The 67410-nt window shown below is 43.3% G+C and overlaps 1 long non-coding RNA gene across 1 annotated transcript; it reads left to right on the forward strand.

Moving 5' to 3' along the window:
- Positions 1–8424: 8424 nt before the first annotated feature.
- Positions 8425–60681, forward strand: LOC127069942 (uncharacterized). The gene is made up of 5 exons (XR_007783795.1): positions 8425–8777; positions 20690–20918; positions 39085–39344; positions 39866–40081; positions 60369–60681. It is a non-coding gene; the product is annotated as an uncharacterized LOC127069942 (long non-coding RNA).
- Positions 60682–67410: the final 6729 nt, after the last annotated feature.

Raw genomic sequence — 67410 nt, forward strand, 5'->3', positions numbered from 1 at the left:
AGAACTCCGGCTGTGTTGCCCGATGAGAAAGAGACGGACGTTTGGCCTCTGATCGGATTGCTTTTCTTCTACCTTTAGGAGAATACGCTCGCGTGCCCGTCATTAACGTTACAATCATTACTTTCGAAAGAATGTATCCTCCCTCGAATATTATATACTAACTCTCGATACGAGTTTTCTTTCGTTAGTGAATTAGAAACGTAGATCTGTCTACGTATTACGAATATTGAATTAATTATTATACAGTATCAATCAGTTCGGTATATCGGCGATAGGTTCAAACGTTTGAACGATGTCGCTTTGATTTGGATTCGGCGAATACTCGATAACGATTCTCTCTTTTTTTTTAGATTTCTCGTAGAAACAAAAAAAAACCTTGGGCGCGAGAAATTTCGACGAGTAAAATTCGAGCGTGTCGGTAGGGCTCTTTCGGTCGTCGCACACTTCGTTGGACTTTGTCGGTTGCAGATCATTATCGATACTTTGAGCGAAGAAGCATCGTCACCCTCTTTCCCTCCGACCGGTTTCGTTGTAACACTCTTGATGTCGCGATTGTGACAAAAATGGTGCGTATCCGCCGGAAGTTCTTCTTTTCCTCCTCTTCCTCCTCCTACTTCTCCTCCTTCTTCGTCTTCTTTTTCGGGAATCTCCATTATTTTGTAGTTAGCTTTTTTCCTCTCGGTCGACGCTCGGCTCTTTACTAGAATGATTCGTCGTTTCGAGACACCGAAGAAAAGAGACAAGAGGCGCAAATTCGTTTAAACTCGGCACGGTCGACGACAGCCGGCGCATCTGCCAGTACCGCGACGAATCGAGCCCGCCAAATTAATCGATCTCGATCTCATCAACGCGGCTTCTATTGCAATTGCAAATCGTTTTATCTTCGGCATCGTGAGCGCGGATTAACGTGGTAGCGCGTGTTTCGTCTAATTATCGTCGTTTTTCTTTTTTCCTTCTTTCTTTATGTATATATGTATATATATTTTTTTTTTATTTTACACGGAAAAAGAGTTGGTTTTCGTGTAAACCCTTTTTTGATCCTTCGACGTAAGATCTTTTTCTTTTTCTTTTTCTATATTTCTTTTGCTGGACGTTACGCCCGAGATGTTCGAGATGCGTGTGAACGTGAACGCGTGCGTACACATTAATCATACCGGGCGCTCGCCACTACGGACAACGTAGCCAGCGACTGCAATTGTTATGCTAACCGCTCTTCGCTCGGCTATCCGCTCTTATACAGTCTACGTTTCCTGCCCGACCACCTGTTACCCTTTCGAACCACGACCCTCTCTTTCTTCCTCCCTCTTTACGCGTCCCTCTACATTTCTCTTTCTCTTGCTAACGCTTTCAAGCCTCCTCCCTAACTGTCGACTCGTCCATCCTATATCGATGCACGTAGTACATACTTACGAACTCCTTCCCACTTTGTTTTTTTTTTCTTCCTTCTTAAAGCGTTTTTAGATTAACGTGTAGATCGATTTCGATCTATGTTTAATTGGGACGACATATTAAATAAAATTTTCAAAGACGAACCGAAACCGGTAATTCTTCATTCTCATAATTCGGTTTAATTGACTCGTACGGTATTATCCTGGAAATCCAAACTGCGTCGACATGGAATAAAATTATAATATCTTAGCGTGTAGATACGGGTAAGGATAATGAACCGTGCTAAAGAATTCTTTACGATCGTTATCTTAATAACCGCCTGTTCTTCGAGCAAGGCATAAATTATACGAGAACATTTACGCGTCGTGTACGCGAAATTTTTTTTTTCTTTCTTTCTTTTTTTTTTCCTTTTTATACTTCGATATTAACGAGTATTAGAAATTAGGAAGAATATGTCGGAAAAAGGAACGAAATTTTTATTAGAATTTTGGTTATTACTTTAATTACGGATCGCTTTGGAAGTGCGAGGAAGAAACGAATAATAAATTAGTAGTTTCGTTAATGTCGAGTTTATTTATGAGCTATTAAATCATCGTTCGAAAAATGAATATCCGATCGAGCCCGTGGACGATTGGAATGTTAAATGAACGTTCGAGTGCGAATCTACGATCTCATTTATATTGCCTTAGCACCCTTTTTCTCGTTAGCAAATGTAGTTATTCACTCGGGTATTCTTCGGAAAACTATGACTATAAAAATGAGCGGTCAAGATACGCCGTCAAGATCGTCAGGGAAACAAATGAGGACGGTGCGGCTTTTAATTGCCGCACCTGCGGCACTCGGCCGCACGCCGCCGCACCGCCAGCGGCGAAAACGCGCGGAGGTGATAATTCTTCTTCTACAGCTGTTCGATCGCGTTTTTCGAAACGTCATCGGTGCGTATCGAGAAGAAACGAACGAAGCAGGACGTTGACTTCCTTTGCTTGTTAGACTGTTCAAATAGTAAAGTCATTTCTTCGTCTCGCGCGCGTACTCGCTATGCATTGTTAATTTTATAATCGATAATTCCATACGACTTTGTCGATTGATTTTTAAGATCTTCCTTAAGACGCGATATAGTTTCTCTGGTCGAATAGAAATATCGGAAATGAATTCTCGATGACTTTCTCTACTTAAGCGATTTCTTAGGTTCTTTAATGAAGTAAGTTTCTATGTGTAGGTGTCAGGAAACGGACGAGCGAGAGCTCTACGAAGAGTAATCATCGAGCAGATATTTATTTTCTATTATTTCGTGGGAATCGGCCGGCTTGTTTGTTCCTACCTCTTGGATTCAGAAGCTTCGCTTTTCTCTCTCCCTCTCTCTCTCTATCCCCTCCCCGTTCTCCGTTTCTTTCTCTTTTTAGTTCAATGACGGATTTTTATTTCTTCCCTGGCCTCTCCATCAAGAAACCGACACGCACCTATAGCCCCCTCCCCCTCCCTCTTCCGGTAGCGATGGCTTCGAACCATTCTCCGCAATAATAACGTTACGATCATTAATCTTCGGCGGGTTATGACCGAAAGGATTTATTTATCCGTAAGCTTTATATCTATATTTATTACACCGTCCCTATATTAATTTATCCTCCTGTGTAGTACTTAATATCAACGGGTCGTTATCAAGGATATTTTCATTTATAGAAAATAAACGATTTGTCGAGTAACTCGAGTAAACGATATTACGATATTACATCGAAACTAATATCGACTAGTCGTATGTATTCGCTTAAAAATCGCGTGATGAAAATTACAAAGGGCGTTCTTAGAAATTCGGTCGATACGCACGAACGTAATAGGACCATAGGAGGAAACTACGTACGTAAGTATGTATATCGATATACGAGAGAACGTTTTCGCTTCGAATGTCTACCTACTATCGTGTACGTACGTATATATAGCGTCGTCGTCGTCGTCAAGCTGAATACGTGCGAGGTTAAACGCACGGCTCGCTGGTAACAACGTAATACATGTTTCCAACCGATCTTGTCCGTACGATCTCGTACACCCGGTAGACAGATAGAGAGAGAGACTAGCTATTAGTCGAGGTAGTAGTAGCCTTCGGTCGTTGAGTCCTGGGAAGACTCGTTAGATGCGTGCGATGCGCGTTGCGTGGCACGTAAACGTTGCGTGATACGAGCGCGATTGGTTCTATGGGAATCCAACAGCATTGACGAGGCCCGTTTATTAACCTACTTAGATATCCGATTGCTCCAACCATCGGCAGATGGAGATATTCTCTCAATTTCCCTCCCCTCTCTTTCCCTCTCTCTCTCTCTCTCTCTTATTCGAGTTGTTCGATCAGGGATACTCGTAATTCGTTTTACCTGGCTCGCGTGGGCTCCCATCGAGTCGTTCTCTTTCCGATGCCACCTTATTCTGCACGGTTCGAAAGACCGAAGTACTTTTGTGCGAGCGGCTCGATTGTTCGGACTAATGATGGATGGATCCTTGGCTGGCGCTCGGTAGGCCTCCACCTACGCGATAGAAACGTATCAATCTACGTCGAATCGGTCGCTGAAAGTTTACGCGTCCTGTCGCCACGCGTTCTCCTCATGGGAATCCATTAGTTACGACTTCTTTCCGTGTCTAAATCGTTCGCTTCCCGTTCTTCTGAAAGTTTACTCCGAAACGTTCGCAACGGGAAACACAAGGGAATTTCCAAGTATTCTATACTTAGATACTAGCTATTTCGAAACATTACCGTTTCATTTTTATCCGATCTATCGAAAAAGATCAAAGAGATCTCGTTCATTTTCTTTTTCTTTCATGGAAACACATGTGGACGACGGCACAGAGAAACAGAGAGAGAGAGAGAGAGAGAGAGATGATAATGCGCGAAGTTGCATGTAATTTCCCACAGTCGAACGTAAAGCATCATCGTTTTTCTCACTTTCACTTCGCTATATTCAACTAACGTAAGATCGTTCGAAGAGATAATACTCGCGGAACGAGCGAACATTCGCCAAGCGAGAGTCTTATTGTATTTAGAGATCATTTCTAATTTTTCATAGAAGGTAGAGGACGACGGTTCGGCTACGACGTTTAGAACTCTTCTTAGATTTTAAAGCGTGACGTTTAATCGCGTTACGTCCTACCTCCGCGAATATAAGACCAAGTTTCTTTCTTTTATTTATAGGTACGTACCTCCGACACCGAAGGCACAATTTCAAAGTTTTCGTCACGAATGAGCAACGCCACGAGCGACTCGGTGTCGGCGATGCCGTCCCGGCCAACTCACGCTAACTTTTATTTTTTTTTTAACTTTTGTTTTTTTCCCTTCTTTTTTTGTTTCTTCTTTTTCTCTCGCGGTTTCTCGCGGCCTTATAGTCTTTTTAAAACTGCTGTCGTAACCAAACCATCGATCCCTCCTTTCTTCAAAATCCTGACATCACAACCATAGGAAAATCTCTTTACTTCGATGATAATTTTTACATCAAGTCTCTAAACCTCCTTCCTTTATTTCAATAGAATTACGATAGAAATTGAGGAAGAAATCGGGTTTAGTTAAAATCCTCTTTCTCAAATCGGTTGTTAAAGTTCCAACAACGGCTAAAGTTCTCCAGTGAATCTTTTCAACGTAACAAAATACCTACTTGAATTTCTCGAAGAGGAAAGTGTGATATTTGCAGTTTATGCGCAGTCACGACTAGACGGGACATGAATTTAATTACTTTTCATACTTTTCGCAGGTTCACCGCGACGCGAGGCGCGTTGACAGTCCGTTTGTTGTTTTCGGTGTTAACAGCGAGGACGGAAACGAAATACGTTCGAAGGAGTAAAAGGCAGAGAAAGGCAAGGGGTGATGTAGCGGGTTGTAAGAGAAAAGACTATGCACGACTTTGCTTGGCTTTTAAATAAACGCCTGTCTTCCTTCCCCCTTTTGACTTTACGGTAATAGGTTTGTTTGCATTCCAATTTCCACGAGTTTATTCCCCTTCTTTTTTTTTATCGCTTCTCCTTCGTACTCCTCTTATTATTTTATTCTCTTCTTCTTTTCTCATTCTTTTTCTTTTCTTTTTTTTTTCTCTTTTTTTCTCTTGGTACCAAATGATCTCGTAATAAAGTTCGATCGCAGTTCTCTCCATTGTTTCTTCGTCATATTTAATCTTCACGATTTACAAGCGTGATCGTTTCATTTCAATCATACATTTTCTCATTGAATCGTACATCTTTCAACGCGAGTCATAACGCGACGCTTCACTCGTAATTATTAAAAATTGTCAAGGGTGGTAGTGCATAACCGTAAGGGTAATTTCAATAATATTTCAGAAATACGAGCTATTTCAACGATCGTATAGACAAAAGAACGAGGTGGGCGGATATGAAATTCGTAATTTATACGACAGGAAGCACAATGTAACTCGACAAAAAATTCGTGCAGGAAAATTCATTACGATGGAATCGCGAGTGAGTTTCGTACCAGGTACAATGGGTAAAATAGCATTAGTTTCTCCATTATATCGAGATTAATATAATAGGCGAGAAGGATATTCCATCCTAGGAAAAGAGATTTTTGGAGCTTGGAAAACGACGGTGTCTCAAGAGAGAAAGAGAGAGAAAAGAGAGAAAAGTAAGAACGGACGATGGTCGAGGTTTCATCATAAACTCTCATTATAGTCATAATTATCATGCAAGTAATATAACGTAGAAGCCAGTGGCGTGGCACAATGCACTGAAGATCGTGTTCGCCCTTCGTCGCAGGTTAATCCGCATTGCACGCGAATAAATTGTACGGCTAATTTGATAAAAAAAAAAAAAAAAAAGAGAGAGAGAGAGAGAAAAGACGTCTGTCGCTGGACGTGTCGACATTGCACAAGGAAAAATAATGTAAATCCCGAAGGAGTGAACGTTGAACTATAATATTTTCATATAGAATAGAGTTGTTGCGCTCAATAATCGTGTAATTAACACGCGTCTGCTTTCATAACGCGTTATCTACTAAGTAAAAGTGTCGAAAGATTTTCTTTTATCGTTGTAGGTTTATAACAGGTTCTACTACTTATACGCTGAACGATTCCTTTGGATGTTGTTAGCCGAATAATTTAATGATACGAATAATCGGTGAATATGATAAGGAGGATGATCGTATGATTACATTCATTTTTAATTAATATAATTTTAATTAATAATTTTTCGGTTTAAAGTACGCGTATCTACTATGTACGTAATAGGAGTAATATAAATCATCTCGTTTCTATAGGAAAAAGTGTTTATTCCTTCCGAAGATTTTTTTCTTCGTTCAAAGTAACAAGGGACATAGAGACGAACGATCGAAGCTCGGTATTGCTTGGAAACGCGAGATATATTGACCGGACTGTGGGTATCACGGAATCCGTGCATTAATAATCCGGTCGGTCTTTAACCCGTAAACTTTGAAACTCGGACGGGAGTGCGCGATTAAGAGGCTTCCACGGAACGGTCGCGTTTCGTGTTTCCTTTCGCGGCGCGGAGAGTACGAGTTGAAAGAGAGAGAGAGAGAGAAAGAGAGAGAGAGAGAGAGGGTGAGAGGGTGAGTATGTACGTCCCTAGAAAGGGGGGAAGAAAACTTATAGATGGCCCCGATCGAAGTACCTCGCGTGAGACGTCCGTTTCGAAACGATCGCTTCGAAGATTGCAATCGTTTTTCTACGAGCACGAAGTCGCCCGTTTCTTTCTAACAATTATGAATACACCCGTTCGTTTATCGTAACTTCCTTTTCGAGATATTCACAATTATTTTAATATGATTTTCGCGATTTAAATGAATAACTAATGATACGATATTACAAATTATTTTCGATCTTTAATTATTTCTATAAGAAACAAGCGTTGGAACGTTTCGTAGTATAAGGGCAAAAGTATCGGTGATATCGCCCTGGTCGGGAGTTAATAAGTATTCCGCGAGTACCGAGTGGCGAAATATTTGTTTGATAAACAAAGTTCCAAGAGCGTGCGCTATAACTCGTTCGTCGTCGTTGTCGTCGTCGTCGTCGTCGTCGTCGTCGTCCTGGCCGTCGTTGTCGGAGGCTTGTACCAGTAATGGTCGCGATATATTAGGAAAGTTTCGTTGGCCGTGGTTTGACGTCTTTATAAGATCCCAACTGCTTCTATTCTGGACGAGCACTCGCTATCATTGCTACCACTCACGAGCAATGCTTAATAACGATCCAAACAATTTAACTTGACTACTTAATCGATTTTTAGTGTATTCGCTGTCTCATTATTTTCAGATGTTAACTCGTATCGCGTTTTTGTTAACGTTACAGTAATTTTAGTTCAGGATTGTATCTCGCCAATAGAAAATTATAAATTACGTTATCTTGATTCTATTTAGCTTTATACAGCTATATAAAACGTGTATGTGATGCTTGTTTAATGATAACTTTTCTCATCTATTTGCAGACACTAACCTTTCGACAAAGGAGGACGAAGAATACGAACGTCGGAGTAATTTGCTATCCTTCGATAAAATCTCATATCGTAGCCGTAGGTTCGCTTATCGAACGATTTATGTAGCAGTATCGATTACTCGAAAGAGTGACGATCGCGAAAGTAGCTAGTATCAAATCGACACTACGTGTTTCTCAGAACGGTAGTTCGAGTATCACCTGGCCTATCGCTTGCTCGGTTAACTGAATACACGTATTTCAGATATCCATCGACGTACACCTCTTCGACTATCTTGCATCTTTATCTTGAAAAGAGCGTCATTCTCCTTTTTTTTCTCTTTCTTTTTCTACTACGCGTAGCTCTTTGCGTCGCACCTGTATCTAAAAGACAGTGGTAATGTTCCATGATACATGCTCGATAAAGTACAAGTAGCTACATGTGAATAGGTATAAGCTATTAAATTTAGAACGTGAGATACATAAATTGATTCTCTAGTTTTTCGACGTCGCTTTCTTCTTTCGCTTAATTTTCTTTTATTCTCTTGCCTTTTTTTTCTTTTTCTTTGTTTTTATGTATACATACACCTGTCGAGACTTTCGTTCGGAATTAGAAAGCAATTGAAACGGATTAAAAAGGTTTTTTTTTTTTCGACGATATTCCTTCGTATCCATTGCCTCGAATTTTGGAAATTTCGAAAAGTTTTGACTCGTCGCGCGTTAGTTGAAAAGCAAGAATAGTATTCGACGTCTCTTCATCATTCAGCTTCTTCTTTTTCATCCTCTTCTTCCTCGCCAATCAGGTCTCCCGACCGTTCGAGAAGCGAGTAATATTCAATTTCAGGCGCCGCAATTTACGTGGACGAACACGAAGAAGAAGCAGAGAAGGATACGACCGAGTGGTGAGGCAAAAAGTGGAGACGACTGGGAGAACCATCACGAAAAGTGACTCTGGATGACTTTGACTTTGCGAGAGAACTAAAGGTAATCTTTCTGTCTCGTGCAATTACTTTGACTTTGCTATCATTTTGTTAAATTTCAATAGAAAATTTAATATCTTTGCTTCTTTTCTTTTCTTTTCTTTCTTTCTTCTTCTTTTTTTTTTCTTCTTTCTCATTTCGTCGAGAAAGACGACAACAAGCGATGGATATCCGGATAATCTATTCTACTTTCTAATACGTATTAGCGTTCGTGTGAGTGGAACGTAGGAAAACGTCGACTAACTCACGTTATAGAGCATAGAGCGCCAGATGCGTTACATTTGCGCGTTGAGTTGTTAGCCTGTCAATTATTGAAATGCGCTAATTATCGTTTTCTCGGGGTAAAGCGGGAACCTCACGGTGGACAGCTGCGTCGTCTTCGAAGGAAGATGGAAGCAAGGACGTAGAAAGGAAGTGAGACGTCGGACTCCTGGCGTGGTTGATCGAGCCGTACCTAGCGCGTGCTACGACGGGGAGACGCGTTCTTACCTTGGAATATACCGGGTGTCCTTCCGATTGAAAAAGATTCGATCCTTTAGGAAAGATCGATGCAATAAGTCAAAGTCGTGGATTGTTATCTTCGGATACGATATCGGATTCGTATAAATTTCGAGTTTTTTACTAACGCGAAGGTTAATAACGTGGAATTTCGAATTCTTAAATGGCAGATAGGCGTTATATCTCGCTAGAGAAAGGCCATAAGCCTCGACGTCGAATCACACGCAATTTCCTTCTGCAAATAGAAGCAATCCAACATTTTTCGCGCAGGTGATCCAACGTGTTATAAGACGACGAGGAAGACATAGACGGGGCTACGAGAGGGTTGCTATCGTTCGTCTGATGGAACGAAAATGAAGAGAGGAGGAGGAGGGAAGGCAGGCAGGAAGAAAAAGAGATAGAAAGAGGGAAGGAGTAGAGGAAGGTAGTGGGGCTACTGAAAGAACCTTATTTCGCTCGTTTATCTGCGGAGTGCAGATTCTTAATAGAATACTCGATGAATGTATTTCTCTTACGGGACTAAGACCGGTCACGATAGGACTCTCAGGGCCGCCGTTGAGAAGAAGAGAGAGAAAGAGGAAGAAAGCGAGAAATACCGGGAGAGAAAGAGAGTCTCAACGCGATAATAAATCTGTGCTTAGCTCCGCGACAATGGAACGGGACGTGGTGGGTGGGGGAGCGTAAAGAAGGGCTTAAGCCGCGTCCTACTTACGAGCACGGGGATACACTCAAATGGATCGTACCCGAAGTTCGGATTAATCCGTCAACGGAGTAGATGGATTCCACGAAGGTTCGGCGCGAAACGAACTACTCGTTCTCTTTTACTTCGTACCGTTGTAACTCGTGATTTCTTGAAATACGATTTTCTTCTCCATCGATCAACAGGAAGAAAATAATCGAAACTCGAGTTTCGAGGGAAGCTTCGCCAGAGAATTCCGTAGGACGATAAAACATCGGACTCGTTGACTTGGATTTAATGGCCTTGAAGAAAAGCGAAGAGGTGTCCCGGGGGCCGCAGATGCGGCTCAATCAGTGTCGCATACTCCCGAGGCCGTACGCTCGACCTAGCCAAGGTCGGACGTTGGAACCGCTTGCATTCTACGTGTTCTTGTCTTATCTTCTCCTACGTGGCAGCAGGTGATCTCCGTGCTCTCAGGTGGGGCACTATCCGAGGAGGGTGACACCGACCCTACGACGTTTTATGGATGCGCCAGGCGAACGAACAACCGCTTGTGGTTTCTCTCTCTCTCTCTCTCTCTCTCTCTCTCTTTCTCTCTTTCCACGACACACGAGGTCTTTGACCTTGAGTGGAAAACTGTTTACCTCGAGTCCTCTCCTCCTTGACGATCTCGCGATTTTACGCTGACTCTAATGAGTCCCTTTTCTTCTCCCAATTAGCAAAGCAATCCATTTATCATGTAATTGAAATATTTTATTTTCCTAGATGCTTTTTTACTCGTCGTGCTTTACCGAACGTCCATCCAATAAACCGACGATGATCGTTTATTGGTACACGGAGAACGATTCTTGCGCGCTCGAGCGTAACGCGCACAGCGTATAAGCTTCTAGATTCCGAAGCTTTCCAATCACAGTAAAAGGGCGTGGCCGGCACTGAGTGAATAGCTGGAAATCGCGCGCTACGTACACATACTCGCGTGTAACACAGAGAAAGAGAGAGAGAGAGAGAAACGCAAAATACAGAACGGCGGATCGCGAGAAGGCAGTTGGAACCGGTCGATGAGGTACGACGAGTATGTCCGAGAAATGCCGTCAGTCGGCCAGCTGATCCTGGGAACAACGCCCCGCGACGATTTCTTGCTGGAATTAGGGCCTCCTTGATTTAAGGCCGACCGAGCTGGCTTTCTCACACCGAACTCGGCGATTATTTTCTCCTTTCTTTCCTTCTTTCGGTCCTTGCTTCTCGTTCTACCATTCTACCACGGCTAAAGGTATCTTTCTCGAGGATTGATTCTGTCGATTTCACCGGCACGATTGTTGCAATTACCTACATCAATTTCTTTCAAAGTAAGAGTAGAAGAGAATGCGAGTTAATCCTACATATAAGATATATATATACACACACACACACACATCTTTTTTAAACTTTACTACGATCGCGTTAGGATAAGAATAGATACGAAATATTTTTCAAACAGAATATTGCACGAAGGATAAAGATTCAACGGCTCTCCTCCAAGTAGCAGCAAGAGTCATCGATCAAAAGAATTTGGTTTAAAAAAAAAAAGAGGTACGCTGGATCTGTAGATTCTTTAGATCTCGAGAAGAAACGATAAAAGGGAGAAGAAAAATCCTGGAGATAATCGAGAAGATATCGGAAGGAATCGGTCGAGGGGTGGGGGTGTTCGGGGATGTTTGAGAGGCGGTTCGCAGTGTGGTTCCCAAGAGGCAGCGGTGTGTGTCGATTGGTCGGGATTGTTTGCGAAATTCCTTCGATAGTATTCGATGAATCTATCGAGGCACGTCGTCCGCGGACTCGCCGAAGGACTCGGTATGCCGAGTGCCGGTCGTTAAGGCGGGTCGTCTTTGCTATCGAGAGTCCCGCGGATAAAACCGTCTCGAGAATCCCTCTACCCTTTCTCCTCTTTACCAACCTCTGTCTGTCTTTCTCTTTCTCTTTCTCTTTCTCTTTCTCTTTCTCCTTCTCTTTCTCATTCTCACTCTCGTGAACGAGCCGCGTCATCACGTCGATCACGTGATTACAACAACTACAACTGGGACTCCGAGCTCCCTGTAATTGTTTACGCAATAATTAACTCGAGATTTGCTGACTGCTATCGTAAGTTGACGGACGTCCTTGAGAATTTCTAGAAATCGGATCGATAAATTTGCTGCTCTCTCGAAGATGAGAAAGATAAATAACGAGCTGCAAAGTCAAGGTCGTCATTCCTCGGACTTCTCTCGTAAGGAAAGGAACAGCGATAGAGAGAGAGAAAGAGAGAAAGAGCATATCTATCGGACTCAACGAACGAGAACTTTCTTCGTTACTCCGCGGAATCTTTGATCTTTCGTGCGAAATAGACAATTTCATTTTGCTCTCTTTATTTTATTTATTTATTTTTTTTTTGTTTTGTTTTCCTTTTTTTTCCCCGGAACTCTTTTGCTGTCGGCTAACGAAATCTCATCGAATAATGAGTCGTAACAAATCTATGGTAGAAAAGATATTGTATTTTCGCGATTCACTTTAATACTTTTTGAAAATTCACGGATGAACGGGTCGATGCGTTGATCCGTGGAGTACCATCGAAAACGGAGGCTTCTTCTGGTATGTCCTGATGAGACTGAAAGAAAAAGAGAGACAGCCGAAGAGAGAGAGAGAGAGAGAGAGAGAGAGAGAGAGAGAGAGATTTATAGAGATAGAGAAGCAGACAAACAAACGAGTAGATGAAATCAAAGAGAGAGAAAGAGAGAAAGAGTGAGCGAGTCGGTTACTTTAATTTGAAGTCCTTTTTGAATGAGATAAACGTTGAAGGAAAAGAGACGAAAAGGGATGGATAGAGAGAAAGAGAGAGAGAGAGAGAGAGAGAGAGAGAGAGAGAGAGAGAAAGAGAGAGAGAGAGATAAGAGTAAAATGCTCGACGAAATGCACGCACTTCTCATTGCCCTCGTCTTTCCCATGGATCGAGTCTAGAGGGTGGTCCGGGCCGAAGAAGAAGAGGGAAACGAGGTGGGAGGAGGGGTGGTTTCAGCGTTCAAACAAATAGGAAGTTTGTTCGCCAAGCGCACAATAGGTGGAAACCGAATGATATGTCTAACTAAATACGTTACCCGTACGGTATCAAAGGGAGAACCGAACCTTTATGATGGTTTCTGGTTGGCTCGCGTCTCCGCAGTCTACCGCTCGCCTCTCTGTGGTTACACATATGCGACGGGCGTTAGTGTCCGTGTATCAGTCGGTCTACACAAACCTACGCGTCTCCATATACCTATCTACCTACCTATCTACCTACCTACGTACAACAAGCACACAGCGAAGAGCATCCGTCGTCGCTTTCCAGACGATGCATCAATTGCAAAATTGAAATTTCAGCATCAACAATAATTACCATTGTCACCGCACCCGACGCTGTTTCCCGTTCGTTACAGAATCGAGAGAGGTTCTCATCGAGATCTTTCAATCTCGAATCAACGCTCGTCATTTTGTAACTCGCTTCTATTCGTTCGTATTTTATTTTATCGACGTATCGAGAGAAACAACGTATCGATAAGTATACGATAAAGTCGATGTACGAGTTTAAATTATTCTCTGATTTTATTCTGATTCAAATATATAATAATTAATAATAATAACGTTGTGTGATTTCTTTTTTTTTTTTTTCGTATTGACGATCGGATAAGCTGTGACTTTCAACTATGAACATTGAAAATCTACTTGGCGATTTTGTGGATAAATCGATCGTAGAAAAGAACGACGCGCGTCGATTCGTTGATTCGTCCAACTAGTTTTCGATCGTCGTGGCGATTAAAGTCTTTCGATCTCGTCGCGTCGAGATGAGAATCACTGATAATTCCAAACATCAGGGAGCCCGAAAACTTTGCCTAAAGGCTCGGAAACATCGCGAAATACGTAGAAACAGCCACGGGCGGTGGCGCATCGCCGTTTCTCGATGCATCTCTCTCTCTCTCTCTCTCTTTCTCTTTCTCTTTCTGTCTATTTCGTTCGCTCACACGGCTCCGTTAACATTTCCGGTTTTCCGTATATCGAGCGAAATGTTTGCTCGTTCGCCTATGCGCTAATATGTCAAAGGCAGGTATAGTAATTGTCTCAATTACTAACTCAACACTGTGGACTGTTCAGTTTCTCCTTGAAATCATTTAAATTTCACACCTTTGCTTCCTTGTCTTTAAGACGATCCTTTACTCGTTGGTTGATTTTCTACTAGTTTCTATTAGTTTCGTTAAACACAACGAAGAAGCAATGAAACCTATCTCATTCGTTCGTAGTGCGTAAGAAGTAAAAATGAGTGTCCGGTTCATAAAAAGAAAAAGAACTGTGGAGGATTAAAGAGAGAAAGAGACAGAGACAGAGAGAGAGAGAAAGACATGGTCGGTCTCCCGTGGGAAACCATTCCTTTCGTTGCAGCGACGACAGAAAGAAATAAATAGGTGTAAAAAAAGGATCGCGAAACGATGGCGAAACAAAATCGAATAGGAAAGAAAGAGAAAGAGAAAGAGAGTGGAGGAGGAGAGGGAAGGAGCGAGGGTTAGGTAGAGAAGGGTGAAGAGGGCGGTCAGTTTATAAAAAGACCGACGACAGAGTTGGCTGCCAGAGCTGCCGAAGGAAAGATCGGCTTTGTCGGCGATACTGCTAATTAGTTTACTAACTTATCGACTCCCTTTTGTATCTATACGCTGTTGCTATACTAAGGCACTGCAAAAGGATGTTAGAACGGTAGAGAGAAAAAGAGAGAGAAAGAGAGAGATGAAAAGAAGAAGGAGATAGAAAAGGAATAGTTACGGATCGACGCTGCTGTCACCATATGGTTGAGGTGTTGCGAGGCTCGACAAAATAAACCACGAAATCGCCTCGATTCTTGCGAGGAAAAACACGTAGCTAATGAGATAGATAGATAGATAGAGAGAGAGAGAGAGAGAGAGAGAGAGAGAGAGAGAGAAGTTGAAGCATCCATCTGCTCGATCGGACCTCGATAGTCGCGTTCCAGGAGACAAATTAAGTTCTTGCCTTTTCTTTCCTCCCATCATTCTCCTTATCGGAGAAAAGAAGAGGATAGGGAGATCTAACTCCTTTCTCGTTTCTTCCTTCATCGACAGAAACTCTCGATCGAAGAGTACTAACGGTTCCTGGAAAATGCTTAACCGTGACGGCAAGAAACGTACCGAGCGTAGAACCGTGCCAGTTTAACTCTTTATAGGGTGGTCGAACGATCGTCGATGCGATTACTTTTATTCAGTGTATATAGAAAATCGTTTCGCCCGACGTACAACGCGGAAAACTATCATTTTACACATGATCGACTTTGACCTATCCGTTAAGGACAATTATTCTTTATGGTCATCAAATCGAACGGGATATAATCGATTCGTTGCCGTTCCTATTCAAGTTCGTCGTACTTCTACGCGATATCTAATTATTATGTAGATATCTATTTTATTCCATTCGTAGATCATTTCTTTTTTCTTCTTTTTTTTTTTTTTGTTTTTTTGCTACATTTGATTGAAAGAATGAGTCGTGGCATTGCGTAGGGTAGCGTTGTACCTGCATTTTGTAGAGACCTTTATCTAGAAATCAGGTTCAATCTCAAGGATAGTGGGCGATCGTTAGTCGGCTCCATTACGCGATTTTTAAATTGCAATGAAGCAAGTGTCTAGAAGGAGAAAGAAAGAGTCTCTCGCTAGAAAGAATGGAAAGAGGTGTAGGAAAGGAAGAAGGATGGAAGAAAACGGGAAGATGGCGTAGCTGTTCAAGCGAGCGCGTCGAAGCGAACTGATGAAATTCAGACGAGGGATAATTTTTTAACGTTATTACCCGTCGACCAGGCTGCGAATCGCTCGGACTCCCTTCCACCTAGTACCGTCTATATGTCCTCCCTTTTTTCTTTCAACATTCCCTTTAGCTCTCGCTCTCTCGGTTGTACCAACGCCCGCAGCCGCCCACCCTTCCGTTGATTGGCAATTTCGCGTCTTGAATTTTTATCCTGCCGCCGGTAGGACGGCAACCCCTTCGTTTTTAAATTATCCGCGAGATTAATCAAGGCGTCATTTTTCACGTCCAATTTGCAATAAAAAGAAGCTCGGCGCCGAAGCGAAAAAGCTCGGCTGAGGAAGAAGGACGAAGGAGCGAGAAAGAGTCACCACGCGGAAAAGTAAACCTTATTCTTAATTGATATATTCTGAATTAATTAATCCTTCCGACTGGATGGTCCTGCAGGACTGAAAACGTCCGAGTGCAACGATGGATAGAGAGAGAGAGAGAGAGAGAGAGAGAGGAAGGGAGAGAGGAAGGGAGAGAGAGAGACCAAGAGACTGGATGAAGGGAGTGAGAGCTTTCACGATCGCGAGAGAACCCCTTTTCCTTAATTAGTGCCAGTCGTAAATTTCTTTCATTGGACACTTTTTTCTTCGATTATTAGCGCATACATCTTCCGGCAACCCTTTATTGGCTGCGCGAACCTACCACCACCCCCTTTTACCCATCCTACAACCAACCTTCCTACTATTCCTCCTTTTTCACCCTTTTGCGGGCGCTCGACATCTGCTGGCACCGACAGATTGCCGAAGTCTTTGAAACGTCCTAACGACCCTGGAAAGAAGTCGGAGTTGTAATTTAAGCGTCGTGTATTTTTACCAAAGGGTCGGCACTCTTTTCTTCTAGGTATAATACTTACTCGTTGTTAACGGGATGATACGAGGTGTTAGAGTACGAATCGTCTGGAACGTACGTTCTACTATCGTACGACTATTTTTCATTCATTTCTTGTCTCTTGAATCGAGTCTTTTTAAAAGCGAAATTATTTCTTTCCGGGCTTTGTTCGTATCGATCTCACGATCGCAATTCGACGATCTCTCTACGTGCCTTAATAACGGAATAAAGTTAGCCGAGCATCGTGGAAAGGGTTAAACTTTGATTCCCGAGGGTGTTCGAGTCGGTAGTAAGGAAGTAAAAGAAGAAGTAGAAGAAGAAGAAGTAGGCAGAAACCGCCTTTGTTTAATAAGAAACCAGAGGCGCGTCGAAGATCGAGGGGCGGAAGCGTTGAAGCGGAGTAATTAAAAAATATACGGCGATAAAATAATATTGGTACAAATCGCAACGCCCCCACCCCCATCTCGATCCACCCTTCTTTCATTTTCTCTCTTTCTCTCTCTCTCTCTCTCTCTCTCTCTCTCTCTCTCTCTCTCTCTCTCTCTCTCTTGGACAAGACGATGAAGGTTCAAAGTAACCCTTTGGCCTTTTATATAAGATATAAAATTTTCCAAGCCCTCGCTCGCCATCCCGTCGCTAGCCTTTCGTTCGCTCGCGTTTCTCATTTTCCTAGACGTTTCTTTTCTTTATTCAAGCAGTGACTCTCATTTGCCAGCGCGGCATACTGATTCGCGATTTACATTCCTCATTTGAATCTCGTAGGTAATCTTAATTTTACATTTTCCACGAATATCCTCCCGGTACAAGGGCCGACACTCGCGTTTTTCTTCCACTTCGTTTCGTTCCGACAACATGTAGGTTAGATTAGTCAAAAGGAAAGAAAAGTAAAGAGAAGAAAGAAAGATCTTATCTCGTAACTAGTAAGCCGGGGACGAATTACCGACTATTGACGATATATAAATTTATCTGTCTTCTTTATTATCAGACGATAACGAGATTCGACTATCGAAGTAGAAAGCGCGACTCTTATTATATACGAGTACTCGGTACAACTCCGTTGGATATATAGTAGTAGTACGCGCAGAGCCGCAGGGCGTCCGCTCGTTTTCATCCTGGAAAGGCGACGGAAACGTTATGCAAATGGGTTTTTGCGGGGAGAACTTTCGTCGGCAACGAGTAGGAGTAGGATGAGGAGGATGAGGAGGATGAGGAGAGATGGAGGAGGAGGTGGGATTGGTAGGGGTGGGAGTCGAAGGAGGTAGAGAAGGGTCAGTTAAGCGAGAGAAGGCGAGAAAGAGAGAAAGAGCGAGAGGGGAGAGAGGAAAGGGAGAATACTCGAAGCTCAGGGTCGGGTGAGGTAACGGGACTCGTGGACTACTACTACTCTACTCCTCTTCCCGCAGGAGCCGCGAGATCGGCCAAGAGCCCGGATCATTTTTACCGAAATTAAATCGAAAATTAGACTCGCATTAAAATGCGCTCCCAATAGGGCTCGGCCCCGAATCGCCGGTGGCTGAACGAGCTCCGAGCCGAGTAAGAGAGAGAAGAACGGACATAGCGTTCTGTACCAACGACAAGGACAAGAGGGTGTGCGCGAAGAACGAGAGATCTAGAGAGAAAGAGGGGGAGAGAGCGAGAGAGAGAGAGAGAGAGAGAGAGAGACAAAGAGAGACGGACGGACAGAGCTTCAGGGGGTTTAAACCGAAGGAATTCCTTGCTCATGCAAATCAGAGATCCATGACCGGGCGAAGAGGAGGAGGGGGAGGAGAGGACGGAGGCTGGGATTGTACGAGTTAATCAGGAGCCATTCGCGCGGAAGCTACTGCGGTGAGAGAAGAAAAGAGAGAGAGAGAGAGAGAGAATGGGCTAAAGAGAGTATAAAAGAGAAAGAAGGGAAGAGAGTATCCAACTTAGGTTGAGAAGCACTGTGAAATAAGAGCCTCGACGAGGAGTTTCGCGAGGGAGGTGAGATCGAGGGACGTGGAAAATAAGAAAGACGGTGGAAGGGATAAAATGAAAAAAGTTCTCTCACGTAGAATCACGTATAAATCAGGGTGGTTAATAAGTAACAGCAAAGGGTTAGAGTTAGGCTTTCCGCGGCTTGATGATGGCGCCTTTCGCGAAAATACTCGTGGCAGAGTATCGGCAGTAGGAAGATAGGAAAGAAGGGTAAAAGGGCTGAGAAAAGGGGAGGTGGAGAGGATGCGCGTGGAGAGGGTCGGACCTGCAGCAGCTCCAATTTACGATTCATTTCGTCGAAACGGCCGCCACCGTCGGGGTACGCCTTATATCGCCATTTTACCGATCTGAATAATTAATTTTAATAACGAATTTTCTACTCACGGCCGCTACACCACCTTCTCCAGTTTCTACCAGCTCCGACACATTCCACCCGTCGAACTCTACAACGCTCCGGCCACAGCTCGCTTCTTCTTCTTCTTCTTTTTTTCTTCTTCTTTTTCTTTTTCTTCCTTTTCCTCTTCCTCATTCTTCCAAACAAGAGGAAAATGTCTGCCTCGGACGTTTGACGTAAAGCCTCTATTGTGGGATACATTTTTAATCGGCGAAGAAGAAAGGAGAGCCCCTTTCTCAAGCTGTACCAGCCTCCATAGATACTCTACTATTTCGTTTTTTTTTCTTTCTTTCTCTCTCTCTCTTTTCTTAACTTTCACACTTTCTCCTTCTTTTTTATTTGTACCGTTCTGTTACAATCTACGAAAGCACGAGTAGTAGGTACTGTCTTACCGATCGTATAATTTCGTTTATAATTGTATTATTCTTCAGTAGGAAGATTTGTAGTCTCTCAGAATAGTCCTTTATTTTACACACAAACATGCATACGTACACACACACACATATCGTACATCGGAATGGCATTTAAAGTAATCGATAGAAATCGTAGACACGAACCGATTGGTACGACCCAAAGCCGATTCCCTTTTACCTCGGCGCGATTAACGAGCGCAGAGTTTAAATCGCTGTCGTTCGAAGAGGACCCGCTATCTCCCTAACGTCCACGGTGATACACGAGCCCGGAGTGAATGGTTAATTGTCAGGAATTCTCTTGTCGGTTATGGTATTCCAAAAGTCTTCGACCGATCGGTAGAACGTTACAGTAAAGTCGGAGAACGATGGCAGTGAGAAGGCAAGATCGGAAAGTAGATATCGAATGGTAGGAAATTAAAGAATAATCGACAGTGATAGGGTCCTTAAAAACGTCCTGTCGTGTATCGAACGACGTTTAAGCGATAAACGAAGAAATTTTCTACGACTCGGACAAAGTATCGAATTGGAGTTAGTGAAAGGTGCGAGGGATCATTTTCGAAAGGATTAACGTTCTTTATCTGCGGGTTATTTATTTTAACCCTTGACCAAATCAAATCGAGGAGAAATCTTTTATTAGTTGCATTTTAACAAGAGAGAAAGAAAAGAGGGAGAGAGAGAGAGAAAAATTACGAATTAAATTTATCATTCCCCTAACGATAATATTCCCATTTGAATAAGTACCCTTCGAACGTTCTCATCGGACAATGAACGCGCATAAGAAATCTTCCAAAGTCATGAATCACAGAGGGAACTCTCACTCCGTTTAAGCTAAAGACGATTGTTAAAGTGCGTGTAAGCGCCATCCAAAACGGCGTTAGCCATAATCGTGCGAGAGAGCACGTGGCATTTGGTGCGAGTCTACGGTGTCGGTGGGTGTCGGACTCGTTGATGGTGTTGGTTGTTGGCGATGGTGGTGGTGGTGGTGGTGGTGGTGGTGGTGGTGGTGGCCCAGTGATGTACAACGCTATCACCCTCGTATTTACTGCAGTGTCAAACCAGGGCGACAACTTGGTTACAAATTAGTGCTTTGCACCGTGCGCCTGGCCACATCCCGCTCTTACACCGTACACCCGATATATAACTATACGATACGTATACGCGTTTATACCTATAGCGAGCTTGGACCTTCCAACGGAGCGTACGAGTCTCTCGTATGTTTATGTTCCTGGCAGCTGCGCTCGCAGAACCTTGCCAATATTGGTTCTCAATTTGAATGATCTTTACCATTTACTGAATTCTCTCTTTCGTTTTAGGTACCTACCATTAACGATCCTAAATGGCGCTAGAAAGTTTTATAAACTGTCGTTATACGACAGAAATACGGAATAGGATTCTGAGATTTTGCGAGTAGAGCGATCGAGACGATCTCCTCGGAGAAGTGAACTTGGAAGGAACCGTTCGTAAGTCTGGATGGACGGGATCAGTCGTGTGAAGCAGAGAGAAGAAGAACGACGAAATGTTCGAGACGTATAGAGCAAACGGGTATGTATATTTTCATTCGAAGCAATACTTTTTACCGATTACGATCGGGAAACGTTTAGAAAAAAGGTATAAGAAAATGTCGTAGGCCATGTTGTTTTGGTAAGATAAACGGATAGACTCTTCGGGTCGGATTAATTACGAGAGAGAAAAGAAGGATCGAGGATCTCGATCGTGGTATCGATCGGATGAAACTGAGAACCCCTTGGTGATGGAAGAGGCGATATATCAGCCGCGGGTCAACAATGTGTAAGCGGTCTCATCCCCGAACCCCCAGGTCGAGCGACCCAAGTTCGCTCTCGGTGACACTTCTGGAGTTTCCGTTCCTTGGACGGTGCACGGCTAAGATATATGTTGTGTGACGCGCGTGTGGGTAGATAAAGAGAGAAAGAGAAAGAGAGAAGCATACACGAACACACCAAGTTGTATGAACATACATCTATACACACACGCGTGCACGCGCGCGTGTGTGTATGTTTCAGAAACGATTGTATATATACGGTGTGCGAAGGAGATGCAAGAAGGGCCCTTGTGGACTCGGTGGCGTGCACGTACTCTTACCGAAGCTTTCAGAATTATTGCCACGACCGACGAGCATATTCTCGTGGGTCCCCAAGGCGACTTTAAACGGCGCCGTACTTGTCACCTCCGCCGGACGCGTTCGTCCGGATGCTCGGGGATCGATTACACGATTAGTTTTCGGGGGACGACGGCATCGGCCAATTTGTAATCCGATTACATCCCGATTACCCAGAATTATTTCTCTTCGGTTCCTCCGGCTTGTGTTACTCCTTCGGCCTTGCCAATAAACTCTCCCGTACCTTCTTATTCGGTTCTCAACCCGTCGGGGATCGTTAATTCGAAGGGATTCACCGTTAGCGATATACTCGAGTATTTCGTAAGAAGATTAGGCGTTTCAATTTATTTTTACATTTTATTTTATTATTTTTTTTTCCTTTCCTTTCTTTTCTTTTTTTAACTAACTACAAAGAACTACGCTTATTACTTTGATTGTTGATATCACGGACAAATACGATGGATCGTTTTTTATATCGTATCGATCTTAAACTACCGGCTATCGTAGCGAGATATCGCGTCGAATATATAAATTGCCGAGAATAAAGGGTCGCTGTAGGTGACGGGAAAAGGAGTCGATGAGAGAAGGTCGAGGCCCTTCGCGAGCACGGTTAATGAGTAAAAAATGTTTTCCCGGTGCCGGGGCGGCTCCAGCAGCAGCCGGTAAGGCTTTTTCCGTTGGTGAAAAGTGGAAAATTGCGGCAGCCGAGTATCGAACCGGTCCATCGTGCCGTGAATCGACAAATTACTTTTCATTGCCACGATGTAATCACGGATTCAGGTGTCGCCCTCATTACGGGGCCTACCCGGTTTGCCAGTAGGTGTTCACGAAGGCGTAACGGAACGGAGGGCGAATGGAACGGTGGGTGGTGGTAGACTTCAACGTAGAAGCAACAAATTGAGGTTTTGAAAAAATAAAGAAAAAAGAAAGAGAGAGAGAGAGAGAGAGAGAGAAAAGAAAGAAAAAGAGAGAAAAAGAAACAGAGGAAGAAGAAAAAAAAAGAGAAAAAGAGAGAGAGAGTGGGAGGGAAAATGAGGAGGTGGAGGAGGAGGAGAGAAAAAAGGAAAATGGGACGGGAAGAGGGAAAAAAAGATATTCGCCTTCTACCGTCGCTTTACTAAAGGGAAACCCATTGATTTCCTCCATTCATAGAGCCACGATAATTAAATGCATTTTATATACACGAGTCCTTGGCGCGCGGCCGGCATAACGCCGAGTAATTAATAGACATTTAAACTTTTTAATAACGATGCTTTTATGCATGCCGCACCACTGGGCTTCCCCCTCTCGTTTGCTCTCTCTCTCTCTCTCTCTCTCTCTCTCTCTCTCTCTCTCTCTCTCTATCTCTCTTTCTCTCTTTCTCTTTCTCCCGCGCTCTCGTTCGCTCTTCTCACCGCAACCCGGCCGGTAATTATGGTCCGGTGAATGGATCTGTTGCATTTGACTTTTAATGCCCGCGGATCAACGTGCCACCACGACACTCGTCGACGCTTATCAACCCCGCGCTAATGACGGGGCAAATTTTCGTGACGCTGGCTTACTACCCCCATCCCCTTATCCTCACTACCCACCTCAACCTCCACCATCGTCGTCTCCCAGTACCACCGCAAGTACCGACATCGTAGCTACTCTCTTTACTTTGTGTCCTGTTCGTGTATACTGCTTGGCTACAAAAAGGATGAGGAGGAGGAGGAGGAGGAGAAGAGAGAGAGAGAGAGAGAGAAAAAATTGGGTAACGAGAAAGGAGCCTCGTGCGAACGTATGGCCGTCTAATGAGCTGCAAATAGTCGAGGTTTACGTTCGGGTAAACGCGTGCTGAATAGCGTTACACAGGAGTTGATTTATAGTTCGGAGAAGAAGGGAGAAAGAGGTAGATAGAAGTTGATGAGTTTATATATCGCGCGAAGCGCGCGGGTTACCTGTCTCGCGAGCATCCAAGCAGCCTACGGCCGACTGTCTCCTCGTATAATTGTCTCTCCTAACCTCGAAATGGATTTACCGGTAATTAATGTGCGCGAATAGATACCGTGTATACACATAGACGGCTGGAAAAGATTTTGTTCAATGGAGTAATTTCATTTCGTTACCGAGTCGAGAATTATATTACGTGAATAGGAAAAGAAAAAACGATCGATGTAGTATTATTTTCTTTTTTCTCTTCTTTTCTTTCTCTCTCTCTTTTTTTTTTTTCTATGCTTCGTTATTCCTCGTAACGTATATCAGAGAGGGAAGAGAAAATTCGGTCGTTCGCGTTCGATGATTTTTTTTGACGAGTTTGTTTCATTCCAGACGATTATTAATTTGAAATTGTAATTGTAATAACGCGATAAAAATGAAAGATAAGCAGAGCTAGATCTCGTAGTGTTAATAAATTTTCTCTGTCGTGCTTGGGGAGAGCAAGGCATTCATAAGTCGAGAACGGCGACGAAAGACATCCGGCGCGTCGTGGTGTTAATTTCTTCTTAAATTAATCGTCCAAGGACTTCTACGTGCGGGAGAAAGAATGAGATAGAGATAGAAAGAGAGAGAGAGAGAGAGAGAGAGAGAGAGCAAGGCAGAACGCCAGGGTTCTGCACGATTTTACTGAATTACGAGAGGTATCAATGTAGCACTTTCACGAGCAGGAAGAAGGCGAGAGGTGTGTGTGCACACCTTGGTTAAAGAAGGAACGGATAAGAACGGTGGGATTGGATGATATCGAGTAGGTCCTCTGTCTTGATATAGACCACCATGGGCGTGCTCGGCTCGAGCGGTAGGCTTTAAATCGTCCTCACACCGGGAGGGCAACCGGTACCTACCCCCTCGATACCTACCTAAAATATCCTCGACCTAAGATATTCCGATCGAACGTGTCCGACGGCGTGGTATACATAATCGATACGTCCTGCTCTTAAATCATTTCGCGATCTAAACGACGGTGTGATATTGCCAGTGCTATTTTATAAATTCTACGTTTCGTATTGTATATACGAAATAAATTGGAAAATCTCGGGACGCTATCGGATCGTCATCAGAAATATTTATAATTTACAGTTTTTGATCGTGTTCGAGAAAGTCGAGTAGAGTTGGTTGATTTGTAAGATACTTTAAAAGAGCCCAGAGTCCTATCGGAATCATTTCTTTCATACTTTCGATGTGGAATCATCTCAGCATGCTCGAGATGTATACTCGGACCGTAGGACTTCTCGAAGAAGATTAGATATCCTAATTGTTTTCTAATCTTTAGATACATCGGATATATCGGGATGATATCTCGTGCCGAAAAGAAAAAAGAAGAAAAGGAAAAAGAGAACGCTCGCACGATTCTAAACGATGTCGCGGGTCTTTTAAAAGGGTTTCCTTTTTTTTTCTTCCTTTATTTTTTTTATTAGGTTTTGTTTTTCTTTTCTTCTTTTTTCCTCCGTTATTGCGCAAGGCTCTTGATAAATAAGCCCACCGTGGGAGTAAGCGAAGCGAGAAAAAAGGGGTAGGCCGAGGGTGTAGAGGGGAAGGAACAAATAGCTTCGCGGCCGGGCGTCAGAATCAAGATTATGACGGGACGGTGGGTATAAATTTGAAATTTAAGAGAATTCCACCTTTCTGGCCACGCTCGTTGCTTCGTGCACCTCTTCTCTTCTTCCTCCTCGCGAGACGGGGTGAACGCTTCGACGTAAATCACAGTGATATGCGGGTTCGCCCAAAATTCCCGGCTAATCTCGAAATCAAACAGCCTCGACGGACATAAAAATGCTTTATCGTTGGTCACGAGGATGCACCTAAGATCTGTTCTCCTTTTTTTTTCTCTTCTCCTCTGCACACCCTCCCTCCTCCCCCATTTCACTCTTTCTTCCCTCAATTTTTAACCGATCGTTTCGGGAAAAGATTTTCTTTTCGATCGAAATAAAAACATCGGATAGAAATTTGTGATAGATCGCGATTAAAGATTAAAAAAAGAATAAAGGATTATGGGACTGTGAAATCAAGGAAAACTATCAATATAGTTACATACCTGCGGGATAAGTTATAGTTGTTGTAGAATTAGAGAGGCACGACTAATTGGCGAAGCATGCAAATAAAAGGATGAAATCCCGATCGGATATTCGAAACCCCAAAGAAGAAAAAGAAGAAAGTTTCAAAGGTGTATCGGCGGACAGTGATTATTGACGACCGGCCAAAGTCGTGGCGAATGCATTCAGCGATCGCGCATAAATTTCGTCCTCGGGCTCTCTTTCTCTCTCTCTCTCTCTCTCTCTCTCTCTCCCTCTCTCTCTCTCTCTCTCTCTCTCTCTCTCTCTGTCTTTCACTCTCGATCGTTCCTTTTATTACTTTTTCTTCTTTCCTGCATATTTCAGTTAATCGATTTTATCGCGATGAATCACAGTTTTATATAGTATCTGTATAAACTTGTGCGCGCGTTATTCGTATTGTTAAAACGAATAAGAAGGATATGTTAATGATTTTTCCGATTTGTTGGACGATACGATTCGATAGAGGAAAGAAACAGAAAATAAAGGCAGGAAGAAGAAAAAGAAAGGAAGAAAGAAGAAGGGGAAGAAATAGAGGCGACAAGATCGAACACGGGCACGGTGTTCGGTACAGGTACAACAACGCAACACGCATGCCCCACGCACGGCACGTCGTGTTGAAATCCCTTTCGAATATCCCATCGGCACGTCGCCGAAGAAGTCCGGTCTCTCTCTCTCTCTCTCTCTCTTTCTCTCTCGTTTTCTCTTTTGCTCTCTTCGAGAGGAGACTCTCTTTGCTTCGGTCCGATCAGCACGCTGGCCCATAAATATTTCATTTTTATTTTGAATGGAAAAACGAACGACGGGTCGATGCCGCGCGTCTCTACCCCGCCACTAAATCAGCGTTACTTTATTAAGTATTACCTTTAGTTAACAGATACTTAATCAAAAGGTGCACGCGGTACGCCACTAATTTGACTTTGGCCCTCATAAATATTCGTGGAGCGCGCGGCAGCGTAGCCCGAAAGCACGCCGGGCACATCGCTCGAAAATACCGGACGCGGCGGATGGACGGAAGGACCGACCGGGACAAACGACCAATGACGGCGTACCGATAAAATACTCGTGTAATTAAATAGCGAAGAGGAGATGGATGGACACTAATGTTTAGCCGTTTGTACCTACGATATCAATGTTCGTTTCGATTATTCGTTCTGGGAGAGATAGAGACAGAGATAGGGATAGATAAAGAAAAAGAGAATTGAAAAAAATAGTAAAGAAAATGTTCTCTCGATATTCGAAGCTAGATTAAAAAGGAGAATGGAAAAAAAGAAAATAGATAGAAGACGACGATGTGGTTGATGTTGGAAGACCTTACGTTTATCGTACGTAGAGACATGGAAATTGTGGCATGGAAGCAAAAGCGGTTGGTTCGCGGCTCGGTAAACACTAAACACTCGTTAGCGCGTATAGATTGAAACGCAATCTGTATTCGGTGTGGCTACCTTGGATGCGAAGCGAGTATGAGAGGGATAGAGATAGATAGAGAGAGCAAACGCTGCTTCGGGGGTTGGTGGACGAGCTACGGAAGGGTAGTTCTGGAGCCCGAAGAGCCCCAGGCCCCCTACTAATTGATTTGTGCTTCAGAAGCCCTCTCTAACTCTCTATTCTCGACATTTCGATCCTTCTCCCGCTCTCGATCTCGCCCAACGCGAAAACAGCAGCAGGTAGGATCAACGCGAGACACTACCAAAGACGCTGCTCGATCTAATTGTTTCTCTTGCTCTTTCTCGATTCCTCTTCGTTCTCTCTCTCTCTCTCTCTCTTTCTCTTTCTGCCTGTCTGTCTCTCCAGGAAAACGCATGGATCGGTCGACTTGTAGACTCTCCTTGTTCGCCGTTTCGGTCAAAGCCTCAAAGGATCGTTATCTTACAGGAGACTAGTGTGTTTGATGGCCGGGAATACTCGGACGATGGCTAATTTCGTGCGTTATACGTGTGCATTCCCGAAGCTATATACCCGTTCTATTGTAGCAGAAAATTCGTGTGGTCCATGTTCACTTTCTTACTTTGATATTAATCTCGATTAATATCAAAGTTTAATCAAAGGGACGGTTGTTTCTTCTTTAGTTTCTATCCGGAGGAAGAGAAGAGAGGTGACCGTAAAATAAGCTAGAGGCGTCAGCTCATAAAGGAAAATCTTCATTTAATAAAGAGTCAGCGGTTTCACGCTCAAGATCGACCGAGTAGGACATTCGTCTCTGTAATTATATTTACCGTTAATTGCCTGGACGGATTCGTGCCTTCGGGTCTATCGTTCGAGACAAAACATGGTCTCCTCCTCGGCCTTTGTTCGACTCTCCTTGTTGATGACCACGCTTCGCTTTTGTACGCCATTTTTCAGACTTTGGTTCGTAATATCCTGAACCGGTCGCTCATGCTCCGGTCTTGTTCTCTGTCTCTCTGTCCGTCCACGTGGGAGCGTAAACACGATCTTACTTTCTCGTTTCCTTAATTCCCTGCGTCCGCAAACATGTTCCCATTAACTATTTTACGGTATCAGAGAAGACTACTCTGCCGGAGGATCACTGGGAATGAAAAACGTTTTCATTTTCGGTAGATAACGTTTTATCAATTAAATCTTTACGCGGTATATCGTTATCGAGATATAAATTGCAACAGTAACAGCAACAGCAGCAGCAGTAGTAGTAGTAGTAGTCATTAAATAGTTATAACACGGTCTACCTCGGTTCGTGTCAACCATTCGCGAAAGACAGCTCGAACGAGGAGAGAGTCCAGTCGTACCGCTTGTCAACCGCGAAAACGACGAAGACAAACCCGCTTCTGGATAATTGGATGAGCTCTTAAACAGTGAAAATTACCCCCGCGGCGACTTACTTATTACGCTCTCGAGTTCGCATGTCGGTATGAGAGGGAGAGAGGGGGAGAGAGAGAGAGAGAGAGAGAGAGAGAGAGAAAATAAGGGAACAGGCAAGGACGGGGGTGCAACGAACGAACATCGTCGCCGGTTTGTATTATAATTTCAAGCTACGATTACTTTACCTTTTGTCCCTTGACAGGCGAGAGCCTCCCGGTCAAAGCTCAAAAGCTTACTTATTATTTTTGGTCAAAGTCAGCAGCAACATCCCGCTCCGGTGGTATCACGAGCGGCGGCCTGTCGTGGTGCGGGCTTCCTAAAGCGACGAACCTTTTTCCAGGTGTTACGCCAAAGGGGTAATCTCAACGAACGCGTTTTAGCAGTCTCTTCGTAAAAAGTCCGACGATATATATATATATATATACATATATATACACATATGTATGTATAATTTACACTCTCTTAAATCATAACACAGAAACGTTTTGAGACCTTTGTTATACCATATCGTTGGAGTTAGAGACAAGTAAATTCGTTTTACGTGAAATAGATGGAAGGTAAAGGAAGAAGAGCGAGCGAGCGAGCGGGCGAGCGATAGGGAGAGGGTAAAGACGTTGAACGTGATTCGATTCTGGATCATCGTAGGATAACGGCCTTTCCTCTTAAGTCCACACGACATTGAATTGCAGAAACGAAGTAAACGAGCTCCGCAGACGGTTACAAAGCGCAACTATATCACGGACCGCTGATCTTAGGTTTAACCCTCGACGAAGAGAGGAGGTCCAGATTCCGCCCACGGTGTATTCAATTTGAGCGGAGCGAATTGCAGATTCTCACCGGCTGCCCGCGGGCTTATTATCGCACTTTACCGGCTCGAAACATCGGGCGAAATTGCGCTCTCTCTCTCTCTCTCTCCATCTTTATCGAGATATACTATTCTACGATCGTTTCGAAGCGAGATTTACAAGTGAGTACGGATTCGATCCATAAATTTCCTCCAGCGTGGATTCTAAGTCTCTCTCTCTCTCTCTCTCTCTTTCTCTGTCACGGAACCAAGACAGAGAGATCTCGATAAAGCTCGGGACACGATATATCCCTATAAAAACAAACGTACGTCGCGTAACTAAACCCGATCGAAAAGAATAAGGGATAGATTCGATCGTTCCTTAATCGCTCGAGAAAATAAAGAAGAAACTGGGACGGAAAGCGGGGGAGGCCGATATGCACGATCGCGAGAAAAAGGTATGGTACAGGGTTATTAAAAATGCCCTGAAATATCCGACGGATTAAATCGTCTCATTTGCATAAGATACGTTCACCGTAAACACGAATTTATGGATATGCGAACGTATAGATTCGAGACCGAACGAGATAACTGCTAATAAAGGCTCATCCTGGCAGCAAATAATGAGGGGGTCCCCTGGGTGGCGTGGCGCCACGATATCCGACTAAATATCTCGCATGAGCTTATATACGCTATGCTACATTATTGCCATCCTATACGTTATAAACATTCTTTATTCGATTTCTTCCTAGTATTATCCTCTTGTTGTTTGACCTGGCTATAAGCCAATAATATCTCCTTTTCCTCTTTTACCAACAATGACGATTCTCTCTATGGGAAAGTGTATATAACGAAATTTTTGGGATCTTTTTCGATACTCTCGCGTTGCAAGCGAATACGGGAAGATCGTTTATATACTCTACGAGAACTCGTGAGCGAACAAAAATGCTCGGGATATAATTAATGATTCCTTCGAATCGGATTATTATTTGAAGAACGATAACGGTAACGATGAAAAGACTTTGGCGAGAAGTCAAAGCCGTACCGTAAATACCGATCGTCTGTCCCTCCGAAAGAAGAGTCGTGCCATAAGCGAGAACGCGTACGGAGAGAAACGAGAAAATATTTTCGTAGGCCATCGTCCGATCGTTCGGCCAGAACTGTCGCCACGCGAAAGACAATAAAAGCGTGTAAATGTTCGCCGGTTATACGGTACAGGACGTGCGACGATAAATTAATCCGACACATTGCCGATTTCCATTCTCGCGTACGATACCGACCGAATTCATGGGCGCTTTTTTTTTCTTTTATTTTCTTTCTTTCTTTCTTTCTTTTTTTTTGCTTTTTTCTCATTTCTTTCTCTCTTTCTTTCACTCACCCTCGCGGCTCGCCACTTATCCCTAATTTATTGGAATTACATCCGGTCACGCGAAAAAAAAGAAAGAAATAGCCCTCCTTTCCTCTACTTTCTCATTCGCTCTATCGAACGAAACTCGAAACTACGAAATTCCTATGACATTAGATTCTTCATAGATTTCATTTTGCTCCTTCACACGTTGTAATAACAATTCCGTCGATTATAAATTTTTTTCGATAAAATTCGAAGGATAAGTATCGCTCTAAGGAAAATACCTAAATGCAATATTCTCTCGGCTAAACCGAGAAAGTTAAATCTACGATTTCCAATACTACGCCGGTATAAATATCGCGGGAACGACGTTCTCCGTGCGCGAGAGGGCAAAGGTTTAAATTATAATTCCGATCGAAAACGAACGAGGCGGCTTAAGAAAATTAATAGTCTGCAGGGTCTCGTTAATATACAAGGCTGCCGAGCACGCTCGGCGGTAGCAACGGCAGCTACTCCAACGCGAGCGTAGTCAAGCTTTTATATACAACCTTGAAGTCGCGCTGCGCTCCAATCTATGGAGAAGCAAACGTAATGCCGTGCTGTAGATATCGCGAATGAGCGAGAGAGAGCGAGAGAGAGAGAGAGAGAGAGAGAGAGAGAGAGAGAGAGAAGGAAAGAGTCTCGCGAGTTCCACGTGTGTATCGAACTGGTTTATCGATAAAAGGAAATCGTAGCATCGGGAACTTTATGCCGACTATACGCGTAACGAAACGGTCGAATGAATAAGTAACTACTCCGTGACACACCGTTCCCATGTAAACCCTCGAGACGTCCAACCCCTCCTCGAAACGCCATAACCTTTTCTCTGTAACGTAAGATATCCTTTCGATGACTGGGAAGGATCTCGAAGGAAAGAAAAAGAAGAAGAAAGAAGAAGAAAAGAATATACGAGAAAGGAAGAAGAAGACGCGCAAACTATTATCTTCGCGAGCTTCTACGTAAATACTCATACGAGTTGAGATTTTATTTATCTTGCGATCCTGTAGATAACGTTTCATGCGCGACCGGTCTCCTCCTCCCTTCTCTCTTTTCTCTCTTTTTCCTACCTCTTTTTCTCCTTATTACTTTTAACCGAACACGAGCTCAAATTTCTCGGTCCGCGTCGAAGATCTCAGAGAAGAAGACCGGGTTACACGCGCCTTTTGTCCTATATTAAGAATCGAGGAAAGCATATTTGGACGAACCACCAGCATCGAGATGACGGGCGCTAATGAAACTATAATCATCGCAGTTTACGTTCGTCCAGTTTGTGTCGATGCAATGACCCCTTCGTGAACGACCGAGCTGGTCTTTTTTAATTGGATTGTCGTATCGTTCCTGAGAATTTTATATCGCACGACATTGCCCGGTTCTTACTGTTCCTCTCGGATTCGAACTCGAGGTTTGCGACGACGTCATTCAGATCGAGATAATCGATAAGGTCTTTGCGAAGGGCTAGCTAACGCTTCCTTTAAGAGGAAAACGTACGAGGGTGTTCCTTTGGATCGGGGGTTGTCCCGTTGTATCTTGGTGCTATTAACGGGAACAATACCGGAACCGGTCTAGGATATATCCTGTCCTTAACGCCTTTCTCTCTCTCTCTCTCTCTCTCGATCTGTCTCTCTTCTTTTCTCCGTTTTCTCCCATCTTGCCCGTCCCTTTCACCCTTCGAGCTACCGGAGAGCCTCGAGAGGCCGATGCTTTTTCTCCTTGGCAATTTATCAAGACGCTCCAATGTTTTTGTAACTGTCAAAGTATGCCGTGTATTGTGTGCGCTCGTATACCCGTATGTTCCACGTGTGGGCAGTGGACACATACGCGAAACCATACGGCGCATCCGGTGCGTGGCAAAGCGATACGAGCGGTGCTCGGAAGGACTTTCGCTAATTCGTTCTTGCGAAAAATTGCAGGATCGTCGGCGTGGGACAGCCGAGCTCGTGAACACGAGCATGAATTCGACGCGTTGCTGAACGTCGCCCGTCTGGATGACATTATTAGGAAGACTACGAGCGAGAGTATCCGTGGAGTCGCGTTCATTAATTCCTCTTTCTCTTTCTCTCTTTTTCTCTGTGTATATGTGTGTGTGTGTGTCCGGTCGAGCGAAAATCCTCGATCTTTTTTTCGTATCTTTTAGAGACAAATACCTACATTGACAGTTGTATATACGTAATGTACATATTTGCTTGACGGTGGGCGTAACCGACAATAGCTCGACAGAGCAACGGCAGCAGCAGCAGCAGCAACAGCAGCAGCAGCAGCAGCAGCGAGCTTCCTCCGAAGTAATTTATATATTTTCTTTCGTCCGATATTTGTCATCAAAGAGTGGCCATTAGTAGAAGAGCAGAGTAGAAGAAGAAAGGCCTCTGGGAGACACAGCGGGAGGCATTAGACCGTGGCTCCCATTAGCTCCGCCGGGTTTTTCTCTCGAAAGGAAATTAATGGCGCTCGATTCTCCGCTCGAATTCTGGCTCTAGCTCTGCTCGTATATTCGATCACGATTATTCTTAAGAACTAAAGGACGACGCGATCGTTCTCGTCTATTATTCGTTATCGTTCGACGAATAAATATTTCAATGTTCTCTCGTGATACGTTCCTCGTGATACCGATATAGTTCGGTAAGAATGAAAGTTTTCGAGTTTGCATTCGTTCCATCGATCGATGACGTTTACGCATCGATCAAAGCAGAATAGGTTTTATAGCGAGCTATCGATCAACTGGGACGTCAGCGAAAGCGTCGAGTTTAAGTGCTGGATCGCACGAGCCGACGTCGTTCTCGCACGTACGAGCCCGCAGTTGGGAACCACGTGAGTGGCACGTGACTAAGAGGATGTAGCAATTATATCTCGACTGCAGCCTCTCCTCAGGCTTTGCTCTCTACCAGCGGCAACGCCAGCACCCTTGCCATCGCCATCGTTCCTTCCTTCTTCTCTTATCTCTCTGTCTCTCTCTCTCTCTCTCTCTCTCTCTTCTTCTTCTTTTTCTCTCTTTCTCTCTTTCTCTTTCTTTACCCGTAGGCAGCCGCCTTCGCGGCGCAACAATTAACGTGACTTCGCGATATCAAAAATGAGCCTTCCCCGAATCTGAAAACTGCTGGCTACTCATCAAAGGCTGCCGCAATAAATCCTTATTGCCAAGCGGATCGAGCACTCCTCGGTCTTCCTCGAACGCATTGACGTTTCGTCTTTTTCTTTTCTTCCTCGTTCCTTCTCGATCGAGAAGACGCTATCGGTCGAAAATATGAAAGAAAGAAAATATATGTACAGGAAATAAGAAAGAGAAAAAAGACTCGACTGTTTCTTCCTGCGTTCAATGGAAAAGTCAATGGGCAGAGAGACTGAAACAGAAAGAAAAGAGAGAGAGAGAGAGAGAGAGAGAAATTCGTAAAGCACGATCGCAAACTAGGGAGCATCTTCTCGAAGCCGATTCTCTAGGTAATAACCTTACGAACACGTAGATAAACTCACGTCAGACTCTGGTACACGGCAGCCACCCCGTTCTATAAGCTGCGCGCACGTCTACTATAATTATCCTCGGGTAATCACGACCCACACCACTGCTTTACGTTGGGCGCTTACCGCAGTCCGGCCACCGTATTCCGCAAAATTAGTATTTCCATTCCCCAAGAAGAAGAGGAGTGAGAAAGAAAGAGAGAAAGAAAGAGATAGGACAAGAGAGAAAGAGAGAGAGAGAGAGAGAAAACGAAGAAGGATTCGAAAGAGAAGGAAGGAATAAAAAAGAGGAGAGAAAAAGGAGAAACCAAGAGAAGCGACCGACCACCGGTCGGTCCTCGATTTCACGTTCCCCACCCTCCTGCCGGCGCACGGCAACGTGTTTATTTTTGCAATTTGCTCGCTACGTCGAAGACCGACAATTAGATTTCCTGAGGTCGTTCGGCTACCGTATAAGTGCAAACCTTTCTTTCTCTCTCTGTCTCTCTCTGTCTTACTCTCTCTGTATCTGTCTTTCTCTCTTTCTCTTTCTCTTTCTCTTTCTCATTGTCTTTCTATCTTTCTCGCTTCTACAAAGATCGGGCCCTCAGATCCGTAGGTCCCAAAGGGTCCCGGCAAATGCACCGTAGGAAATAGCTTGAGGAGGACCACCTACACCTGCCTCCAAAAGGTAATTCCTCATTCTCTTATCTCTTTCTTCCTTCCTTCCTTTCTTCCTTCCTTCCTGTCGCGAAATTAGCAGCTGCGGACCTCTCTTTTTCTGGCGTTATACTATTTCCACGATACCGTTGTGAAATTCTCTTTTCGCTATTCGTAAAATGGGGACCTATCGAAGTATGAAAGAAGAAAGAGAAATATTGGAAGACAGAGAGGAAGAGAGAGAGAGAGAGAGAGAGAGAGAGAGAGAAAGAGAGGAACAACGGAGGTCACGAACTTGCACGAACGGCTCGAAGCCGTGAATTCGTGTCTTTGTCTCTTCGATGAAGGGCGGCCGCGGTAGATATCTCTCAGGGTATACGCGTACGCGGTTTGAGGTGGAGGCACTAAATCAAGGCCCCGCATGCTTTGGATGGCGTCTAACAAATGAGCCAATGACAACCAGCCCGGCTTTGGCTCGGGCTTGCCTTCCCTCCCCCTCTCTGTCTCTCTCTCTCTCTCTCTCTCTCTGTTTCTCTTCTTCTTCTTCTCTTCTTCTTCTTCTTCTTCGGTTCGCTTTCTCTTTCTCTCGCTCGCAGCAACAAAACGATAATATATTTGAGAGTGAGGGAGAGAGAAAGAGAGAGAGAGAGAGAGAAAAAGCACAGACGGGATCCGGACGGATCGAGAGGATACTATACACCGTTTGGAAGTCTGCGTGGTGGAAGGATGATCGAGGTTAAGGAAGAAGAAGAAAGGAAAGAGAAGTTGGCGGCGGAGGAAAGGGTAGGTGAGCCTTTTACACGTCACCGAGAACTAATACCCCGACGTGCGCTAATGACGGCCAATAATTTAAAATATGAATTTGTATAAATCACCGGTAATCGTTAATTTCTCGGAATGTTAGATCGGCTTCGGTCCATCAGACACAGAGAAAAAGAGAGAGAGAGAGAGAGAGAGAAAGAGAATGAGATAAGAAACGGGAGAGGTACGAAGAGAAGGGAGGATAGCGGTCTTTGAGGTCTTCGTGGAGGTCATTTGTGCCAGGGCCTAGATTAATTGGATTAATTAGGCATTACGGTGCCCCGGAGCACGACGGTGCATTAGTCGGAGACTTCGACGGTACACTTCGTAAGAAAAAGGTTTAAACTTGACCTTCCAGAGGGTGTAGGTAGGGAGATAGGTAAAGTAGTGGTGAGATACCGAAGAAAAGATTCGCGGATAGTATTAGTTTCTTCTTGTCGGTATGTTGGTTAGAAGATTCGCACGATTATTATCCAAAAATGGGATTATAGAGAAATATCCTGAGTTCCAATCGAGCGCGCTGCTCGAAGTCGTTAAAAACCGGACCTCCTTAGTCGGAGATGATTCTCGATGGGATCGAGATGGGCACGGTTTCCAACTCCCATCCCCCTCGATTTGTCTAAAAGCGTGTCCCTTTACGAGCGTTGGAACGTAACGCGACAAACGCCCGTCGAATCCTCCTCGCCGCTGCTCGTGTGCTCTCAAACCTCACCAATCTTTTTCTGTTGCATGGTCAAAAGTCATTACCGGCCACGAAATTTGACATGGTTTTTACTCTTGTTGCGCGCAACAAGGAGAGAGAGGAAGAGAGACATACGGAGAAAGAGAGAGAGAGAAATAGAGAGACTGTGTGTGCTTGTGTATGAGTGGAAAGAAAGAAAGGAAAGAAAGAAAGAAAGAAAGAAAGAAAGACAGACAGAAAGATAGAGAAAGAGAAAGAAAGAAAGAAAGAAAGAAAGAAAGAAAGAAAGAGAGAGAGAGAGAGAGAGAGAGGGCGAACGTTCGCCTATAATTATTTCCACATCTATCACTCGGCACCGGCAATGGCCAGCCACGGCTATGGCTCGAAGATTGAAGATCGGCTCGGCTGAAAAAAATGAGACGCGAAACCGGGGCCCCATTTGAGCAATAGCGCGGGGAAAACGAGGTAGAGAACGGAGAGGCGATGATAGAGAGAGAGAGAGAGAGAAAGAAAAAGAGAAAGAAAGAAAGAGAGCGAGGTATAAGCCGAGAGAAAAGAAAAAAAAGAGAAGACGACGACGACGACGACGACGACGACGACGACGACGACGACGAGGAAGAAGAAGGAGGAGGTAAAGGAGGAGGAGGAGGAGGAGGAGGAGAGAAAGAGTCGAAGGAGAGAGAATGGATCTATACGCGCGGTCCTCTGAATACCGCACAGTTTCCCCTTGTTGAACGAGAGGACGACGGAGAGACGACGATGGAGATGACGGCGAGGACGCTCACGAAAGGCTTCGATGACGTATGGTTCGCAGAAGTGGGAGGAATAAAGAAAGACTCCTTTAAGGGAGGAAAGATCGTACCTGAGGCCTGTCTTCTTCCTCCGTCGTCGTCGTAGTCATAGTCGTCATTGGGATTAAAAAAGGTGTCATTGTACTTCGAGAAGAAACGAAAAGATCATTTGGGACTATACGATTCCGAGGATTTTCCCTTTCTCTTTTTTTCTTTGTATTCTTTTTATTTATTTATACGTTTCTTATTTATCTATCGATCGATACAACATCATCGTACTCGATAAATATTTCGTACGACTCTGACGTCGGATACTCAAGATCGAATAATTACGATTTATTTTAGAGAATGATCTATCGGAGATTGGTTGTGAAAATTCTTACAAATTCTTATCGGCGCATCGAATAAAATTTGTTTCGATCGTTAAATGAAATGACGGGGTATGAGAGAAATAAAGAAAAGGGAGCATGTATCGCTTCTATGAAATTTAGGTGGTTAAACCTATCTATAGAGAGAACTTGGTCTTGGAAGCTTGGCGAGCAGCCACCATTATGCAGATGATAATTAGAATGCGTTGGCGCGTGTCTCAATATATCTACACGGTGTTATACTTTGGTGTAGGACTATACGACGCTGTACCCTTCCCGATTTCGTCGTAGTCGTAGTCGTCGTAGTCGTCGTAGTCGTCGTAGTCGTCGTAGTCGTCTTCATCGTCTTCATCTTCGTCGTCGCGACGCTAGGAAGAGATAGATCCTCCAGTCTGTATAGTTTCCGTCTGTATATAACGCGACTACCGGACTTCTCGGCGTTTACTTCGTCGATGTACACCGAATTCCAGACGATTCCAGCTTTCGAATAAATTAACTGACTCACTGAGCGTGCTTTACAGAAGGGAAACAGATGCTCTGTCGACGATCTTGAACGGTACTCAAATTATTGGGAGTAAGGAACGAGCGATGGTTAAGATAAATCTTTGCTTATAGAATTTATCGATCTAATCGAATTAGAAATCTCTCTCTCTCTCTCTCTCTCTCGCTCTATGTGTGCCTGTCTTCTCTACATACATTAGATAATATTCTTTAAATTTCTCATGTATATACATACATTGAATAATATTATTAAAATTTTTCTTTTATTAATATAGTATATTAATTTTTCGAAATTGATAACGAGTAAGTCTTAGCGGGATTTTGCAAGAAAGGTAAAAAGGGTAGAAGAGATAGTGAAGACCAATGCCTTCGACAGAAGCATCGCGTGACGAGTTTGGCAAAGAGCGTAGTAGTATTCGCTTTGAAGAGAGAACGAATTGATTCAGGAAAGCGTTGAAACTCGGTCTGATTACCCGGACGAACGGGCTGGCTTTACTCGTTTCGCGTATGTGCTTGCTTCTCTTCTCGTATAAAGCTAAGAGAGAGATAGAGAGAGAGAGAGAGAGAGAGAGAGAGAGAGAGAGAGAGAGAGAATAAGAGCAGATCCCAACCGTAATTCGCACGGTAAGTTTTAATATCGAGTTTCGGTATCGAATGCCATGCCAGAAGAAGTGCGTTTGTTCGTTGGAAAAAGGAGAAGAGGATGGAGGTTCTTACAAGTAGGAAGACTCGGCTTCGAATCGCTCAGAAAATGAGAGTAAAGGAAAGAGAAAGAGAGAAAGAGAAAGAGATAGATAGATAGATCGAGAGAGTCGCGATATCTTGTTTCTTTAATAAACGGAAACGGAACGTAATCGTATTATTTGTTTCTACCTTTAAGAATTTTACCCCTCGGCTTAATACCCTTCTCAGCGATAAGAGAAAGAGAGGGGAAGAGCAAGTAGAAGGAAGAGAAAGATCGAGACAGGCGTAAGGATCTTTCGAGCGGTTTGAACGTTGTCGGTGAAAAGAAGAAGAGGAAGAAGAAGAAGAAGGAGTAGAAGGGGGTAGAGGGGTAAAGGAAGAAGGATTCGAAGAGGATGTAGAGAATGGAAAGAATATTTAAGAAGGGTATTAAGATCCCTCTCTTCTTCTTCCCCTTGCCATTCTATCCGTGTATGGATGAGAAAGTATTAACGTTGTACATAATTTGCGAGTACCCCAAATGAGTTTTGAAATATAGAAAATATTTTATCTTATTGCTCCCTTTCTCTCTCTCTCTCTCTCTCTCTCTCTCTCTCGCACGCGCGCGTTTAGATAAGACGTGTCCCAGATGTACGATGAAGTGAAATTTGAAAATGGATTTGTTTGTGCGTTCGTCTGTTGCAGAGATGGAAGAAAAAAAGAAAGGTACATAATCGTCGGAAGCAGGAAGAAAAGGAAGGAAGAAAAGAAGAAGAAGGAGTCGCGGCTTACGGTGAAGCATAAAGCCCAGGACTAATTCCACGAGTCGTTCCCGCTGCGATATTCTTATCGAGAATAGCCGCGAGAACGTTTCGCGATCGTTGAATGGCTCACCGCGGTGCATAGAAGTCAGGTGTCGAGGCGGGGATCCGAAGAGAAACGCATTAACAGGTGCTGTGCTCCGGGTAATAGCCGATGTATCATTGCCACGGTAGGTCGAGAACGCTCGATAGCTTCTCCTCGAGAAGAGAACTCGCATAACCTATGATGGAAAGGAAACATGTGTTTCCTATTGGAATTCTTTTGGACGGTTCTTCTTTCGTTTGATCGATATTTCTTTGAGAATCGTCAGTTGGTCGATGAATCGTTTCTTATCTCAATCAGGTATACGTGTTTATATGTATGCATATACGCGTATATATATTCTTCCTCTTTTCGAACACTATATCTATTTAAATCTATCTCTTTTCTCTTTTTCTCATTTTCCTATTGATTTTTATATATTTTCTTCGAAGAGTATATATTTTATTATACATTTTCTTTTTATATATATATATATATATGCTTCGTCTTTTCGAATACTACGTCCATTTAAATCTATAGCTTTTCTCTCTTTCCCATTTTCCTAGAAATTTGTATCAATTATCATACGATTTTATCGATAAGATAAATAAGACGGAGTATATATTTTCTTTGTCTCTCACAGACGATATCGAACGTACTTTAAGCGTTCTACCCTTCCAACCGCACGAGAGGGAAACCCATAAAGCATTTGACCACGAACGAGGGTGACAGGCACGAGAACGTGGCGGAGAAACTCGCGGCGATGTTTCATCGAGCTTCCGAGCAAAACTTACTTCTACGTTACACGTAGTCGGATCTTCGCGAGTCGGCTACCAGTGAAAGGAAAGGAGGAGAGAAGGTAAGGAGAGGGAGACCAAATCAAGTTCGGTTAACGATTACAAATTGGGTTGCCCGATCGGGGACCTATTCCCGGATTAATAGTGCGATAAATAATCGAAAGCTGATTACCGGGAGCAAGGCAACTTGTACATTGCTGGAAGAAGTATCAACGTGAAAGGGAAAGGAGTTGAGAACGAGAAAGAAAGAGACAGAGAGATAGAGATGTGAGAAAAAAATTATTCAAAGACAAAATCTCTTTTCTGTTCGCACTTAAGATTATCCGTACAAAACGTGTAAGAAGTAGAATCTCAAATAAGATAAGGTCGATCGGAAAACGTGATACGTGACGAATAACGCGAGACGATCGTTTCGTTCGAAGAATAATAGACGCGTAATAACTTGAGATTCGACGATTACGATGGGTCAGAAACGTTCGTTTATTCTTCTCGTTTCGGAGTAAAATCTCTTTTTCAAGAAATTGTATCGGCGCGTCGCAATGTAGAATCTCCTTTAAGGTGTCATCCTTCGCGACTGGCGATAGGCCGTGGCTGGTTTTAAGTTATACCCACGTGGAACGTAAACCCGTAAACGTGCGCTCGCGGCCAACATATTACGCGCATTAATTCCCGGCGCTTGACGTGAAAGGCGATTCGTAATACGCGAGCAAAAGCAGAGAGAGAGAGAGAGAGGGTGAGAAGAAGAGCAGAGTAGGACAGGAGGAAGAGAGGGAAAGAGAAGACACGTGAACTGCCGTCGTCGTCGTCGTCGTCGTCGAGGAAAGAGGAACAGAGAGGAATATGACGGTAGTTGATTCTCTCTTTCACCATCTTCTTCCTATCTCCGTCTCACAATCCTATAACAAGATCGGTAGGTCCACGTCCGATAGGTGCATACAGGTCTGAGGATTTCTCGGTAATTATAAACTTAGATTCCAGTAAATATTCCCGTCAACCTGGGACGGCGCTAATTTATGAGATCAAGAGGAACGGTGTATTTTCGAATGAGATAGTCTCGAACGATCGCGAATACGGCTTCTGTCCTTACAGTTTTAGAAAATTAGTTAATCGTCGTTATATTATTAAGCAAATTGACGAAGAATCGTCGAATTTTTTTTTCTTTTCTTTTCTTTTTTTTTCTTTATTTTTTTAACGATCGTAATCGTAAAAAAAGATTATAGGTAAAAGTAAGCAAGGATCCAACCGATAAGTTTTCAAACACGTACTTACAACAAACAATCGTATCGACCATGGCAATTCGATTAGCACCCTGGCGTTTATTCGAATGCGACATTATATCGGCGTAGCGTAACTCGAATCGAAATTAAAGTCGAATACACGAGAAGGAAAAACTAGCAAAGGTGATTTGTCGATTCGTTTTGGCGTCCGCGGTGGTCGCGCTTGATGGACCACCCGTCGTCCATCGTTACGATCGCTACCAAGGACGTTGGAAAGGGAATCACCGGTTAGTAAGACCCTTCGAGGAATCCGTTGAGTAGATCGAGAGGTAGAGAGAATGAAGAAGACGATTCGTTTGGGGTTGGATAATTTCGGCGAACTTGATAGCGTTCGTTATTTCTCTTACGATCAATCTTATCTCTATCTTGTTTCTTTCATACGAAGATTATGGACCTATTGATCGACGTAATCAAAATTGCTTTCTTTTTCCTTTCTCTTCTTTTTTTCTTTCTACAAGAAAATTCTACCTTCGAGTAACATATACGTACGTAAAATATTATACGACGTTACGTAAATTCAACTTTACGAATGAATTAATTCGCTCATTAATAACTTTTATTAATTCGATGAGATAACATATAAATTTGATTTTACAACATTAATATCGGAAAAGGATACTATTATAGAATATTTTAATTTTCAAGGAAGGATCGCTTTAATCGTTTAAGATCGCGAATAAATACGATTCAGAGAGAATCGGAACGAAGGGACGAAGAAAGGGACAAAGAGTATAGAAGCTATACTCGCCGACCGATTTAAACAAAGACGTCCGCCGTCTCGTTCGTAGAGACGTGACGGTGGCACCCGAATGGCTCGTTGCCGGGTCCCGCGCGAACGGTCCCGTTGTAATACCGTAGAATTAATCTATGCCCGCGATGGTAATAATAAGGAAATGTTTCAATCTCGATGATGTATGATGCATCGTGCTTCGTGCGTTCACGGTAGGAAAAGGGTCTCCCTTGTTCCGCACAACGACGCTTGTCGTTGAGGAACGATCAATCTCGTCAAGGAGTCGACCATTGGGGTCGGGGGATTCTTGCTTGATGAGACGTAGTCCAACGAACGACAAGTCGACGTCGTGTGAGACAATGAAATCCATTTTGCTTAGATAACCGGCGAACGGATAGGTCTAATGGATAAAAATATATTTTGAGAATTTTGATCCTGTTTTATTTTCAATTTTTTCTCCTCCTTTTTTTCTCTTTTTGTTTTCTTTGTCCCTTTTTAAGGAATACTTACCTTTTTTATCGTGCAGTAGAATCATTATTTCTTAACAAAGAGGAAGGTCACATTTATCAAACAAAAATCGTATTAGATATAGAGAAATAAAAAATAGGATATTCTTCGAGGAACTCGAAGCAAGTCAAATGGTCGAGTTGATTCCTGATTTATCCGGATAACACAGGAGACGTGATCCCTTCGTTCGAATCCCCTCTCAGCGTGCCGACAACGGTCTTACCCCCTGTAGTTCCGACGTTTCACGTCGACTTTGATAACCCTACGATAGTTGCTTTTCGCTCGTTGGAAAGGAGGAGAGAGAGAGAGAAAGAGAGAGAGTCGGAGAGACAGAGAGAAGGTTGGGGTGGTGGTACGGCGGTTTATCTTCGATTACGGTACGTCTTGGCGCTGGTTTCTTGGCCCTGGATTTATGGCGAGCGATTTGTCGGTAGCGCCAGATTAGAATTAGTTTGCGGAGTCTCGTGGCCGCGTTTGTTCGGGATCCGACACTGTCTCAGGGGCCCGTGCTGCGAGATCGAGATATCGAAATCTCTTCGTACGTCGAGAAACGTTACTTCCTTCTCACTCCAAACTCTCTATGCGAATCTCTCTCTCTCTCTCTCTCTCTCTCTCCAAGTATTTGCTTTCTACCAATTAATCGCGATGCCACGTGTAACGAAGAACGATCGTTTGATATCATTCAACCCCGTCGCGAATCGAACAAAGAATCGAGAATATGTATTTAAGTGGATATTTCATTAAATGTCCTTTGTAAATTCCATATAAGAAGCGATCGGATTACAAAGAGAAGAAACCGTAAACGCATTGCAGGGGTTTGGCTTTCGTATACTTGGGTAGTTTGCACCCTTTCGAGCGAGCAATATTAATATCTCTAATCATTCACCAACCCCTTTTGGCAAACCCTTATCAAGGGGTCCGCCATAGGTATCGCTTGATGCGTGTTATTCAGATTTATCCCATTTGCCTTTGAGAAACGTATTTATCCGTAAAGGACGAACTCGAGTACCATTTTGACGGACATTCGATAACAATATAGTTATATCTTTTTTCCCCCTCTCCGAGATAATTCTCTATTACAATAGATACGTACATATCAACAAGGTATAAGCTCTTTGGAATTTCAATTTTCGTGGAACTCGTACGTACGTATGTACGTACGTACGACATCATTTATCAGTCTGCTTTATTTTAAACGATCGTCGTATAACATTAACGGCATTACCAGTTTTCCTCGCGTACCCAGTGGAGATAAGGCTCTCTCTCTCTCTCTTTCTGTGTGTGTGTCGACTCGAAAGACGAAGGACCATTCGGTGATACGTTTAAGGGAGCGGAAGAGCGATGGACGTATATTAGAGATAGAGAAAACGAGAGGAAGCGTAGGATGAAAAGACAGAGAGTGGGTGGAGTCGAAAGAGAGAACGAGAGAGGTATAAAGAGAGAGAGAGAGAGAGAAGGACGAAGGACGAAGGACGAAGGGACGTTCGGCCATTTAGCCCACCCCGCTCACCTTTGGCCAACCTCGTCTGGTTATTAATGAACTCGCTGATAGGAAGTGTCCATCTCTGCTGCGAAGAATCGCCTCCCAGAGCAAAGCTGTCACGTATTCGGCTTCTATTTCCCTTAGCTAACGCTCTCTATATGCAAATACGTCCGACCGCTCCCTCCGCGTGTCCTCCTTCCGCGCGTTCTATCGTTCCTTTACGTTCGTATAGAACTGTGTGCGGTCTTTCTTTCTCTCTCTCTCTCTCTCTCTCTTTCTCTCTCTCTCTCTCTCTCTCTCTGTCTGTCTTTCTCTATGTCTCTGTGTCTCTGTCTCTGTCTCTTTTTCTCTGGATATATGTGTATGCTCTTGGTGTGTTAGAACGTACATTCGCTAGTCCGCACGCGTGTTCGTACAATCGCGCGAGTATTTTATGTAACACGTGCGCGTTCTAGAGAGCTGCCTCTCTTATAAATAGCGACTTTGATATCCAGTCGCGCCTTCGCCGAGGGGTGCGTGAACTACCCTTTTGCAAAATTCTCCCGCAGGATAGGGAGAAAAAGGAGAACGATGGTAGTAGAGAGAATTTCACGTTAGGTATACGAGGAACGCATTAAAGATTTAAAAGGGCGCTCGTTGATTCTAGTTGTTCGATTCGATAGATTTATATCTTTTATATTAAATTATCTTTCATGTATACATATTTACATACATACAAATATATGTATATATATGTACGTCGTTTTAATAATTTTTGAGAAAGTTTAAAGAGATCGATTAATCTTGTTTTATATCTACTCGGTCGAAAGTAAAACAATATTTATTTATTTCGATTTGGTTGAGCGGAAGTTTGAAAAGACGCAGACGTCGGAAAAGGGAAACACCATAGGCCCATAACGGAAGTGCAGGTACACAGTCGTAAGTAAGAATGATATCGAGGCGAAGGCGGCAGCTGGGCTGCGCGGTGCGCGCACCTGTCGAGCTGCACAATAAACGGAAAGAACGTGGAACAGATAATCGTTTCTTCTCTCTTTCTCTCTCTCTCTCTCTTTATTTTTCTTCTTTCATGCAAGTGTCCATTATAAACCACATCCAAAAATTCCTGGCTTTCAATTATTCCAACAGAACATTATCCGTTGGATGTTCTATAAAAGAAATTATGTGAGTTTGTAAATTTTTATGAAATTTTCCTTCGAGAGATCAACCAAGAAATCATACGCGCTAACACGAGAGAGAGAGAGAGAGAGAGACAAACAAAATAGAGAAAACAACAATCAGGAGAGTTCACCTTTTAGATTTTGGTGGTTCTATTAGAGTCGCCATAAGTCACAATTAGGTCAGACTTTCTGGTGTACCGGGGTGTGCCTGGGTCTCTTTGGACATACGTAGGTGTAACTTCGCGAAAGACGTTGACCAAAATGGAAGGGTGGTGGGAGGGTTAGGGGCTAATGCTTGACGGTAGAGAAAGGGGTGGGACGACGACGACGACGATGAAGAAGAAGAAGAAGAAGTAGAAGAGGAAGAGCAGAAAAGGCATCCTGGTCTATACTGATTTAAACGAGCAGTCTAATTCGAGATTTTCACGAGACACCTACACCTAGGACCGTCTATAACGCATAAACGATTACCACTTAGGTTCCTTTGTTGTTACGTTGCCACGTTTCGTTTCTTTTCTTTTGCACACACGTACACACACATTCATTCTCTCTCTCTCTCTCTCTCTCTCTCTCTGCTGCTTCTCTTCCTTCTCTTGATCACTCCCACCCCGTAGAAAGATACTCCTTTGTCCGCCTCGAATCGTTTACGACCGTAAGATTTATCGTTCGAGAACGTCGTCTTGGCGCACGGTCACCAGACTCGGAATCATCATTAAAGATCGATAATTCACGCGTGTTACGGTTAGTCCGGTTCCTCGATAAACAACGATCCGAGAGTGAGGTTTTTGGGTTCTTGATGTAAATCAACGTAGACGAGGACAACGACGACGACGACGACGACGACGACGACGATGACGACAACGACGACGACGATGGCGTCGACTTGTTAGAACGGCCAAGATATTCGAAGTAACGAGACTATGTCGTAATATTATTCACTCTCGAACGATCGTAATCGACATTGTCGTCTTATTGTCACTATATTTTATAGTTTATTAGTCGTTCTTTTATCGTGGAACGATTGGAATCTATATTATCTTGAAAGTTTTCACGACGGTGGTAAATCAGTAAGTAGAGTTTCATTCATCGAGCTTTTGATTATCTTTAAGGTCGATTACGATGATGACTTTGAGAGAGAAGGAAAGAAAAGAAGAAATTTCATTTCGTAAATTAATTTATTAAGTATTTAGATTAAGGAGAGAACGTAAGAGATCGGCCATATTATTTCGGTGAATACTTTAGAAAACGTTCTGAGAGCAATACCGTTCTTTATGTATATATACTTTTTTCTTTTCTTTTCTTTTTTTTTTTCTTCTTTTTTCTCTCTTTCGAAAGACCATCTTATAAGAAATTACGAGGACTCCCTATCAGCCATTGCGTTCGGCGCAACGTAGTCGCGAAAGAGAAAATATTCGTGGGACGCGAAAAATGGAAGCAAACGGCGGGTAAGAACGACTCCGGCTGTTTCGTTATCTTTACGAGGGGACGATTCGGTCGGCATCGGCACACGATTGTACGACGTGAGAAGCCAAAAGAAACGACGTTCTCGCTTTTAACTCACGGCACGACACTGCACGGCATGGCACGGCACGTCTTGTCCTGTCTTGCGAGTAACACGAACTTAGCTTAAGTTTGAGTGCCAATGAGTATTTCTACATTTCTCTCTTTCTCTGATTCCCCGTAAACTTTTACGACGCCGAGTTATAATTATTTTATTATCGCCGATCGTAAACGATCAAACACAGTTAAGGTAATAATATGCAGTAAATACCTTTAATGGACAGACCGAGTCGTGCCGAGACGCGTTAAACTGCGATCGCCGTAAACTAGTCGTCGTTCATCGTCGTTAATCGTCGTACTCCACGACGATCGATCGATTATTTTTCTCGATTAATTTTATTTGCAATTCCTATCGTACACTCCGCCCTTTCTTTGCGAAAAAAGAAAACTACGATCGTTCTCAAGGCTGTTATCGATAATTTCTTACGAGTAATGGATTCTTTTCTTTTTCTCTTTTTTCTTTTCCTTTTTTTTTTTTGCTAATGTTTCGTTGTTGCTATGATTCGATCGAGTTTGCGTTATTTTGTTAGTTTTTTTTTTTATTCTTTTTTTCTGTTTTTTTTTAAGAAGAATAGTAAACTATGACGAAAAACTCTGGCGCATTATTTGCAATAATAAATTAGATTTGTCGTAAGAGAGAAGTAATATAATGTATCTAACGAGAATGGTAGTATATGGATAAGGGTGAAATACGTAAGGGAAGGAAGCGTAAGATGGAATGAGCATAATGCCAAACCAACAGAGTTTCTTGTCTCGTCAGTATCTTTGATTAGAGGTTCTCTCTCTTTCTCTCTCTCTCTCTCTCTGATTTACTTCTAATAAAGTCATTAAATCGTTCGAAGAGAAAAGCAAGGATAAATCTTATACATCGATCGTACTTTTCTAACCAAACGAATAAACGAGAGATAGATAAAAAAAGAAAGATAAAAAATAGAAAGATAAAAAGAGAAAGAGAGAGAGAGAGAGAATTTTCATTTTTATCCGTACGTATCGTTTGGACGTTCGTGCGTTCTCATTTCGTGGATAATTAGTCCGTTCGAAATCGAGGAGTGGGGAAGAGAGAGATAGACATAGAGAGAGAGAGAGAGAGAGAGAGAAGGATAAAGAGGGAAAGAGAGAGAGAGATACTCTAACTGGCTGGTTCTACGGTTAATAACTTTCCATCTCGAATCGCCGTTTCCGCAAGTTCCAATACGGCTTCTCATTCTTTTTTTTTCTTCTCTCTCTCTCTCTCTCTCTTTTTTCAGGCACTCGCCAATCCGTACCCTCGGAAAAGCAAATGAAGCTCTTTCGCGAAGTAAAGGAGAGTGAGTAGTGGACGGCTCGAAGGCGGCATTATATACACTGGGAATACCTCCCGCTGGCCGGAGAAATCACTGGCGGGACTTAATAAGCGTGGAAAGAGCCGAAGAGATGGAAGATAGCTAGGCGGATGATGCGAAAACTTTGGTATATTAGCTGCTTTGGCCGATCCAACGTCGGCAGTTCTAGCACTAGCCAGAATTTCCCGGGGAAAACTCGCGAGGGCGCGCTTTCCCTACGCTTTTCCTGCGACCTATGTACGTCCCTACGTACGTACGTAGTAGTACGTTCTTCCTACCTATCTATCTATCCATGGTTTCGCTCGTCTATATAAGTGCGTGATACTCGCGTGTAGGAACTATAACGTTGATTGAAACTTCGAACCCATTTTCGATCGTTCTAATAAAAAAAAGAAAGAGAGAGAGAAAACATTGTATTTCTCTCTCCAAGTTAATAGAAATTCGTCTGATGCATATCTGCTAATCGTAACAACGTTGATCGCTAAACGTCAAATTCGTTCCATTGTTCGAACCGATCGTAGAGTCGCGTATTATCAATTTCAAAGGCCAGACGATCGAATAAAATTGATCTCGAAGAGGATAGATTTATCTACTTGCCATGTTCGTTCGTTCGTTCGTTCGTTCGTTCGTTCATTCATTCGTTCGTTCATTCGTTCGTTTGTACTAGTCGGACGCGACGACGTGGGATCGCGAAGGGTTAAGGATATAATTTATTCCATTCGCGTGTAAGACTCGCAAATTAGGAGCAATCGATGCGCCGTCTAAGTCGTGACAGGCAGTGTCAAGCAATCAGCAACTTCCGGCAAAGCGAGAACCGAGAGCGCTTCCTCGCCTTTAAATCCGCGTAGTCCCACGCGGCTCGTGTTTAAGAGGCTGAAGCGAGAGCGAGCTAGAAAGAGAAAGAGATAGATGGATAGAATGAAAGAGAGAGAGAGAGAGAGAACGCGACAAGAAGAGAAGATGAAAAGAGATGAAAAGAGAAAGAGGGAGGAGGATCTCTCTCTCTCTCTCTTTCTTTCTCTCTCGTCTTCGACCATCGTCTCTCTCTTTCTCCCTCTCCTTCGTTCTTTCTTCAAGCGTACACACCGAGCAAGAGTTAATGAACGCTCGGCACTCTCGCTCTCGCTCGTTGATACGGTGGCGTCTTGGCCCACGCGTCACCATAATTACACCGTGCACGCACGCGTGTCCCATACTGCGTGATCGGACTAGCAAGTGCACCGAGCTCTCGAGACTCTTTCGAATCCAGACTGTCTGGCGCGATGACCCTCTTCTTTGCGATTCGATCGCCCATCTTTTTTTCGATTAGCTTACCCTTTTATCTTTCTTCATTTTCTTGTTTTTCTTTCTTCTTTTTTTATGTCGATTAATTTGCACTCCGTCGTTCATTTAAATAATAATGATGATGGTGATGATGATGATGACAATGATGATAAAAGAAAGAAAGAAAGAAAAAAATGTTGAAACTTTTTCTCCGTCGAGCGTACGTACGTTTTATTAGCAAAGTTTCGTAATACTTCGAAACCTAACTATTATTACAATATCTTGGCTTAACCAAGTTCTTGGTTACGCAACGTTCGATCTAATTAACGGTTATGATGAAGCTTATCGAAAGGACGTTATGATGTCACGATGACATCATTCTCCGAGATATCTGCTGTCGTTGCATCGAGTAGAAAACCGGCCGTGAGCCGGCGGTCCAGACACAGGATATTGTCGCGGCACTCATTCGCTAATTGATACAGTATGTGGTGCTTTATTTTACACCGACTCCGAGTGGTTCTCAAACTGCGATCGAGTTAAAAATCTGAGTCTAAGATTTTTTTTTATTAAGAATGCGATCGTAGATGTTTTATCGACGTCGTTATTCCATCGATAGGAATATATTCGTTAACGCGAAAAAATAACATCGAAAGAGAACAAGAAAAAGAAAAACAAAATCCAACGTAATAATACTAGATATTAAATTAGAACGCTCGTAGGTCGTTAATTGGAAAAAGACAGAGAGTTTACTTGAGAACCCTTTGGACTGGCAACGATATTAATTCATAGGGTTCATAATCTATTAGTTACGTTAGCGGACGGGCGTTAACGAGTGTAATGGTAGCCACACGCCGTCTACGTGTCCGTTAACTCTCCTCCTCGACGTTCCTCGCACCATCGATGATCTCATCTAACCACGACCGGCCGTACTCTCTTGACTCGGCTTAATTGTTTGTTATCATTACGGAACGCGTGCTATTGAAATTAATGTTAATCCGTCTTGGTTAACGTGCGCCCGTCTCTTATAAAACCTACTTCCGGTCTGGAACTCTGAGCTCTTGCCTTCGATATTAATAATTAAAACAGGGTGTTCGTTCTCTTCGCTTATTATTAAATCGTGTTGCCCTTTCCTTTTCGTTTTACGATAAATTTAACGATGTGTGTGTACATGTGTATATATATATATATATTTCTTTTTTTGCGTAGATGCATCTTCGAAACGTCGCTCGAACGAATCGTGTTTTCTACTTGGTTATTTTCTGGAAAACAAGCCAATTTGTATGAAGGAAGCATTAAGTCGAGCATCGAGTGTATCGATATTGCTCGAGTATCGGACTGCACGCAACTAGATACCGATCGTATACAAAATATCAAGAATTATGTATGTTTTATAAATGTAACCAGGCTATCGTTTTACATACCTCGTATGGCGATTCCTTCCTTCGTTTTAATCTTTTTTTCTAATTTTTGTATATCTTTTTTTTTCTTTTTCTTTTTCTTTTTCCTTCTTTTTCTTTTTTCAGAAACCTCTCTATGTCCGTGAACGCAGCCACCGTTACGCGTAACGTTAGCAAGAGGAACGGAATTAAGAGTCAATTAAGGATTCTTTAATAAATTCCCCCTCGTGCTTGACTATCTGTAATTATTCGATCATTAATGAGTGCAACCGAGTGTGCTATATAAAGAAACGAAAGGTTGTAGATTATTGAAGAAGATGCGTCCGCGCGTATGTGATTTGCGAGCTAATATCACGTAAGACGTAAAGAAAAATAATCCGTGTGGTTTCTTTGACAAAAGGATTTAAAACTCGGAACAACGGAGCAATTTTCAAGGATAATTCTTTATCGCAACCTATCCATAGTGGTGTGCATAGTATCAAAGGATAATGGGATCGCTTTTGAGTATGTCGAAGAGCATTAAACGGTTCATCATGGATTTCACAGCGAGTTCGTGCAATCTGTAATAATATCGTCAGATGGGCGAGCTCGAATGTGACGACGATATACTACTCTCCGCATATCTGGACCGTACCCGATTCGTAATAAACTACGATCAACGATCGTGGAACAGGAAAGTTGCAACCACTTTGAAAAGAGATTCTTAAGAACAGGGAAGCCGTCCTTCTTCCCTGAGATAGATAGAGAGAGAGAGACAAGCCGGTTTTCGAGATTACGAAGGGCACTAAAAACTTTTCCAAGTACAACGTTTGCTTCGATCGGTAAGAACCGATCCTTCTTACAAGTTAACGAAATAAAATTGACGGAGATCGTGGCCTTAAGCGATAAAATAAGATAAAATGCGTAATCCATAGGTTAGAAGGAAGGTGATATAGCCGGAAATGGTACGAGAGGGAGAGAGAGAGAGAGAGAGGGGATAGAGTATTCGAATACGCTTGTAAAATCGCTTTTTATAAATCGCAGAACGCATAGTCGGTTTTAGGTACGCGAGACAGAAATAAGTTATCGCGTTGCAAAGGCGCGCTATAAAAGCACCCGTTATTCTCACGAACGTAAATTGCTTCGTACCTCGAACTACAACCACTGGCATTGCTAACATCAACGTTAGAGAGGATCGAGAGGAGGCACTATTACCTATCCGCGGCAGTAAGACGTTCTCATTCTCACTCGAACGGGAAAATCTATATTCGCGTAATTGTTTTGAATGATTAAGATATACCGCTGAAAATGGATCTTTGATAATAACGTTTAAGAGGTTTAAAGATCGAAAAGGAAATTTTCAATGATTGACATTTGCGAAGAATTTATTTCTGAAAAATCTACGAAAGGATAATATCGAATTTTTTAATTATAATGTATCCTCTCGCGTTATTTTTACGAATAGAAACATCATAATTATAACGTATTAAAAAACTCTTATTTCCTCTCTCCGTCAGTCTCTCCGAGTCTCTGTTTCTCATTCGATCGAAGTTCCAGATGGACGTCTTTGAAATTCTTCCAATGAAACGAATTGAAAGTAACTTCGAAAGAAGCGAATCTTTCGTTTTCCTCTCGTCGTCGTCGTCGTCGTCTTCGTCTTCGTCCTCCTCCTCCTCTTCGTCTTCGTCTTCGTCTTCGTCGTTTGTTTAAGAAAAGAACTGGCTCGCTTTTCGCGCGTCTCAGCTCGGCTTGACTTCTCCAGAACAATCCGTCTTGCAGTCGGTATAATTAGCTTGAGTTATCGGTGCCAGATTCGGGGACAATAGCTGTATAAATATCCGCATGGTGGAGAGGAGCGGTCGTCGTCGTCGTCGTAGTCGTCGTCGTCGTCGTCGTCGTCGTTGTCGTCGTCTCTCCTCGCGTTCGTGAAGAACGAAAGGTACGTGGGCAGATGCAACCCGGCAAAACGTTAACGTCTGCGAAGAGGTTCTCTCTCTCTCTCTCTCTCTCTCTTTCCTTCCTTCTCTCTGTCTCTCTTTCTGTGTCTCTGTTTTTCTCTGTCCCTCTCCTTTATTCTTTCTCCGTTTCTCTCGTACTACGCTAGGGTGGTCCTACGTACTAAATGCAAGGCACACGCCGAGCGTCCAGCAGAGGACAAGAGTTGTCCGTAACGAGCGCTTCGCGATGCGCCTGTTACGGACGTGCTTGATGCACGACGGACCGTTGCGTTTCCGACGCGAGTCGTTACTTGCCACTTTTGCTGCTCGCCAGTATGTACACACATAGCTGAATTCTTCTTCTCAGTTTCCCCCACTCACCCCCTGTCCCTTCCCCTTTTCTTTCTCTTTCTCTTTCTCCTTTCGTCGTCTTCTTTTTTCTTCCTTTCTTTGTTTCTTCGTTTCTGTCTTTCTTTTTCGTTTCTTTTCTTTTTTATTTATTTCCTCGCGAGAGACAGGCCTAGTCTCGTGCGAAAGATTGAAAGAACTTAAAGATCTATTATCACGTCGTCTTATTAACATCTCCTGCCCGATTAGATATATGTAGGCGACACGATGAATTGAATAAGTCTCTGCGAGAGATATAACGTGAAATGAAAAATAAATAAATAAATAAATAAATAAATAAATAAATAAATATAAAAGACGAATGAAGATGGCAGACACAAACGAATCGCTTCTCATTACGACCATGCACGAACGTCACGATAGCCAAGTTGTCTATCGTCTTGACGGCTGCACGCGTAACCCGCGTTACTACTGACATCCTAGAGAATGAACGAGATAAAAAGAGAATGAAAGATAGAGAGAGAGAGAGAGAGCGAGAGAGAGAGACTCGTGACTGTAAATAATAGTAGCTATAAAATAAATGTAACGAGTCCAGTTCGATAGCGAAAGGCTAATGAGAATAGGTGCGTGCGAATGTCGCGAGACAACGCCCCAATTAACATAACGCATCGGCTGCGAAGAAGAAACTTTTATTTATTTATATTCGTCCCCAGGGATGGTAACGATGTAGGAGGATGGGCCGAGTTTTATTTATGGTCTATCAGGTTAATTAATAACGCGCGACGCGTCCGCTTTTCTCTCTTTCACCTGTCGCTCTTTTCTCTCTCACTCTCTCTCTCTCTCTCTCTCTCTCTCTATCTCTCTCTTATTCTTGTTTTTTCTATTTCGTTCTCTCCTTTATCCCGTCTCCCTCCCTCTTTTTTCTATCTTTGTCGCACTCTTTCGGGGAGCTTAGCGTGTATAACGTTGTATGGCGTGGAAAAATTAATTCGGTCATTAACGAATCGCATACGTAACGGTATCGCGACTCGTGGCTCTTTGTATTCCCACAGGACAACGAGGAAGGATGAGCTCTACTCCCTCGGGCATTTCGGGAAATATCGATTAATCAACTCGAAGGTGAGGTCCGGAATCGGTGGACATTGTATAAAAAGCTTTTTATCATTACGGTATACTCGGTCGTCTGCTCTAGTACCAAAGTACGTCTCGTTGTTTACAACAGAGATTATTCTACTACGTAGGTTGGTACTTACGTTTACTTCTTTTCCTTTTGATATATACATATTCTTCTTTTTTTTAACCTTCCCATCCCTTTCATTTTCTTCGAGAGGAAAGAAATTTTGTAAATGGAAACAAGTAGATAAATGGTGAAACTGTGTAAAGCTACTCGATTAGCGAAATTTCTTTCGAATAGCACCTTCTTTAGCGAATCCGAAGAAACGAAAAGAGGAGGAGGAGGAGGAGATACAGAATGGTATGGGAGGAAAAGGGTCGATGATTTATTCCAGTCCTATCGAAAAATTACATCTTCAACGATCGTAAAAAAATCAGAGGCGTTGTAACACGATCTGAAGTGTCTCTATAGTCGAATGTAAAAGGGGGAATGATAGAGGAAAGGGGGCGGAGGATAATTACTGGCGCACAGGTACGAAGAGAGAGAGAGAGTGGACCGGTGTAACGTGATCCCTTATAGCGTAGAGACGAAGAAAAGAATCCTTTGAGACGGTCGTTTGAATTCGACTGACCTTCCACGCTGCTTTAAGGATACCATCTCCTTTAAACCTCGACCCTCTATAAAACAAAAGTCCTCGTGCCCTCCTAATAACCTGACCTAGCACGTTTCCCGAGGTCGCAAAAGCACGGAAGTTCTATCTCATAAAGAGCTAGATACAACGTTGAGCTGGAGATGTCTTTAAATCGAGAAACCAGAATATCGCTTTATTACGATCCAACTGTTCTCTTTGCATTGCCGATTCATAAACGCGCGTAAATGATGTAAATTAATAAATTAATAAATTAGCGAATCGTTCGGTCGATTCAAAATACGAATAATTAAACGTTCCTCTCGCATATAAGAGACATGCGCGCGCAGATACATATACGCGGACACACACACACACATATATATATACATATATATTATAGAAAATAATATATTATATTAAGAAAAATGTATAGAAATTCAGAGATAAGGTAACGATGAATGAGTACTCGGTATATTAGGGGAAAAATGTTGGCGAGTACTGGGAACGCGTTTCTCGCTGGTTATGCTGGACACAATGGTGGCTGTGCCAGAAAGAAGAGAAAGGGATAGAGGGAGAGAGAAAGAGAGTGAGAATGAGGGGGAGGAGGAAAGAGGAAGGGTGGACTGGGGGGTGAGGTGGAGGGGTCTCCACGACTCGCGGCACTCTACGGCGGCTGAGCGCTCTGGTATAATGTTTTATGGCCGCGATCAGCCGTAGAAGTATGAAGTGTCGATAGAGCGAGGCAGAAGCGAAAGAGCGGCGAAGATCAAAGGGGTCCATAGAGGCCGCGTGGTAGCTCTCCCACCCTCGCCCATTTCTCCCTTCTCTCTCTCTCTCTCTCTCTCTCTCTCTCTCTCTGTATGTTTCTCTCTCACTCACTCATCTCTTCTCCCGTCTCTTCCGACTGGTTGCCCCTCATCGTCGGTCTTCTTTCATCCTCATCCTTCAAACCGACGATATATCGTTTCTTCTCGCTTCATCTTTACGAGTGTAGCCGAGACTGCTCCGTTCTTCCGCTTCTCCTTCGTTCGAGCTTTCCCGTATTAACTTTGAACTTCGTAGACGTTGAAATTCATTCTTCGGTGTTTTTAACGTTTACCCCATCATAGATATTGTACTACGCCTTAAATAATATTTCGAGTGGATCGTATAATCGTTTTAGATCGATTAGAGATATCCGTACGTTTACTACTCTCTAGGAACTTTTGATTCTATTTTCATTGCGTTTGTCCTGTATCTGTGTCCGTGTACGTGTACGTGTGCGTGAGAGAGAGAGAGAGAGAGAGAGAGAGAGAGAGAGAGAAATGACGAATGGGGGCCGACGACTCTTTGCGAATTTCTTCCGTCCGACGGAAACTCGGACTGAACCGTCGTGTTAGTTTCGAAACTAATAATGGCCAATTGTCGGCGTATCGCGTACTCGCCGTAATTGGAGGAATAAATTGAAAAATTAGCAGAACGACCGCGACTGTGACTCATCATCGGAGTCCGTCGAGAAATAGTGAGGAGAGAGAGAGAGAGATATCGTGGCAGTCAGTCTGCCGCTTCGTTTGCCGATAATAATAACTGCCTGGAATGTCGACTTCATCTTTACGAGTGGGGACACTATTCCTTTTTTAATTTATAACACTCGCAATTTTATCACTTCCCATTTTAAAGATAAATAAGCAATCGAAACTTCATGAATGAATGTTTTACGATTAAGGGATAAGACAGAATAAAAGGAAAGCCATAGGGAATCAAGTTGACCCTTTGCGGTTATAGCACGCTGAGAGAAGGTAATATGGATATATTCTACTGGTTGGAATTATTTTGAAGCCGACGACGGTACACGGTGTTCACGTGCGGTCAAGGATTATCTCGTGAAATCAAAAATTTTAATTATTTATTACATATATAATTGAACTATTATACTCTTACGACAAAACATTATTATATACTTATTAGTACGACCAATCGTATCTATTCTTTCTCTCTCTCTCTCTCTCTCTCTCTCTCTCTCTCTCTCTCTCTTTCTTTCTCTGTCTTGTTTTTGGTATTGCATGTTGAGCCTGTAAATAAACGATTAGGCGTGTCGAGCGTAGCACGGTTTACGAGCGCAGAGGGTTAAAAGAATGTATTGTACGTACGTATATACTTTTCCCAAATGAACGACGATGGGTCATTTCAAGTTTTATATATATATATATATATATATATATATATATATATATATACATACATATATATATGTAATTTCATCGAGCTCGAGAGAATTGTCGTGTCCTTCGTGACTTCCGTCGCACGGATTAAAGGCGTAACCGTCATTGTCGTTGCTCGTAATTAAACCTTCCGATCGTTTCGGTTCCATGGAAGAGGAGATATTATCGGGAGAGAAAGACGAAGGATTAATCCGCGAGCGAGGACGAGACGAAAGGAAACGAAACGAAACGAAACGAAACGAAAGGAGATGAGAAAAGGCGAGAAGAAAATATAAATTCGCATGAGAAAGCAAATGTTACGTATGTACCTAGAAACGAAAGATAAAAAGAGAAAGATGGACAACCAGTGTTGAAGGAAGTGGAAGAGGAGAGGAAAGGAAAGAAAAGAAAAGGAAAGGAAGATGAGGAGGAAAAGGAGAAGGAGGAGTGATGGTGGTGGAGTAGGAGAATGACGATGACGGTGAGGAGGGCACGAGACTACGGCAGAGAGTGAACGTGCACGCGTGCTCGTGCGACCAGGTACAACACTACGTAGGTACCTGGTTGGTTCTGGAAAACATTGACACGACAGGAGAGGCAACGCACCCGTCCGATGACACAGAGGCGCACGTGCGCTTCGCGTAGTCGAGCATAAATAATACAAGACGCGGACAAAGACGCCGCCCTCTTGACCATTTGTTTAAATTAAAATTATCCCTCTTGCTCACCGAGTGCCGAGAGAGAACGAAAGAGAGAGAGAGAGAGAGAGAGAGAGAGAGAGAGGGAGTGGAACCGTATGTAGAGACGAGTCCTTTTTATTACAATTGTTAATGGTCGGTTCGCAACGTTTCTCGCGTGTGCCTACCGAGGAAGTACTTACACAGGGATTTCTACCTGAAGTTATGAAGCGAATAACTTGTCTCCACCTCGATCGTCTATTACGACTGCTTTGTCTTTCGTATATTCTACTATATGTAATAGTATCGTACGAGTTTGATATATCTTCGTTAAAATGTTTAAACGTTTGGTAATCGGAAAAACATTTTTTCGTAAAATTGTGATTTATCCGACGCCGTTTTTTTTCTCTCTCTTTTTTTTCTTTTTTCTTTTTTTTTGCTCTCTCTCTCTCTCTCTCTCTCTCTCTGTATGTCTGTCTGTCTGTGTATCTCTTTCTCCTTCCACGTAAATCGTAATTGAAAAAGTCATAATCTTCGGCCACAGCAATTCACGTGTTCGACGAGATAATCAAAATTCCATTCGCTCACGCGAGAAAGCTCGGACGAATACGCGATACGAGCTGGAATATATTGTTGGAGGAAAGTTAACTCGCGCGACTCGTTATTCCGTTCGATCGTTGCAAAGCTGGCCGTGCTAATTGGAAAATTAGTTTGGACGTATGTGCGTATGGGTGAGATTCAGAGATCCTGGATATATTTCGTTGCGTTCTCGAAAAAATTCTGGCCCGTTGGGATCGTCGGGAGTAACCACTTGCAACGTATTTTTTCTTTTTTCATATTTTTGTATTTTTATATTTAATTTGATCTCCTTTCGTATCCTTTTCATTTCTTTCGTTTCTTTCTTCTTACGCACTCTCTCTCTCTCTCTCTCTCTCTCTCTCTCTCTCTCTCTCTCTCTCTCTTTCCCTCTTTATCTCTCTTTTTCTCTGTGAGAAAACGTTCAATTAAGCCGCGCGAATGAAATCGACAGGACGTCTTAAACGAGCCTCGTAAAATCGTCGACGAATTATCGTATTTCCAGGATCCAGAGTTGAGATCTCCTCTCTTATAAAGGCCATCATCGATAGAACCAAAGATCGGTATCGGTTGGATGGATTTAAAGGTAGTCCCACGGTATGTGCGGTATCTCTGACGATTCTATTCCTGACCCTGATCACCCCGATTCGTTCTTCCCACCATCTCTCTATATCATCGATAGAGTAGGATTCGATTTGAATCTCTCGAAGAGAACCGAAGTTTCTCCCGTTATATCCAAGACTATAAACTCTCTAAAGTCGTATCGTAATTATCGAGAAGAAGGAAAGACCAGTTCGTAGGAATACCGAGAAAGAAAAAAAAAAGAAAGAACAGCCTGAATAAAATTTCATAGATTGTTCTTAGTATTTAGAGTTGATTTCGATCGTCGAGACGTGTATGCTACTCCGTGCTTCTTTGAGTCAAGTTTAAAGAAATAAAAAAAGAAAAAGAAACAAAACCAAAAAAAAAAAAAAGAAAAAAGAAGAAATAGATTTTACGACTCGACCGATGTCGTAATTTCTCTGTCGTCGAAAGTCGATGAACATGAGCATGTAGGGAAATTTGTTTCTTTAGTAAATCATCTATACGTTCGCCGCGTACAAGAAGGAAATTTGTATGTACGACGATGCTCGTCCTCGGGACTCACTCGAGAGCGATGGAGAATGGTGGAGGAGGAGGAGGAGGAGGAGGAGGAAGAGGAGGGCCCTGGGCCTCTCCAACGATAGGGGCAAACTCGACGAGCGAATTAACCGGCATCCACGGCGATTCGATCGCCCGTTTACCACGACGATCACGTGCCGTTGAAATGTAAACTCGTTCTTACGATCTCTCTCGTTTGCCATCGTCTCTCTCTCTCTTTCTTTCTTTCTCTATCTCATTCTCTCTTTCTCTCTTTCTCTCACTCTTCATTCTTACCATCTTTCACAGATGTAGCTTGTTCCTTCTTTACTTATTGTACCTTCCGTAGAAGCACTTTGCACCACCACGTACGACCCACGAGACGACGTTTTATCGAATTCTCATCTCTTTCTCTCTTTCTCTTTCTCTCTCCCTCTCTCGATCTCTCTTCGTCCTTCGCGAGTAAGCGCGATCGAGCCGATAGTCAAATAAGACGCCAGATGTTAGGCCAAGGCAATTTGTGCAACGATCGATTCTCCGTGACTACTCGTACGCGCGAATAGAGGCAAACACGTTCTTCTATCGTTTCGCATTTCTAATACCGTAACGATATAAAATTTCTTCGTCACGAGTTACTACTACTGTATATATATATATGTGTGTGTGTGTATATACGTATGTATGTATATATATGTACATTAGCACTTTTGATTCCAGGATTAGTAGAAGCGACGTATAAAACGGTACTTGTACGTTCTTCGGTATTATTCGACGTCCTTTAAACGTTACACGATTAACGATTGTCTATCCCACACGATCTCCGAGTCTCTCGATATTTCCGAAAGAAGAGTGATAGATCGGCGAATATATCGGGACCGTCGATATTATCTCTTTCCACGGCGTGAATCCGTCAACGTCGACAGCTTATACGAAGTCAAGTTTTCTCGAGTCGATCGACGAACAACGACTCCTTCCTCGACAAGCATATATCTATCCTTCTCTCTCTCTCTCTCTCCTCTTTTTTCCTATTTCTTTTCTTTCTTTTTTATTTCATCTTTTTCTCTTTTTCCCCTCTTCGGGCCTTTGTCTCAGATGCTGCGAGAAGATACGACGTGGAAGGTGTAATGGATCGCCACACGACCCGCTCGGTCCCAACCCCATATGGAACACCGGGAGAGATCGGCCAGAGATTACAGGGAAGCAGGGCATAATGTCCAAACAGTTGCTCGTCAACAACCGACTAACGGTCGACGAAAACGTTCTCTTCTACCGAGAGCAGCGCGTGAGCACAACGATCTCCGATCCCAACGTCGAATTCCTCGAAGAACGACAACCACGACTACGACTACTACTACTACTACTACGACGACGTCGTCGACGACGACGACGACGACGACGACGACGACGAGGAGCCGAGCATCGAAGGTCGAAATCTTCGAGAGTTGTTCTCGAGATCACGAGTAGAAGGAACAGCAGCAGCAGAAGTAGTAAGCAGCAACATCAGCAACATATCCCCATAATACATATCGCTAAATCTTACGAAACCAACGAAGAACGCGTTCGTTCATAATTTTCGATACCAGGCATAAGTAGTTATATCCCACACCAATCGTGTTTTCATTCGTTTAGCAATACCGTGATTCTTAAATCCTCGAGGAGTATGGACTCGAGTTACGAAGAACCGATCAAAGAGAGACGCGTTATCGTCAGAGACGTTCCTTCGAACTCCTCGTTAACTCGATAATTTCTCCGATTAATCGGTCGTTGCTTTAATCCATTCGAGCACTTTAATTCGTCGTTTTATTCGTTCTTATTCTCGTCAGAAACTTTTACCGAGAGATAATCGTTATCATTTTTTTTTTTCTTTGGATTTCAATTTAATCATCGACTCGTATTATTCGAGGAAATTTATCTTTGGAGATGTTTAAAAGGTTATTATCTATCGAACAGTGGGATATTACGATCATCGTTAAACAGTGTTGCTTTTTCGTAACAACGAAGATCGTACATTCGATTTCGTCTAATCCTGGTATATCCATCCCGGCGCATCGGATTTTCCTTACGTAGTACGATTGTCGCGTTTCAAGGCCAACGAGATCGGAGAGAAAGCGTATCGTAGATCAAGGCATAGTGTACCGCTGTCCGATCGAAGACACTAAACATTCAAGCTACACGCAACGCGAACTTCGATCCACGTCGTACCGCGCCGCACCGCACCGCACCGCACCGCACCGCATCGCACCGTACCGCATCGCACCGTGCCGTGCCGTACGCGAGACGTTTGCTCGCGACTCGTAAAGTACCGTGTAAAAGGCGTACTACCGATATTATTACCGAGAACGCTACCGGCGTACATGCGAACAAGAATTTATTACGATCCTTATCGGTACGCGTCGTTTACTACTATAGAAGAGAGACGGAGAATGGTTGTAGATATCTGGAGTGGTGGTGGTGGGGGAGAGGGTTAAAGAAAAAAAAGAAGAAAGAGAAAGAAATAAAGTCAAAGCAAGAGGAAGGGTTTTAATATACATATACATATATACGAATTGTATGTATGTATGTATGTATGTATGTATGTATGTATGTATGTATGTATGTATGTAGGTAGGTGCGCGTATTCGAGAGAAACTAAAAAAACGTAGAAAATCAATGAAGATGATCTCTAATATCTTTCTCCGTTTTCATTTCAGTCAGTAATTTTTCTCCAAAAGAATTATCCCACGGTTCGGGTAGACCGGCTTTTGGATATTCGATTTCGGTAGTTGGCTCTGGTATCTGGACGAGGACGGCTAAGCGGAGGAAAACGTCGGAGAGATCCCCGGAAAGACTCGGCGGTGTGGGTGGGTGGACAAGAAGAGTAAAGGGAGAAAGAGAAAGAGAGAGAGACAGAGAGAGAGAGGGAGGGAGGGAAAAGGTGGAACGTATGTAGAGATATAGGTAGAAACATTTTCGAGAAAAGGAGACGAGGAAAGAGAAAGAGAGAGAGAAAGAGAGCGGTTTCGAAGCGTTGGAAAAGGACAGAACTATCTCGAGCATTCTCGCCGAAGTGGAAGAAGAGAGAAAGAGCAATGGATGGAATAAGAGGAGATAGAGAGGGAAAGGAGGTGGAGGAACGAGACACAGAGGGAACTTGTTATGCTTTGAGAGATATGGCGGAGGCCTGCGGAATACATAATTTTGTAAAGACAAAAATGCTGCGGTCGTGCCTCGGCGGAGTCGCATTTTTCCTTGTTTCACGAAATGTTCAGACTCGTTTTTCCCTCTCCCTTCGTCTCTCCTCTCGTCTATAATCTCTCTCCCTCTTACTCTTTTCCTTCACCCTTTTCCCCCTTTGTCCATCTTTCTCTCTCTCTCTTTCTCTATCTATCTCTTCATGGCCCTTCGGTTTTCTTCTTGTCCAGGTTGGCTACGAGGCATCATCCCTCTCCTCTCTCTTTCTCTCTCTTTCTGGTAATACGCCGCGGAATGAGAAACGTTTTGTAAAAAAAATATATCCGCATCTACTCGCAGCGCCACTTAAGTCGCTGGTAAACGGCACCGTTAGATCGAAAACGAGTCTCTATCAACTTCCATATCTATTATCTCGTCCATAGAGATTTACCGATAGATCGTATATCTAAGATCGTCGCGTATTAAGATCCTCCTATACGTTTCATCGATCGAATCGTGCTCTCGATCTAACTGGGTGATGGTTCTTGACTAAAACGGTTTCCTTCGTCGTTCGCAAGCTCCAGCATAGTTCGTTTTCCTTTATCTCGACGTTACTGAGATTCGACGACATTTATCAAGAGTCTTTGGAAGAACGGGAAATCGGGAGAAGTGGAGAACGGAGATTTTTTTTCTAGCAATAATTCTTTAACCGATCTATCGTCGTGATCATAAATAACGACGGTCCATTGTCTTCGAGACAAACTACGGCCAATAAGCGGTCGAGTTTACGAGCGATAGGTTAAAAAAAAAAAATAAAGAAAAAAAAAGGAAGAAGAAACCGGGACTAACGGTTCGCAAGATGAAAATGAGAAGAAAAATTACCATAAACTCGTGAAGAGCTCGCGTTTATTTTCCATCTCATTTTCTGGCACTTCTGTTCTTCGATAGCGACACGTCGTTCGTGAAACGAAAGGACCCACGGCCGAGAGCGAAGATCCTTCCAGTTTCTCTTTCCCATTCTCTCTCTCTCTCTCTCTCTCTCTCTCTCTCTCTTCTTTTTTGTTCTCTCTGTCCTTCTCCCTGGCATAGTTGAGATCCCTAACTGATTTTAGTGGTTTCTCTTTGACTTTTTGACGTCTTACAAGGTAGGGCCGACAGCCATTCAAATAGTTTTGTAACCAAACCGGAGGACCGACGACGAGTCCATAACTAACCTCGGTTAACTCTTACGGGAATGGCCGTTTCGGAAGGTTTCAGCATAAAATCGATTTGATTTTAATGAAGTATTTATGTAACCAATAGAAGCACAACAGTAATCGATTCCTAATTTCGATTATTCTAATTTCAATATTACAATATTATGGGATTCGTTCTCGTAAAGGTTAAAGGATATCTCTCATTAATTTTGATCACGAATAAACTTGCGACCCCGATACGTAATCGTCGGCTTTCGTGGCGGCGGCGGCGGCGTCGTCGTCGTCGTCAAAAACTGATCGGCCTGGTTGGGGCCTTAAGGCGCATCATAATTATCGTCAGGCGGTAGAAGAGGAAGAAGGGGAAGAGGAGGAGGAGGGTCAAAGCTTACGCGCGGGAGGAATATGAAACAGCAGCAAAGGCAGAGAGAGAAAGAGAGAAAGAGAGAGTGAGTGAGTGAGTGTGTGAGTAAGAGAGAGAGAGAGAGAGAGAGAAAGAGGCACACGCGAGCTATTGCCGGCGTCGTTGCGGTCGTTCCGAGCTGGGCTATCAGGTACGGGCATTTCTATTTATGGCCTCGACTCCTGGGACCGACGAGTTATGATATTGTTTCGGCTGCTTCTCGGAATCTACGCGATCGGTGACTCGGATAAACCGAAAGCAGCGAAGAGAAGAAAGAAAGAAAGAAAGAGAGAGAGAGAGAGAGAGAGAGAGACGTTGTTTCTCTCCAATGATCCAACCACCATAGCCACCACCACCCTGTCTTTTCTTCTCGTCTCTTCTTTCCCTCGTAGCCTACGTTCTCTCGTCCTCTTAACTTTTCAGAGAATGGAAAGAGAAAGAGAAAGCGAGAACGATGCGAGGTAGCGACAAGCTGACTCTGAAAGCGAAAGATAGTGAGAGAGAAAGAGAGAAAGGAGAACGGGTACAATTTTATTTCTTCATCAACCGCAGCTCAACTTGCCTACCTTTTATGATCGTCTGACCGCTTCATTAGTTCGCCAACTTTCCGAAGGCAAGCCAACCATTTGCTTCAAGCTCCAGCTTACATACCTATCTTCTTAGTTCTTTTCTTTTCTTTTTTCTTTTTTCTTTTCCCTTTTTTTTTTTAATGTTTTCTTTTCCTTCAATAAAAACTTTTATTCCTTATTATCGATCGGTTCGTGATACGAATCTTAAAAGTCGAACATTACCGAAAAACGAACAAAGTTCTTCCCAGATTATTTTTCATTAATTCTTCGCTTTCTCGATTTCTTTCTTTCTCTTTCTATTTCTTTAGAGACAGACAGAGAGAAAGAGAGAGAGAGAGAGAGAGAGAGAGAGAGAGAGAGAGATCGCGATAAATATCTTGGCATTTAGGAGAGAAGGTTAGCCAGCCCTTGGGTACGTGAAACCCGTAGTAGAAGACGAAGAGGGTAAACGCGCGCGATGTAAGTGCAGGCGAAACGAAGCAAACGATGAACCGCACACGTGTTCGACACGATTACTATTCCGCGGCTGTCCCTGCCCGGTGACTTATGTTAATGTCGTAATTATATCATCCTAATCTACCGAGCCGCTCGGATATACCTACTCTACGTGTCCGCATCCTATCAAATACCCATCTTGAAAACTGCCATACGTGCCAGAATGCAACCAACGAGTCTCGCGGAGGCTGCTGCCCATCTTCATCCCTCTCTCTCTCTCTCTCTCTGTTTCTATCTCTCTCTGTCTCTCTTTTTTTGTTCCTTCTCCTTTTCCATCCAAGATGCCTAACATGACGAACTCGTCGAGATTTCTAGCGTCTCTTTAGGACGAACGAGGACGATGAACGACGGACCATCCTTCCTCTCATTTTCCTCGGAAATCTTCGTTCGTTTCGAATTAACGTAGAACGTTCCTACTAAAAGGGGATCGTTCGTCTGGTTCAGGTAAATATCGGAGACAGCAGGTGCAGGGGAGAATAAATCGATCCATCAACCTGAAATAGAAAATATTTGTCTGGTCCATCTTCGTTCGTTCGTTCGTTCGTTCTTTCGTTCGAGAGGATTATTTTGCGTAACAATCGATATCGTAGGATATTTTATTCGATTCGAATTATATTTTACGAATTATAGAAAATAGTTGTGTTGTAATTACGAGGAAGTTTATTATTTCTATGGAATGATCGTAGAAAATTCAAAGAGGAACCGATATTAATTAACGAGGGTTATTAACCGAGTTTCCAACAATTTTCTACTGACAGCTTTGGGAAGATCTGAGAAAGAGAGAGAGAGAGAGAGAGAGAGAAAGAGAAAAGAGGAAATAAAAGGAGAAAAGAATGGCGACGCGACGAGAAAAGAGTGGTAGTAGTGGTGTCTGGTGATGGTGGTGGTGACGATGGGCGATGGTGGCGATGATGGCGATGGCAATGGCGATGGCGACGAGTAACGAGAGGATGAAGTTATTCAAAGGAAACTGGATCGCTTTGGTTATCCTTTCATGGATTTTGGTTCCTTTGACGATTCCATCCATTCTTCACGGTCCGAGTCTTTTGACATTCGCCACGAGGACGACTCCGGTTGGTTACCTCCGTCTTCCTGGAGAAAGAATAGAACTACGAACTACAGGCTGCGCTCGCTTAATCCGCGAATCGAAGCTTTCATGCATAATTCATGATTTTATCTTTCCCTCTCTCTCTCTCTCTCTCTCTCTCTTTCTTTTCTACGCTTGTCTCTCTGTTGGTACGTGTACGTGTACGTGTATGTGTATATGTATGCGCGCGCTACCTTTTGAATCGAAAACTTTCGAGATTCTCTCTCGGCGTCGTTCGGGGAGGTAAAATTTATCGCGCTTATGGCATTCACATCCCGAGGAAAAGTCGAGTCTTCTCTTTACCTTTGCGTTAGTGTAAGAGAAGAGAAGAGAAGAGAAGAGAAGAGGAGAGGAGAGAAGGGAAGAAGCGTCGTTGTAATCTTTTCGAAGCTGATTCAGAAAAGCTGGCTGAAGAAAAAGAGATGAAGATAGATAGATAGAGAGAGAGAGAAAGAGGATGAGCAGACCAATTCCTCTACTTTTTTTTTTTCTTCAACGTTATAACCGATACAATGTAACCTCACGGGCGGACCGTTTACGTGGAACTTTATTCTTATAGTTAAAAATTTTGACGTCGCGCGGCGGTTGAAGCATCTTAAGGGAGAACGGAGAGGGGTTGGCGTGTAAAAGGAAGATGATAGAAGATGGTAAAGATGAGGGACAAGAAGGACAGATATTCTTTCATCTCTCTCTCTCTCTCTCTGTTTTTTTTCTTTCTTTTTCTCTTATTTGTCCTCGTCCCTTTAACGCTCTTTCCCTCTCTTTCTATCTCCGTTCTACTTCTCTCTCTTAGGAAAGAGAGGACAGCTATTGAATACGAGCGAGTCGAAAGCGAGCCGAAGCCTTTTTTCTTTTTCTTTTTTTTTTTTGTCTAAATGGCTATAAATTCTCAGATAATACAGGCCGTATCTATCTCCTTGGAGTCATTCGTTCGAGGACGACTCTCGGGGGTGGTCGAGAGGAAGAAGAAGGAAAGGAGAGGGGGAATATGGTGCGAAGGAAAAAGGTTATTATTAATATTTCAGAATTTATAGGGTGACGGTATTAGACGCGGCTTGCTCCGGCCTATGGCGACCCTCGCGAGAAGCGACGACGACGACGACGACGACGACGACGACGAGGACGATCAAGTGACGACGATGTGTGCGTGTGTCTGATCTTACCAGTAAAACGACTTGCAGTATTCGATCGTGTGACCACAGCTTGCTCGTTATGTCACATAAATTGATATTACGCT

The sequence above is a fragment of the Vespula vulgaris genome, chromosome 17 (assembly GCF_905475345.1).
Source record: "Vespula vulgaris chromosome 17, iyVesVulg1.1, whole genome shotgun sequence".
Lineage (NCBI taxonomy): Eukaryota > Metazoa > Arthropoda > Insecta > Hymenoptera > Vespidae > Vespula > Vespula vulgaris.